Source organism: Aquarana catesbeiana, linkage group LG03 (genome assembly GCF_042186555.1).
Source record: "Aquarana catesbeiana isolate 2022-GZ linkage group LG03, ASM4218655v1, whole genome shotgun sequence".
NCBI lineage: Eukaryota > Metazoa > Chordata > Amphibia > Anura > Ranidae > Aquarana > Aquarana catesbeiana.
In genome coordinates this window covers 117,938,781-118,010,869 of record NC_133326.1, presented here as the reverse complement: position 1 = coordinate 118,010,869, position 72,089 = coordinate 117,938,781, and the positions used below count along the sequence as shown (strand labels likewise).

The following is a 72,089-nucleotide window of genomic DNA, read 5'->3' as shown; positions in this document are numbered from 1 at the left end:
TATGAACTGTTCTTTAAAAAAAAAAAGTATATTACTGAGAAGATCAATAAAAGATGTTGAAATATATAAAAAACTCCAAATTGTATTTACGTCTCGTATAGAGTGGTGAGGAGTTAAAACTCCTATTATATTTTTATTGCTGCATTTGTCTTACCTAAGGAGATGCCATCCCTATATTTGTCTTGGTGACCGTCACAAGTAAAAAGTAGGAAGATTCCAACATTTTGAGTTGTTACCCAAGCAGGAATAGAGAAAAATGTATAATAGGGATACATATTTCACTGACAACTGTATAAGCAGATGTACCTCTCCAACTGGACAAAGACGGCAAAAAAAAACCTCAAAAATGCTTTATCTATTTCCTACTTGAGCAAAAAAAAAAAAAAAGGTTCTGGCTTTAGATATACACTATACTGTCAAAAGTATTGAGATGCCGGCCTTTACACGTGCATGAACTTTAATGGCATCCCAGTCTTAGTCCGTAGGGTTCAATATTGAGTTGGCCCACCCTTTGCAGCTATAACAGCCCTGACTCTTCTAGGAAGGCTGTCCACAAGGTTTGGGAGTGTGTCTATGGCAATGTTTGACCATTTGTCCAGAAGCGCATTTGTGTGGTCAGGCACTGATGTTGGACGAGAAGACCTGGCTCATAGTCTCTGCTCTAATTCATCCCAAATGGGTTCTATTAGGTTGGAGGTCAGGACTCTGTGCAAGCCAGTTCCTCCACCCCAAACTCACTCATCAATGTCTTTATGGATCTTGCTTTGTGCACTGGTGCACAGTCATGTTGGAAAACGAAGGAGCCATCCCCAAACTGTTCCCTCAAAGTTGGGAGCATGAAATTGTCTTATGCCCCGTACACACGGTCGGACTTTGTTCGGACATTCCGACAACAAAATCCTAGGATTTTTTCCGACGGATGTTGGCTCAAACTTGCTTTGCCTACACACGGTCACACAAAGTTGTCGGAAAATCCGATCGTTCTGAATGCGGTGACGTAAAACACGTACGTCGGGACTATAAACGGGGCAGTAGCCAATAGCTTTCGTCTCTTTATTTATTCTGAGCATGCGTGGCACTTTGTGCTTCGGATTTGTGTACACACGATCGGAATTTCCGACAACGGATTTTGTTGTCGGAAAATTTTATCTCCTGCTCTCCAACTTTGTGTGTCGGAAAATCCGATGGAAAATGTCCGATAGAGCCCACACACGGTCGGAATTTCCGACAACACGCTCCGATCGGACATTTTCCATCGGAAAATCCGACCGTGTGTACGGGGCATTAGTGTGCTGACGCCCTAAGAGTTCCCTTATTGAACCCTATGGACTAAGACTGGAGTGCCATTAAAGTTCAAGTGCATGTAAAGGCAGGTGTCACAATACTTTTGACAATATGGTGTACTTTGACTACCACTGTACTGGGCATAACATGGAACGTTCAGTTTAAATCAGCTTAATGCATTCCAGGTGTGCAAAGTCCCCTGCCAGCAGAGGTCTGACATACACCCCCTGAGTCAGAGTTACAGCTCTCCAAACAGCAGGCAGCATGAGCTTTTCTGACTGCAGAGCTATAGGTCTGACTCACCAAAGAGACCGTTGATTCAACACAAAGAGCAGGGGTCCCTGTCTACAGCATGCTGACAGAGCACAGGTTTTTCTGTTTGGTCTGTGTAGAACATCTGCTTTTAGCTCTGAAGGACACTCTAACACATTGGTGTTCCACTCATGAATATTTTAACACTCAAGAGTCCATTAGACTATCACCAGTATTTTTTTTCCTGATTACCCTATAGCCCTGGATACATGTTGTCACCTTGTTCTTGGATGTTTTAAGATTAAAAAAATTAGCCTAGGGCTTTCTGTATACATTAGCAGCCAGTAAGATATGCAGACATGATCTGACCACCATGGAAGCAAGAAAAGTAACAAGTGCTGTGGAGTGCTCCACAAGTCTTCTAGCTTGGCTTTGCCAAAATGTCACTCACTGCAGGAAGGAACAAAACTGCTGGGGCAGGTTCTCTAATCCACCATGACAGTGACCAGCCAACAGCACCTGAGAGGGTCCATTGACAAACGGTCTTGCTGTAAATGCCTCTTCTAGGAAACTTCACTCTAGTGGCTACTACTTTTGTGTCTCCTTGGTAAATCTGCTGCAGATTTGCACAAATGTAGTGGTACCCCCATAAGGGCTGCTGAGTGTTGTGGTCCGTCTGTTACCCTGCCCAGTCAGGTACCCAGTTCTCATTCACCCTCAGGCAGAAAACCAGTCCTTGAACTTTGTTTTTGTATTTTTATTGAGGGGAATAAACTTGGATGGGGATTGGGGGATATGGGATGCCCACTGGAAGTAGACCATTTCTAATAGCTTTAAAATGTATAATTAAGGAAACAAATCAACACTAATAACATTTGTGTATGTTTGGCATGAGATTGTATAAGATATTTAATGGTCAATATTTCCCCTCTGTCAAAGGTTGTTTCACGGAGGTTAAAGTTGAATTCTAGACAGATAAAAAAAGACACAAATTAAAGTGGTTCTCAAGCCAAGACATTATTTTACCTTAATGCATTTCCTGCATTAAAGTGGGGTTCCACCCAAAAAAAAAAAAACTACATGAAAAATCCTAAAAAAAAATACAAAGAAACATTTGGATATATTTTTTTTTTTACTTACCTCTAAATGCCTGTTGCTAGGGGGTCCCTCGTAGTCTGCCTCTTCAAGTGCCTGGGCTGGTGACATCACTTCCCCCTCGGCACAGGAAGGGCTCAGCTCTGCTCCCTCCCTCCTGTCAATCATCTGGGACCCATTACAGGTCCCAGGTGTTTGAGCGGCCAATCACGGCGCGCGGCGCCGCTCGCGCATTCGCAGTGGGTGCCAGGCTGTGAAGCCACAGCCCAGCGCCCACAGTTGCAATGCCGGCGCCGCTGAACGGAGGGGGAGACGAGCGGGGCTTCGATCCCCCGCATCGCTGGACCCTGGGACAGGTAAGTGTCCAATTAAAAGTCAGCAGTTGCAGTATTTGTAGCTGCTGACTTTTAATTTTTTTTTTTTTTTTGACTGGACCTCGGGTGGAACTCCTCTTTAAAGTGGATTTTCAGCTTCCCACCCCATCTTTTTTTTTCTCACTCCTCCTTACCTTGCTGGTTTTTCCACAGTTTGGATACTCACCTATCCTGCGTTGTTCTGCCAAGATCCTCTTCTTAGCAGCCACTACTTGGGTCCCACGCCACCATGTTTGTGTGTGACATCATCGCTGCTAGGCTCACACCCCTCCCCCTCTGTGAATGAAACACTAAAGGCCTCCTGGGATATGTGATGTACATATCCCAGGAGGCACAGTGAGCACAGTACACGTCATTCGCCTAGGTCAGTAATGGCGAACCTTGGCACCCCAGATGTTTTGGAACTACATTTCTCATGATGCTCAACTACACTGCATGAGCATCATGGGAAACAAAACTTTTGGGGTGTCAAGGTTTGCCATCACTGGCTTAGGTGAATAACATGTATTGGAGGTGGGTGTGAAACCTTTTTCTGAAAAGAAAAGGGTAAAACACCCACGCCCGCTATACAGGTAGTGGAGTGAAAACGGGGGGGACAGGAGGCACTTTCTTTTTATGGGTGAAGATTGACATTAAGTTAAAAATGTCCCAGTAGAAGTATTCCCCCCTCACCCCCCCTAAATACTTACTCGAGTCATCACTTAATCCAGTGCTGTACCCATCTGGAGCGGCTCTCTCCCTGCATTCACAGGACAGAGAGGCAGCAGCGGAAGCCATTGGCTCCTGCTACTGTCAATTTAAGTGGGGGCTGAGGCCGAGCAGCACTGTGTGCGTCTATGTACGCAAACCCACACATCTGCCCCCATGGCAAGCAGCTTGCTATAGTGGCAGATGCTGAAGAGCAGGAACCAGGAGTTTTGGTGGGGGACCCGAAGAGAGGAGGTTTGTGCACTTAAGTGCAATTCCTGTGCATAGAGCAGGTAAGTAAAACATGCTTGTTATTTTAGGGGGGAAAAAAGCATTTATAACTGTGGAAATGCAGCTCTGTGAATACGAATACATCATTAAACTTATTTTTTAAATGCAAAAATTGTAAGTAACTGAATTTGACCAGGTATCTACCTTTTGCAGCCACTGTAATAGCAGGGCATGAGTATGAAAGGAAGAAGCAGTACAAAAAGCCAATCAGTGCATGTGCTGACAAGAAGCATGCTGATAGGTAGATAGAGCAGACTGCCTTAAAGATGAGTTCATCACTGTTCTGCTTCTCCTTTTACTATTCAGTCCCATGCTGAGAGATGTAGGATGACCTGGGCTCAGAGGAAGCGAGTTAAATAATGCTGGGCATCAGGGTGAGGACAACTAGCAGCTTAACCACTTGCCATATAGCAATATGACTTTGGTAAAGTGGTTGCGATATCCTGACTGGACGTCATATGACGTCGCCAGGATATCAAGCTGTTGTGCACCCCTGGGGGCGCGCATCGAGGCGATCGTTGTTGCGGTGTGTCAGTCTGACACACCGCAACTCAGATCTAGGTAAAGAGTCTCTAACAGAGACTCTTTACCACGTGATCAGCCGTGTCCAATTACGGCTGATCACGATGTAAACAGGAAGACGCAAATAGAGGAGAGCCGATCGCCTGCTCTCCTGACAAGGGGGTCTGTGCTGATTGATTATTAGCGCAGCCCCCCTGAGGATGCCCACACTGGACAACCAGGGACACCACAAGGACCACCAAGGATGCCACCACTAGTCACCACCAGGTATGCCACCCTAGACCACCGGGGATGCCAATCAGTGCCCACAATGGATGCCAATCAGTGCCCACAATGGGCATCGCTGATTGGCAGACATTATTGTTTGACACTGATTGGCATCCATCAGTACCATTTAATAATGTACATCAGTGCCACCTATCAGTGCCCATCCGTGCCACCTATCAGTGCCACCTATGTGTACCCATCAATGCTGCATATCAGTGCCACCTATCAGTGCCGCATATTAGTGCCCATCAGTGCCACCTCATCGGTGCCCATCAGTAAAGGAGAAAACTTACTTATTTATAAAGTTTTGTAACAGAAAAAAAAAACAAAAAACGTTTTTTTTCTAAGTTTTTGGTCTTTTTTTATTTGTTTAGCAGAAAATAAAAATCCCAGAGGTGATCAAATACCACCAAAAGAAAGCTCTATTTGTGGGAACAAAATGAAAAAAATTCGTTTGGGTACAGTTTAGCATGACTGCACAATTGTCATTCAAACTGTGACAGCGCTGAAAGCTGAAAATTGGTCTGGGCAGGAAGGTGTATAAGCGCCCTGTACTGAAGTGGTTGAATAATGTATGGCAGGGGAAATCTCTGGATAGAAAAGTGAATATTGCATATTGCAGCAAAAGCTTTGTAGTTTTATTTTGTTACTTTAGACTGGAGTATACGGTAAGGCTAGGGCTGCACCCAAGATTCAGTCTCTTTACTGCTCAAAGATTCTTAGAATCATCCTCATTTGTAACACATTTAAATCAATGTGCTGCTTAGGAGATAATGGGCGACAAGTAGTTAAATCTGTCAGCAGCAAAAAAAGATCGCCGGTGTAGGCCTACGGTACGTAACCCGGATTATCGTCAACTGTGTGCAGGAAACATCTCCGCACCCAATCACAGGTGTTTCCATTCTCTAATCCTGTATGTATGGTTGAAAATGTAAATGTTTGTTCCAAGCTATATGGATTTTAACTGCAGTGAACAGTTTATTACCACATGCTTGTAGTGATCGTACCATGATGATTTTTGCATAGAGCCATTCCCTTGGTCTGTTTTTTGAAAGTCTGACTGGTGCAGGATACAGTTTTCATACGTTCCTTTAAGAGCCTACAGCTTTTTATGTTCTGTGAATATCTAGAGCTGATTCCATCCTTTGTCCCCCTCCTCTCTCTCCTGACTCTTCTCCTTTATGTTTTTTATTAGAAAGTTTTTCATGAATACAAACAATAAGGCATGTTTATTACATTCTTTGGACATGAGAATAGGCCAGGTAGTCACCAATCTCGAAAAAATGAGTCACCGTAGCCGATGTGAGACTGAACCCCAACAGACTCCACCTATAGTGTCCTAGCTCCCTCACCACCTCCTCCCATATACACCTCCAGGACTTCTCCTGAGCCTCGCCTATCCTCTGGAATTCGCTACCTCAATCTGTCAGACTGTCTCCAAATGTATCCACTTTTAGGCGATCCCTGAAAACTTTCCTCTTCAGAGGAGCCTATCCTGCATCCATCTAACAACTGCACTGTTTTCTCCATTAGCTCATGCCTCACAGCTATTACCCTTTTGTATAACTTGACCCTCCCTCCTAGATTGTAAGCTCTAACGAGCAGGGCCCTCTGATTCCTCCTGTATTGAATTGTATTGCACTTGTATTGTCTGCCCTAATGTTGTAAAGTGCTGCGTAAACTGTCGGCGCTATATAAATCCTGTATAATAATGATAATAATAGTGGAAATACCACCTTTAGGCTAAATTCAATGCTACTGTATGTGATGCCGCAGCACACTTTGGTGCACTATGAATTGGGGTCCCTGTGTTGCAGTACCCCACAATGCACGAATGGAATGGCTAAATTATTTTTAGGATTTTTCTTTCATTTACACTAGACGTCTACAATGGACAGTGACTTTAAAGTGGAATTAAAAAATGGGTGGGATTTTTATGACAGAAGAGACCCTCTTGGTCTCTTCTGTCATAACTGCTCCTTAATATCTGTCAGCATTAATATACACTGAGCCCCACATGTGAAGCTCAGTGCATTTACAGCACCCCTCTGTGCCCTGATCATGTGACTATCATTGTGGCCTTGCCAATCAAGTGGCCGAAGAGTCTGAACCTGGAAGGAAGACTGGAGGAAGATGAAAGTGCCTGTGACAGCCAAGAGCACTAATGGCACGGCACTGCGAGGGGATCACTTGGCAGGTGAATCTGCCATAATGTGAGAATATCCTGGCCATACTAGTACATTATTGCATAAAGCTCCCAGGGAAAAAAAATATTTCTTGTTTTTTAACTTTAACACTGATTTCACATCTGTTCTTGTACATTGTGCTAACGCATGTGTGTTAAAGTGGCGCGGCGATCGTTGTTGTGGTGTGTCAATCTGACACACCGCAACCCAGATCTAGGTAAAGAGTCTCTAAGATAGACTCTGTACCACGTGATCAGCCGTGTCCAATCACAGCTGATCACAATGTAAACAGGAAGAGCCATTGATCGGCTATTCCTCACTCGCGCCTAACAGACGCAAGTAGAGGGGAGGCGATTGGCTGCTCTCCTGACAGGGGGGTCTGTGCTGATTAATTATCAGCGCAGCCCCCCCCCCCCCCCCCGAGGATGCCCACACTGGACAACCAGGGACGCCACCAGGACCACCAGGGATGCCACCACTAGTCACCACCAGGTATGCCACCCTACACCACCAGGGATTCCAATCAGTGCCCACAATGGATGCCAATCAGTGCCCACAATGGGCATCACTGATTGGCATCCATCAGTACCATTTATTAATGTACATCAGTGCCCATCCGTGCTGCCTATCAGTGCCCATCAGTGCCATCTATGTGTATCCATCAGTGCTGCATATCAGTGCCACCTATCAGTGCCCATCAGTGCCGCCGATCAGTGCCACCTCATCGGTGCCCATCAGTGCTGCCTTATCAGTGCCCGTCAGTGCAGTCTCATCAGTGCCCATCAGTGAAGGAGAAAACTTATTTACAAAGTTTTGTAACAGAAACAAAAAAAAGGTTTTTTTTCAAAATTTTCGGTCTTTTTTTTATTTGTTTAGAAGAAAATAAAAATCCCAGAGGTGATCAAATACCACCAAAAGAAAGCTCTATTTGTGGGAACAAAATGATAAAAATTTAGTTGGTTACAGTGTTGTATGACTGCACAATTGCCATTCAAAGTGCGACAGTGCTGAAAATTGGTCTGGGCAGGAAGGTGTATAAGTGCCCTGTACTGAAGTGATTGAATAATGTATGGCAGGGGAAATCTCTGGATAGAAAAGTGAATATTGCATATTGCAGCAAAAGCTTTGTAGTTTTATTTTGTTACTTTAGACTGGAGTATACGGTAAGGCTAGGGCTGCACCGATGATTCAGTCTCTTTACTGCTCAAAGATTCTTAGAAGTATCTTCATTTGTAACACATTTAAATCAATGTGCTGCTTAGGAGATAACGGTCGACAAGTAGTTAAATCTGTCAGCAGCAAAAAAAGATCAAAAGATCGCCGGTGTAGGCCTATGGTGCTTAACCCGGATTATCTCTCAACTGTGTGCAGGAAACATCTCCGCACCCAATCACAGGTGTTTCCATTCTCTAATCCTGTATGTATGGTTGAAAATGTAAATGTTTGTTCCAAGCTATATGGATTTTAGCTTAAGTGAACGATTTATTACCACATGCTTGTAGTGATCGTACCATGATGATTTTTGCATAGAGCCATTCCCTTGGTCTGTTTTTTGATAGTCTGACTGGTGCAGGATACAGTTTTCATACCTTTCTTTAAGAGCCTACAGCTTTTTATGTTCTGTGAATATCTAGAGCTGATTCCATCCTTAGTCCCCCTCCTCTCTCTCCTGACTCTTCTCCTTTATGTTTTTTATTAGAAAGTTTTTAATGGATACAAACAATAAGGCATGTTTATTACATTTTTCGGACATGAGAATAGGCCAGTAAATGGCCAGGTAGTCACTCGAAAAAAATGAGTCACCATAGCCAATGTGAGACTCAACCCTAACAGATTCCACCTATAGTGGAAATACCACCTTTAGCCTAAATTCAATGCTACTGTATGTGATGCCGCAGCACACTTTGGTACACTATGAATTGGGGTCCCTGTGTTGCAGTACCCCACAAAGCCCAAATGCAATGGCTAAATTATTTTTAGGATGTTTCTTTCATTTACACTCGACATCTACAATGGACAGTGACTTTAAAGTGGAATTAAAAAATGCTGATGGGTGGGATTTTTATGACAGAAGAGACCCTCTTGGTCTCTTCTGTCATAACTGCTTCTTAATGTCTGTCAGCATTAATATACACTGAGCCCCACATGTGCAGCTCAGTGCATTTACAGCACCCCTCTGTGCCCTGATCATGTGACTATCATTGTGGCCTTGTCAATCAAGTGGCCGAAGAGTCTGAACCTGGAAGGAAGACTGGGGGGAAGATGAAAGTGCCTGTGACAGCCAAGAGCACTAATGGCACGGCACTGCGAGGGGATCACTTGGCAGGTGAATCTGCCATAATGTGCTAATATCCTGGCCATACTAGTACATTATTGCATAAAGCTCCCAGGGAAAAAAAATATTTATTGTTTTTTAACTTTAACACTGATTTCACATCTGTTCCTGTACATTATGCTAACGCATGCAATGTGTGTTAAAGTGCTTTGTTATAAGGCAGTCCGTTCAATTAAAAGTACTGCCATTGCATCAGAATTTACATATTATGGGTAGGCACCATTTTTAGCCATGCAGCACACCATTGTGCACTGTAGCAAGTTAGGGTGCATCGTAGGGTACTGCAGCACAGGGACCCCAGTTCAAACTGTACCAAGTGTGTTGCGGCATCATATAGCACTAAATCCAGACTAAAGGTGGAGTCTGTTGGGGTTCAGTCCCACATTGGCTTTTAAAATCACTTAGGTATGGCAGCAATGGAATTTTTGTGCAATACTTCGCAGCTCTATTCATTTGACTTTGGTGTTGTAAAGCCTGATAACCTTGGGGTTTTCTTGCTCCCCTTGCTGCATGAAACAAAAATGAAGAATCCTATATAATGGCCACAGCAGGGGTGCAGATTAGATCCAGGAACTGTACATACATGCGTAGCCATTATTTTTAAACCTTATGTACTTAACATGTTTGCGAACATGTATGTTGTTTGGCCGATTGATGTATGTATATATACATTGGCCATCAAGGGTAGAATAATAAAATATAAGTTCAGTCTTGTCTGCATAGCTGATTATATGGATCTGTATTGACTATATGCACACCCCTGTCTCTCTGTCCAACAGCCATACCGTCTACAATCTAAAAACCTCACTACTGCACATCAGCCCTGTTGTGCGCGTTCCGGTAAATCTGGTCTCGCTGGGCTTAGTATGGTCGAGCTCCGGGTATGGAGAGTGGTCTTGGCACATGAGCAACCCCTGGATGGATTCTGCTGTTTTTACATTTTATGTGGCTATCATGTGATTTCTTATTGTCAACATGTAGGTTTGCCCTGGCATAATTACCATAATAGGCAATGGCTTTATTTTCTATGTTTATATGACATATACTGTATTTCTCAAACTTTACCTGTTTGCATTGTAGTATGAATGCTTTCACCTACTGATACACCCCTAAAGAAGGATGGGATTCTGAAACACGTTGGGTCTGGCCCTTGGACCTCTAACAGTATATAGTCATATGGTCGACTTTTTCTTGTCTGTTTGGTATTTACTGCCATCATTGTCTCTTCATATTGTCAGAATAAATTCTATTTTTTATACTACTTCTTTATATGATTTAAAGTCCCGTAAGGGGGAACCCTACTTCTTTCTATCCACACATTGGGACGTCAGCCCACCCCTAGTTTAATCCTCTCAACTTTCTTCCAATGATCAGATCCAGGAACTGTAACTTATGGATCAGATCCAGGATCTGTAACTTACAGATCAGATCCAGGAACTGTAACATCAGGGCTTTTTTTCTCAAACAATAGGTGCTGGAACTTAACCACGGCCCCACAAAACCCCTCCCCCCTACACACACCCTCCAAATCCCATCAAATAGTTGGTGTGTTCAGTCAAATTTCACGAAAACAGTAGGAGGGTCTTAAAGGGGCATTAAATACCAGGATTGCATTACATACAGAGTGCAGAGCTGTCACTTGTAAACACAGAAACAAGACTTCTGTGTTTACAAATGATTGTGGTGAGCAGGCACCAAAGGGTCTGAGCCAGAGGTGGTGGAACTGAGTTCCACCAAGTTCCCCCTGAAAAAAAGCCATGTGTAACATACAGGTCAGATCCAGGAACTGTATCATATGTAACATCCATATTTTAATCATGCTTACAGTGGGGAAAAAAAGTATTTAGTCAGCCACCAATTGTGGTAGTTCTCCCACTTAAAAAGATGAGAGAGGCCTGTAATTGTTATCATAGATATACCTCAAATATGAGAGTCAAAATGTGGAAACAAATCCAGACAATCACATTGTCTGATTTTTGAAAGAATTTATTTGCAAATTATGGTGGAAAATAAGTATTTGGTCACCTACAAACAAGCAAGATTTGCTCTCACAGACCTGTATCTTCTTCTTTAGGAGGCTCCTCTGTCCTCCACTCATTACCTGTATTAATGGCACCTGTTTGAACTTGTTATCAGTATAAAAGACACCTGTCCACAACCTCAAACAGTCACACTCCAAACTCCACTATGGTGAAGACCAAAGAGCTGTCGAAGGACACCATAAACAAAATTGTAGACCTGCACCAGGCTGGGAAGACTGAATCTGCAATAGGCAAGCAGCTTGGTGTGAAGAAATCAACTGTGGGAGCAATAATTAAAAAATGGAAGACATACAAGACCACTGATAATCTCCCTCGATCTGGGGCTCCATGCAAGATCTCACCCTGTGGGGTAAAAATGATGACAAGAACGTTGATCAAAAATCCCAGAACCATACGGGGGGACCTAGTGAATGACCTGCAGAGAGCTGGGACCAACGTAACAAAGGCTACCATCAGTAACACACTACGCCGCCAGGGACTCAGATCCTGCAGTGCCAGACGTGTCCCCCTGCCAGTACATGTCCGGGACCGTCTGAGGTTTGCTAGAGAGTATTTGGATGGTCCAGAAGACGATTAGGAGAATGTCATATAGTCAGATGAAACCAAAGTAGAACTGTTTGGTAGAAACACAACTTGTGTTTGGAGGAGAGAGAATGCTGAGTTGCAACCAAAGAACACCATACCTACTGTGAAGCATGGGGGTGGCAACATCATGCTTTGGGGCTGTTTCTCTGCAAAGGGAACATGACGACTGATCCGTGTACATGAAAGAATGAATGGGGCCATGTATCATGAGATTTTGAGTGCAAATCTCCTCCCATCAGCAAGGGCATTGAAGATGAAATGTGGCTGGGTCTTTCAGCATGACAATGATCCCAAACACGCCACCCGGGCAACGAAGGAGTGACTTCGTAAGAAGCATTTCAAGGTCCTGGAGTGGCCTAGCCAGTCTCCAGATCTCAACCCCATAGAAAACCTTTGGAGGGATTTGAAAGTCCGTGTTGCCCAGCGACAGCCCCAAAACATCACTGCTCTAGAGGAGATCTGCATGGAGGAATGGGCCAACATACCAGCAACAGTGTGTGACAACCTTGTGAAGACTTACAGAAAACATTTGACCTCTGTTATATATCCTTTGTTGGCAATGACAAAGTATTGAGATGAACTTTTGATATTGCCAAATACTTATTTTCCACCATAATTTGCAAACAAATTCTTTCAAAAATCAGACATGTGATTGTCTGGATTTGTTTCCACATTTTGTCTCTCATAGTTGAGGTATACCTATGATGACAATTACAGGCCTCTCTCATCTTTTTAAGTGGGAGAACTTGCACAATTGGTGGCTGACTAAATACTTTTTTGCCCCACTGTATATTTTGCTGAATCCCAACTCCAGACAAACTTTTTTTTTTTTTTTTTTTTACTTTTTATTAGTTTGTTGTTATCTGTGAATCAATTGGGGATACTTCTTTTTTTTTCTATCTCTGTGACCCAAGGACAAGTAGGAGAGCTCACTGGAATATTCCATCACTGCAGCAGGAAGTGAGGGGAAATCTCCCCAAGGCTACACAGATGGAAATAAAAGCCAGACAAAGAATTCAAGGCCTTCCCCACTCTATCCAAAACAATACAACAAACCATTTTTAAAGGAGAAAGCATTGAATGGAAAACAGCTGATTATTTATTAAATGTATTGCCTTAACATTGTTAGTGCTGTGCTGTTCTGAGCATGACAGAGATTTGCTTCATCATTTGTTTAGCAACCAGGAGATAAAAGTTCAGTGTGTTAAAGTGGATGTCTCCAATAAGAAAACTGCAAGCAGGTTCTTTATTGCAAAAGAGACATGCAATGTCACTTCTGCAATAAAATAAACCTACCTGCCTGCTAACAGTCTTCTTTAGAAAGTACACTGAGCTGTGCATGTGCAGCTCACATCCTGTGTGCCAGGATGACTGAATTGAAGGCCATTCTATGTGAGCCAAAGAAGATGGCCGCAGAACAGCATTCAGAAGAAACAAGTAGAAGATCCGGCAAGGGACCTCAAACTGTTGAAGGAGAGGTAGGAATTGAGGACTTTAGTCCCACTTTAAGATGAATATAATTTTGTGAATTTTGATGAACCTGATGAAATTCGCTTCATGGAGGGCTCAGTTTATACTCCGCCCCCCTAACATCCTTCAACCTAAAATTTGAGGGAGCCAGAGGGAAAGTTTTAAGCCAAACAGCACTTGCATCCAACCAGATGCAGCGGTTGTTCCACTATTCTGACAGCCGCAGTGGAACATTCATCGATTTTGTTCGTTAAATGAAAAAAATATAAGAGTGTATGGCCAAATTTAGAAATGGTACATCTGCTCTAGCCCCTTCCAACTGCTCTGAGGATGTAGGAAGGGATCTTCTATTTGTCATGTACAACAGCATGAGCTGCAGGGAGTGCAGCAGAGAGTGCAGATCTGTGATCCACGTGAGGTTCTGGAAGTGGGTGGCAGAAGTACTCACCACATCTTCAGAATGTGGAGTCCCAGCAACTAGAGGGCCTTGAGCCCAAAAAGGATAATATATGTCTCTGAGGCCTGAAAAAAGGCACTGCTAAATTGTTACAAAACCCACAACAGTAAAATCAGTCTATATATGCAGTAAAGCATGCGTGTTATACTCACTGTGGAACCTAAGGGATTATTCCTCCACATTGTGTAAAAAGGCTGCTTGATCCTGTCTTTTGTGATCATCTCCTTCTTCTACTGACTTTAATATATTTCATGATATTTACAGGGGACAGGCTGCACATGCTCAGTTTGGTGTATATTCCTAGAGTTTTTTTTTTCCCTCAGGAGCTTGCTCTTGATCAGCACAGGGCCAGTCAGCACTGTCAAGACAGAGGGTCAGGGGTTCTGCATGCTCATAGGACAATCGTGGGAGAATGAAAACTCCTCCTACAAGCTTTAACCAGACACTCATAGAAGTCACAAGCCTGATCTAGCTGCTGATGAAAAAAGGTATTTAGCAGTTAATATTTACTAAAATGATTGCATTTCCATGTTCTGCATACTGTGGGAGACCAGATATAGCGAATGCGGGATACTGGGTTTAGTAACACTTTAACTCTTCAGCGGTGAGAACAACTAAGCTTTTTATTTTTTTAACAGACATTTTAACATTTTGGAGGCCAGCAGTCAGATCTAACTGGAGAATCTGATGGATCAATGTTATTTAAAGCGGAACTAAACCTTCTTATTATTTACAGCTAAGGAAGCTGCCATCTTAGCCTCTGTTTCCACTGCAGTTGCCACAGTGAGGCACATTTGATCAGTTATGACACCAGCCATTTGATGGCTTGACAGTTCGGTTGAGAGCACAAGCAGCTGTGACAGTTATCATTCACAGCATACCTTTGAATGTTACTGTTTGGGTAAACAGTTAAATCGATGGACTTAGTTCCTCTTTAACCACTTCAGCCCTGGAAGGATTTACCCACTTCCTGGCCAGGCCATTTTTTTGCGATACGGCACTGCGTCGCTTTAACTGACAACTGCGCGGGCATGCAACGCTGTACATAAACAAATTTTATGTTCCTTTTTTTCCCACAAATAGAGCTTTCTGCTGGTGGTATTTGATCACCTCTGCGGTTTTTATTTTTCGCGCTATAACAAAAAAAAAGAGCAACAATTTTGAAACTACATAAAGATGGCCTAGACCAGTGGTTCTCAACTCCTGTCCTCGGGACCCACTAACAGGCCAGGTTTGGAAGATAACTGAAATACATCACAGGTGATATCATTTGCTGCTCAGTGATTGCAGTATTCTAGTCTGCATCTCCCCAAGGTAATACTTAAATTCTGGCTTGTTAGTGGGTTCTGAGGACCGGATTTGAGAACCACTGGCCTAGACTATAAGAAGATTGCCAAGACCCTGAAACTGAGCTGCAGCATGGTGGCCAAGACCATACAGCGGTTTAACAGGACAGGTTCCACTCAGAACAGGCCTCACCATGGTACACTAAAGAAATTGAGTGCACGTGCTCACCGTCATATTCAGAGGTTGTCTTTGGGAAACAGATGTATGAGTGCTGCCAGCATTGCTGCAGAGGTTGAAGGGATCGGGGGTCAGCCTGTCAGTGCTCACACCGTACACTGCATCCAATTGATGTGCATGGTCCCAGAAGGAAGCCTCTTCTAAAGGTGATGCACAAGAAAGCCTGCAAACAGTTTGCTGAAGACAAGCAGACTAAGGACATGGATTAATTACAAAGAAAATACCGCGCTATAAATAAATGAAATAAAATGAAAAATAATCTTAAGTGATAAGAATAATAAGAAAAAGTGAAAACTATAAACCAAAAGCAGCTGCTAGAAGTGGGATACACACAACAATAAATGGAATGGTTAGTAGCAGCGCTAAACCTAAATGAGCTAGCTAGTGATAGTGACACCAGTGCTTAAAAAACGAACAATATTGCTTACATAAGGTACATGGATTATAAAAAACATAAGTCCATCTATATATAAACAAGTAGTGCTCAAACTCGCTAGCCAAATGTGGATAAACTTCAATTGATTGAATAACTCCTCCACCACAACCACAGTTATGACAACACACAGAGTGCTCGCTTACCGAAAGGCAAGCTCTATAAGCCTGCGACCTGTTACCCGGCCAGGGCCTTTATCCAGGAGGAAATCAGGAGGGCGATATCCAAGCACTACAAAGGTAGTCAACACACAGCACAGAACTCGCCAATCTCACCAATCACGGATCAAACGGGTAGGCAGATTAGGTACCATTCAGATGTTCCCCAGAATAAAAAAGGTTCACCATAGCGCAATACTGATATTCTATATTTCAAATAAATGTTGACTAACACTTACAAATGTCGAAGGAATATAAAAGCAAAGCAGCCAGCCGGCTAATGCAGACAACCGTTCCACGAACGGCACACACGAGACGTTAGCACGTCAGCTCCTCCCGACGCGCGTTTTGTCATACGATGACGTCGCCTGGGGCACGGTGCCCCAGACGACGTCATCGTATGACGAAACGTGAGTCGGGAGGAGCCGACGTGCTGACGTCTCGTGTGTGTCGTTCGTGGGACGGGTGTCTGTATTAGCCGGCCGGCTGCTTTGCTTTTATATTCCTTCGACATTTGTAAGTGTTATTCTATATTTCAAATAAATGTTGACTATCAGTATTACGCTATGGTGAACCTTTTTTATTCTGGGGAACATCTGAATGGTACCTAATCTGCCTACCCGTTTGATCCGTGATTGGTGAGATTGGCGAGTTCTGTGCTGTGTGTTGACTACCTTTGTAGTGCTTGGATATCGCCCTCCTGATTTCCTCCTAGATAAAGGCCCTGGCCGGGTGACAGGTCGCAGGCTTATAGAGCTTGCCTTTCAGTAAGCGAGCACTCTGTGTGGTGTCATCACTAAGGACATGGATTACTGGAACCATGTCCTGTGGTCTGTTGAGACCAAGATAAACTTATTTTGTTCAGATGGTGTCAAGCGTGTGTGGCGGCAACCAGGTGAGGAGTACAAAGACAAGTGTGTCTTGTCTACAGTCAAGCATGGTGGTGGGAGTGTCATGGTCTGGGGCTGCACGAGCTGCCGGCACTGGGGCGCTACAGTTCATTGAGGGAACCATGAATGCCAACATGAACATGTACTGTGCCATACTGAAGCAGAGCATGATCCCCACCCTTCAGAGACTGGGCCGTAGGGCAGTATTCCAACATGATAATGAACCCAAACACACCTCCAAGATTACCACTGCCTTGCTAAAGAAGCTGAGGGTAAAAGTGATGCACTGGCCAAGCATGTCTCCAGACCTAAACCCTATTGAGCATCTGTGGGGCATCCTCAAACGGAAGATGGAGGAGCGCAAGGTCTCTAACATCCACTAGCCCCGTTATGGTCATCATGGAGGAGTGGAAGAGGACTCCAGTGGCAACCTGTGAAGCTCTGGTGAACTCCATGCCCTAGAGGGTTAAGACAGTGCTAGAAAATAATGGCGGCCACACAAAATATTGACACTTTGGACCCAATTTGGACATTTTCACTTAGGGGTGTACTCACTTTTGTTGCCAGCGGTTTAGACATTAATGGCTGTGTGTTGAGTTATTTTGAGGGGACAGCAAATTTACACTGTTATACAAGCTGTACACCCACTACTTTACATTGTGTTGCCATTCACAACTCTGCCCCGAGCTACATCACCAATCTTGTCTCCAAATATCACCCAAATTGTCCCCTCAGCTCTTCTCAAGACCTCCTACTCTCAAGCTCTCTTGTCTCCTCCTCCCATGCTCGTCTCCAGGATTTCTCCAGAGCCTCTCCCATCCTTTGGAACTTGCTACCTTCACCAGTCCGGCTATCCCCTACTCTTGCTACCTTCAGGCGATCCCTGAAAACTCATCTCTTCAGGGAAGCCCATCATGTCTCCAACTAATCTCCTACCACTTCCATCAGCTCATTCCCCACAGTTACAACCTTTTGTACCACCTGCCCCACCCTATTAGATTGTAAGCTCTTCTGAGCAGGGCCCTCTTAATCCTCTTGTATTTTATTGTATTGTAACTGTATTTTCTCCTTTAATATTGTAAAGCGCTGCATAAACTGTTTGCACTATATAAATCCTGTATAATAATAATAATAATTGTAGCAAAGTGTAATTTCTTCAGTGTTGTCACATGAAAAGCTATAGTAAGATATTTACAAAAATGTGAGGGGTGTACTCACTTTTGTGAGATACTGTATATATAGTTGTGTATTTTGAATAAAAAGTTAAGTTATTTGGCGAATGCTGGGTATAGTTGTGCTTTGACTATCTAAACTCCTCATGTTTTTAATCCAGGAGCATCCATACTGACAATCTGCTTCCCCCTCCTTATCTGTGATGCAGGCGACTATGTTCTTGTTAGACTGAACATTTCATTATAGATAATTTTTCTGTGGGGTCAGACTGTTCTAAGAAATCTTCTCTGTACAGTCATATGGCAGTATGTTTATTCTCAATCATTTCTAAGAATTGATCTATTATAATATTGTGTGACTCAGCTGGATGACAGTCTATGTCATATTTAAATTAACAGACATGTCTAAGTACTCAAAGCTCACAATAAAATACAGATTCTAGCTCCATTTTTTGGAAGCTGTACACAGTAATCTGTTTCTTAAATATAGTACACAGTATATGTTTGGCCTAAAAAAAACGGAATTAGATTTAAATTAAGTTTGTAGAAATGTGAGTCCTTAGGAAAGTATGTATTATCATCTTGTATTGGTTGATCTGCTATAACTAATTCAGAAAGTTATTCATTAATCCCCAGGGTTTCTCCCGCTGGTCTTTTATTGTGTTTTTTAGATTTATTTTTAGCCTCTGGTAATTTCCACATTTATTCATTTTTTGAAAGGTTTTGTTTTACAGACCGCGACGCTTCACTTTCCATATATTGTTGTGCTTTTCCTGCATTTCCAATACATTTGATTTCTCATATGGATAATCAGATTGACTGATGGACATTTATTGATTGGATTCCAGCATCCACACACAGTATTATATTAGTCTTGTAATCATGTATGCCTCTTGGATATTGTCTTTTCTTTGTGACCATAGCAGATTGTTCCAAACTACTCAGATAATCTTGTATATTCTTGTTCCATTCCAATCATGTTATCATAGCTCCAACAGAGATTTGGTAGGTTCTGTTTTCATGCTTGTATTGGTCAATCAGGTATAATATTCTATGGTTTAATAAAGTCTAACAATAAAAATAGCAAACTATATGAAGGGAAGTGATAAAACAGTGCCCTCGTGTTATCTCCCTGCTATCCTCTGTAAAACCTTCTCCAGCTGTAAAGCAGTCCTCAGGTCTCCTATGACTTGTAAGCGGCCTGCTGCATATGCAGTCATAGGACTCAAATCTCCTTTAATGAGACACATGAGATCAGTTTCTGTCATCATTAGAGTAACATCAGGGTTTCCAGGAAAAACTCCCCAGCCAGAGCTGCCCGACCCTGTAAAAAAAAAAAAAAAAAGTCTGATTTAAATTGAAATAAAAAAAGATCATATAGGGTCAGTTTAACCAAGATGTAGGAGTTGTAGGTGGTTTATGGTGCATTTATTCCCTCAAAGGCTTCTTTTATCACTTGATGACTGATCTACCTGCCATACTTTCCAAGATACTACCTACCTTGGAGTCTCTTTTCTCCAGCTACAAAGGGAGGGTCCAGTGTGTTCCTAATCCATCTGTTGCTGTTCTACATAATGGGGCAAATTCACTAACAGTTAAACATTGGATAGCGGTAAAACACTGCATGCGGTAACAATTGTGCAAGTGTTCAATTCATTAAGAATTTTGCGTTAAATACCAAAAGCAGTATTTGATTAAGCGGTAATTTACCGCATGGAGCTGGTTGCTAAGGAGGGGGCCGGAAAGCCGGCCACCGCGTCCTTAACAACCTATGACTCATCAGCTGTCAGCAGGTTCCCTGCTGATAGCTGAATGTAAAAAAAAAAAAAAAAAACTGGGAAAATCTGGCTAGGTCACCTGGTGGCACCGCCCCCTCTTGTGATGTCACGGACCCAGCATGCACCGATCCGTGACGTCACAAGGGGGCTGTGCCACCAGGTAGTGTAGCCAGGTGGCCCGCCCCTTACCTATATAAGAACTGTCAAATGGCGGTGCCTGCAATAGATGGCCAGCCTTCATGGATGGCGGAAGAATGTTTTTTTCTTTTTCGAATCGGCGGTGCAGCGGGAGGCGTGATTGACGATGGATTTACATCGCGGGACACTGTCTAACGATTGGTAAGCTTCAATGTAATACATTTTTGGTTTTCGGTTTAACCATTTCCCTACTGAGCACTTTTACCCCCTTCTTGCTCAGGCCAATTTTTAGCGCTGCCACACTTTGAACGACAATTGCGCACACACAATTAGAGCTTTCATTTGGTGGTATTTAATCACCACTAAAGCTACATTGCCTCAATAAATCTAAATGCCCATAATGGAAAATAAAGAGCGAGAATTAAAAAACACAAAAATCCCTTGACCTAACATGTTTTTTGCCTTAAAACAAGGCTTCATCAGGAATTTAGGCGTTTACATGTTTCAAACAGGTTTTTTTGCTAGAAAATTACTTAGAACCCCCAAACATTATATATTTTTTTTTCTAACACCCTAGAGAATAAAATGGCGGTCATCGCAATACTTTTTTTCACACCGTATTTGCACAGCGGTCTTACAAGTGCGCTTTTTTTGGAAAAAATTCACTTTTTTGAATAAAAAAATAAGACAACAGTAAAGTTAGCCCAATTGTTTTTTATATTGTGAAAGATAATGTTATGCCGAGTAAATTGATACCCAACATGTCACGCTTCAAAATTGCGCCCACTCGTGGAATGGCGTGAAACTTTTACCCTCAAAAATCTCCATAGGCGACGTTTAAAAAATTCTACAGGTTGCATGTTTTGCGTTACAGAGGAGGTCTAGGGCTAGAATTATTGCTCTCGCTCTAACAATTGTGGCGATACCTCACGTGTGGTTTGACCACCTTTTTCATATGCAGGCGCTACTCACGTATGCGTTCGCTTCTGCGCGCGAGCTCGTCGGGACGGAGGGTTTTAAAAAAAATTTTTTTTTTTATTATTTATTTTACATGATTTTATTTATTTTTGCACTGTTTTTTTTTTTTTTAAATGTGTCACTTTTATTCCTATTACAAGGAATGTAAACATCCCTTGTAATAGAAAAAAACATGACAGGACCTCTTAAATATGAGATCTGGGGTCAAAAAGACCTCAGATCTCATATTTACACTAAAATGCAATAAAAAAAAAAAAAAAAAGTCATTTAAAAAAATTACATTGAAAAAAATGTGCCTTTAAGACATATGGGCGGAAGTGACGTTTTGACGCCGCTTCCGCCCTGCAATGTCATGCAGACGAGTGGGCACCATCTTAGCCTCACTCGTCTCCAGGCACAGCAAGGAGACAGACGTGATCGCCTCCGCCGCTACCGACAGCTCCGGTAAGCGGCGGAGGGCCCCCGCCACCGATAAAAGTGATCTTGAGGTGAATCCGCCGCAGAGACCACTTTTATCTGAAAGCCGACCGCCGCACGAAAACGGGGATACCGGGGTTATGGCAGCTAGCTGCTGCCATAACAACGATATCCGCCGCCAAACTTTGGACGTACATCAGCAAGTGGTTAAAAGAGAAGAAGTTTTTTTTTTTTTTTTTTTAAATTATACTTACCCAGGTGGATGCAGCATCAGTCTGATGAGCTCTCTGTGAGAAGAGAGCTGGTGACTGTTAGTCACCGCTTCTCTGCTGCGCCCCCCACCCCCTTCTGCGCTCACAGGAGCGCTTGTCTGTGGAGGGAATGGGAGCGGCTGGTTCAGGCTCTCAGTGGCTTGCTGAAAGGCTAAGCCAGGTGCCGGTCCAGGGTTGTGGCCAGATCCTGACTTTATTCTCACGATCTTGCTCCAGCCTGGACCGGCTCTGTGATGTCAGCTGACAGCGGGCTTGAGGATTTCCGCTCGGATGTGGGAGTGGGTACCCGTAAAAACTAGACACCCCACCCAAATCAATGACATGCCAAGTATGGGAGGAGGGGGGCGGCTTAAACCGGAACTTCCCCTATTGGGTGAAGTTCCACTTTAAAAGCAGTGACCTCATCAATACTTCCCCCCTAAAAGACAAAACAAATAAACAAATATCCAAAAACTACAATATCAGCTGATTGTACTGGCCTTTGAAGAAAACAGGTGAATTGAAGAAAGAATAAATAGAACAGAGCAGCTGTTTAATTGAAATTCTCCTATACTGTTTATAGGAAGCATTACCTGATGTAAGGTCAATAAAATAGGAAACGCTCTCTCCACTATTCCTGGTTACAATCAGCTGATAGGAAGAACCCACTTCAGAGACCAGTGATTCTGAAAGTATCCCCTCCAGTTGGGAAGTCATTTGTTGTAATGAGAAATCAACAACTGAAACAAAAAGATATTCGTTTTAGTACAATATAACTGGAGTATGACCTTTCCTATGCATATTTAATTATAGCCATAAGACCATGAAGGATAAAATGACCAGATTTTCAAAATGAAATCCAGGGACAACCGACTGATAATGCCCTCAAACAACACAGACTCAGACAAGCATACAGGGATTGGACAATGTTATGGAACCACCAGGTAAAATAATGAAATTGTGACCCAATATGGTGTTGGATGGTCCTTGCCATCAAAGTCAGCCTGAATTCTCCTAGGAATTGACACATATAAGTCTTGGATGGTGGATAATGGATACCACTCTTCATGCAAAAATTGTTCCAGCTCTCACAGAGATGCCGACGGCATAAAATGAGCCGGAACCTTGACTTTGTCTGCATGCTCATCAAACCACGATTTGGTCTTGGTAAATGGTGCTGTCTTCGGGAAACAATGTTTGCACCATGGGGTGCACATGGTCGACCAAAATTTGTACATGGTCACTTTCCCTCATGGGATGGTGGCAGTAGGAGTTTCAAGCCCCCATTGATTGATTTCAATGGGAGATTATGTGATACATAAAAAGCTATTTGGGAATGGTCTAGAAATTCTGGGGGTCCTCTAAGAGTCCTCTAAGTTCATTTATGGTCACCTGATCCCCCAGATTGTTCCAGAAATTCCCAGGACCCTTATTTAAGCAGGAGGCTAAGGGGGGGGGGGTCTTTGTTAGTCGACAGAGGGATTTTTGAAGAGCGCCCTACTGATTTTGTTTACAGTTTCAAAGTATTCATTGATTAACCACTTGACCTCCAGAATATTTACCCCCCTTCATGACCAGGCCATTTTATGCTATACGGAACTGAGTTATTTTAACTGACAAATGCGCGGTCATGCAACGCTGTCCATAAATGAAATGAATGTCGTTTTTTCCCCACAAATAGAGCTTTCTTTTGGTGGTATTTGATCACCCCTGCGTTTATTTTTTTTGCACTATAAACAACAACAATTTTTCAATACAAAAAAAAAACAAAAAACATTTTTTTTTTACTTTTTGCTATAAACACATCCAATAAAAAATCTAAATTTATTCAAAAATTTATAGAGGAACTGCAGTCTGCTCACATAATCTGTAATAAAAACATCTTTGCCTTTCTGATGCTTCCCTCCAACCACTTTGCATATTATTTTATATATACTGTGATTCTGTACTTGCCAAATATGCTGCAGAAATCTCCCTCCACTGAGTCTAATTGCAACCATTTTAACTGTGGGCAGCTGAAGCTATTGCCTGTTCACTTCCTGGATTTACAGAGACACACAGAGGCACACCTCCAGCTCTGCAGCTCTCATTGGCCCTCTTATGACTCATCCCCCTCTCTTCCTGGCAAACTCTCAGGAGAGTAAGCGAGAGAGAGTTACCAGACAAGAAACAGGAAGTAGGCTGTATAAAGTATTTACTGGCAGAAAAAAAATGTTTTACTATCCAAAGTTAAAACAACAAGGGCAGAAGATTTAATTGATGTAAAGACGAAAAAGTGACCGAAGTTCCGCTTTACGCCAATATGTATTCTGCTACATATGTGTGGTTAAAAAAATCCCAATATATTGATTTGTTTACACAAAAGTTATAGTGTCTACAAACTATGGTATATATACTGGAGTTTTAATTTATTTTATTTTTTAAACTAGTAATGGTGGCGATCAGGAACTATGATATTGCTGTGGACAATCTGACCCTTTGTGAGAACCAGTGACACTAATACAGTGATCAGTGCTAAAAATATGCACTGTCACTGTACTAATGACACTGTTTGGGAAGGGGTTAAACATCTAGGGTGCTCAAAAGGTTAAATGTGTGCCTAACCAGTGTTTATGTGCTGTATTTACTAAGGTATATGCTGGATTTTATTCCTTGCTTTGCAGGGAAACAAAGTCTGCCACATCCCCGCTGACTGGATGGAGCTCTGCATTGTTTATATATGCACAGCACACGGTCCTGTGTCTCTCCTCGCCGATCAGCTGGTGCCGGCAGACATCCATTTGCAGGCACCTGCTGTGACTAATCACAGCAGAAGCGGCGCGCCCCCTATGCGGAAGTGCAGAGTCATGTATATATACAAGTGATTCTGCACAGAATGGCCGCCCTGTAGCAATAAATCTGCTATAGGGCAGTTGTGAAGTGGTTAAAAGAGTTATGGGAAATTGTTAATGGTTTATATTTGTGAAAAACAATAAACAAGGCCGTGGGCATTATTAATCCAGTTAGCGTCCTTTGTATGTTTGGAGTTTATGCTGCCTGCCGTCCCATGTTACATCACTTCTGCTTTAAAGTGATACTAAAGCTTTGTTTTTGTTTTGTTTTTTAAAGCGGAGTTCCGACAATTTTTATTTTTTTTAAAAAGTAAGCAGCTACAAATACTGCAGACTTTTAAAATATGGACACTTACCTGTCCAGGGCGCCCGCGATGTCGGCACCCGAAGCCGATCTGTCCCTCGGCTCTCTGGTTCTGCCGCCGCCATGTTCGATAAGGGAATCGGGAAGTGAAGCCTTGCAGCTTTACTTCCCGGTTCCCTAATGCGCATGCGCGACTCGCACTGCACGTTCCCACTGATCCCTGCTGTCTCCTGGGACCTGTGTGTCTCCCAGAAGACAGCGGGGGTGGGGGTGTTTAGTGGCGTAGACACCTGCGGGTGGCTCGGGTATCTATGCCTGGAAGTGGGAGAAAAATACCTGTATTAGACAGGTATCTGCTCCCCCCACCCCCCTGAAAGGTGCCAAATGTGACACCGGGGGGGGGTGTTCCATTTTTGGGTGGAACTCTGCTTTAAATAACAAACATATCATACTTACCTCTACTGTGCAGGTCATTTTGGCCCCAAACATCCTCTTCTGGGGTACCTCAGCGGCTCTCATGGCTCCTCCCCACATTAGATAACCCCCTAGGAGAAGCGCTCTCCCGAGGGGATTGCCTTGTGGGCACACTTCCGAGTCATTCATTCGGGATCCATAGAAGCCGAATGTATGACTCGGCCCCACCCCCCGGTTCATTGGATTTGATTGACAGCAGTGGGAGCCAATGGCTGCGCTATCAATCTATCCAATCAAAGTCAGGACTTCGTGGAGAGAAGGACGGCACGTCCCCGCTGAAGAAGATGAAGGGGCTCAGGTAAAACGGAGGGCTGGGGGGCCGGTCACTGCCAGGTGTTTTTTCACCTCAATGCATAGGATGCATTAAGGTGAAAAAACACAAACCTTTACAACCCCTTTAAACTCGAAACATGTCAAACCTTTCCACACCAGAAAATCATGTATTGTTTCCATATTTTTGTCCAGCCTCTGTACAGATTGGGATTTCCGGCGTCACTCTGACTTTACCAATCTGCATTCTTGTGTTCTGGGTTTAACCACAGAAAGCAACGGCTTCAAGTCAGGAAATTCGCTTTTTCAAAAGGAGTCCAGCAATGTCAGCCTATGTATTTCTTATCCAGCCGGTCTGCACTCCAGCAATTTACTTGTTTAGCTATCCTGAAAGGAGGCAATACATGAAGGCAATCTGATATCAGAGCTGGTTTGCTCAGCCTACTGTCCCCAGGACACAAAGAAAGATTAATGAAGGAATAGGTAGCTTATTCGTTAGTACTACATTTCCTGGAAAATATTACCTTTAAGCTGGCCATAGAAACTAAAACAATGGTTGGTTGTGTGGGCCAGCACATGCAGCTATTATTTGTGTTGAGGCCTACATAGCAGGATGGGGGAGGCACGGTGCAGACACCTTTGCCGTTGGTTTAACCTGTCCTATCACTATATCCATTTCTCTGGATCCATTTTTTTCTCCTGAAAGGAAACCTGTACTGAAAGAAACATGAAGTCTACCACCGCCGACCTCCTTTTGAAAATGCTAGTTGCCTGTCAACCATGCTAACCCTTCTACTTCAATATATTCTGAGTCACAGAGCTGCAAAATGCATACACTCCATAAAACCAGACTTCCTGATCTACACACCTGGAAAACACTGAAGCTGTCAGACCAGCAGCCAAGCAACTAGCATTTTCAGAAGTAGGTCAACATCGAAATCCTCCATCCCCATCCAACCTTCCTTTACTGATTTAATATCTGTAAACAACAAGTACATGCCTTTGTGTTTCCACCTATGACAAACAGGCTAAACCTTGGACATGAAGTGGTTAAAGAGCTGTTCCAGTAACTCATGTTTTCCATACACTATCTCACTGACTATTTATGAGACTATCAGAGTATTGCAGGACAATGAAGGTTCCTCATAAATCAGAAACTATAAGGAAACGTTTTTCTGGCAAGAGCACGTGAGCGATAACAGCGGGTCAGTCAATGTCATGGTGAACAGGATGAACATTCGTAATTGATGTGCTGACCTTGGCATGATTTAGTATGGAGATGTATTACTCATGGAGTGATAGGGAAATACTCCCTTCCATTAATGCTGTTCCTTTTTAAGTAAATAAGGTGACCAATCTGCATTTAAAGGTAATGTTTTCTGTGTTTTTACTAAGCTAAAAAATATGAGTTATTATTAAATTGTTTAAAGTAATTTTAGACGCAACACTTTTTTTTTTTTTACATGTATTTTCCTTCATATTTTTGTCATTTTGTTATGTACAGAGATTTGTAGATTAGCCACTATAGTGAGCAAACAGTTTGTTTTCAATCACTAAAGCCGCGTACACACGAGCGGAATGTCCGACAGAAAAAGTCCGACGGGAGCTTTTCATCGTCTATTCCGATCATGTGTGTGCCTCATCTGACTTTTTTTTTTTGAAAATTCTGACGGACCTAGAAATGGAACATGTTCTAAATATTTCCGACGGAACCAATTCCTATCAGGAAAACCGCTCGTTTGTATGCTGTTCCGACGGACCAAAAACGACGCATACTCTGAAGCAAGTACGAGACAGAAGTTATTGGCTACTGGCTATTGAACTTCCTTTTTCTAGTCCCATCGTACGTGTTGTACGTCACCGCGTTCTGGACGGTCGGACTTTGGTTTGACCATGTGTAGGCAAGACCACTTGAATGGAATTCCGTCAGAGTTCCGTCGGAGAAACCTTCAGAGTTTATTCCGACGGCAAAACCGGTCGTGTGTACGCGGCATTAGCCGTAACCTCATTTATAGTCAAATGTCATTGATGCCTAAATACCCAGACCAAATAAAGCAAGGTCAGCTAACTTGACAATAACTCTTTGACTAATAGGTCTTCCTAAATATTTTGGAACTGTTCTAATAAATACCCAAATCTTTTTTTTTTAATGTTTTTTTTTTAGGGCTCATTCACACCAGAACGCAGTGCTCTTATGTTTTCCTGGCGGGGGGTGATGGGTGTGGTGCAGGGAGTCACCCCTGCCTGGGTGAACATGATGATTTTTGCTAGCAGCTGTAGCTGCTGCCATTAATACCAGGCTACAAATCCGGCATGCTGGTTGTACCCAAGTCAATCGATGTATCCACTTTGGTACTTTCAGATTACCCATAGATGAATCGAATCTCGACTGGTCCTGCTGAATTGACCGAGAATATTTGGTCCTTATCTAAATGATAAGTTCAAAAGAATACCTGTTGATCTTGCCAGAAATCTTGTGAGATGATAACTTCCTGTGCAGACTGTTATCAGTTACATTGTTCTTAGTTAGCTTTGAGGACTACAGAACCACACCCCTCTATGTTATGAACAATTGGAAAAAAGGGTAAGGTTTTGTTGTCCTGATATACAAGGGTGAGGTTTTTTTGTTTCAAAATAACAAACATGTTATACTTACCTGCTCTGTGTAGTTGGTTTTGCACAGAGCAGCCAAGATCCTCCTCTTCTCGGGTCCCTCTTCAGCACTTCTGGCCCCTCCCTCCTGTTGAGTGCCCCCACAGCCAGCAGCTTGCTATTGGGGCACCCGAGCCGAGGCGCAGCTCTGTGTGTTCATTCAGACACAGAGCCGTGGCCCGGCTCCACCCCTTCTCTCTACTCATTGCTCATGGATTTTGACTGACAGCAGCGAGTGCCAATTAGGCTTCGCTCCTGTCTTAGACAATGAGGAGGGAGAGTCCCGGACATCCGAGTCTCTCGTGCAACATCGCTGGACTGGAGGGAGCTCAGGTAAGTATTAGGAGGGCTGACGGGGGCTGTTGCACACATGCTGAAAAACCAGCTCTTGCAGTGTGGTCTGGCGGGGGGGGGGGGTTCCACTGTCAGAACACAAAGGCATAGCACGAAAGATCGCCATACTAACATCACTTGCTTAGTACAGCGACCTCTCACTTTTTTTTTGTTCAGCCCGCTGAGTTGAACAAAAAAACAGCTTCTAATGCGTACCCCGCATTGCTGGGGGAATCACCAGGTGAAAATATACTTTAAAAAAGCTTAAAAAAAGGAATGCAGCCACCACATGAAAGCTGCAATACATTACATTTTTGTTTTTGGGTTTAGCAGCTTTATAGGAAGTAGGTGGGCCTACTGCCTATAGAAATTGTGCTAGATAGGGATCACCCAACCAAATTCACTACTAGCTTTCTCCATCTCAAGTCTCAGTACCAGATATAAATCATTTTAGTATATTAAAAGGACTCACAGGACATGGCTTTGCTGGGCTGTTTTCTTACATTAAAGTATAACAAAAGGCAAAACTTTTTTTTTTTAATTTTTGACAGAGTGGAGAAGGATTAGAACAACTATTAGGTTTCTATTGCTGTCTGTGCCCCTGCTAGGGCGATTCACCCTCTCTATTTGTCCTGTTTACTGTTATCACCATCAGTACAAGAAAATTCCTAATTTTGGGTTGTCCCCAGAAAATTAATAGAAGGGCAATTTTCTAATGGGGACACTGGTTCTGGTGACCTGGGGCGTCACCAAGAAATTCCCCTAATTTGCAGGGATTTCCTCTCACTTCCTGTTTTGGCTATGGGACAGGAAGTGAAGGGAAATCTCCCCAATGAGACACAGATGGCAAAAAAAAAAAAACTAACAGGGATTATGACCCTTCCTTATTCTATCCAAAATAGAAAAAAAAAGTTTTGCCTATAGTTCTACTTTAAGTGTGTAAAAGTTCCGTTCATCAAGACTCACATGTTGATTTTGTGTAAATGCAGATCAGTTTTTATTTTGGAGAAAAATAAAGTATACAAGCTTTAGGCCCCTTTCACACGGGCTTTCTGAACAGGTCCACCTGTCAGTTTTTCAAGCAGACCTGATTGGACGCTCCATTCACCCCTATGGGGCAGCGGATGTCAGCGGTGACATGCCTGCTGACACCTGCTGCTATCTGATCCGGTCTGCCAAATCCAGACGGATGGAAAATAGGACCACCATCCGTATGGATTTTTGCCAGACCGGATGGGATCGGATGAAAACAGACAGATGGTCCGTTTTCATCCGATCTTCCCATAGAGGAAAGTGGGACTCTGACAGGCCTGTCTCAGCACATTGAGCAGAGACGGACCCGTCATCTGCCTGCTCAGTGGAGATCAGCGGATCGATCCCACGATGAGCAAGCGGAGTCCATCAAATGGACAAGCCCGTGTGAAAGGAGTCTTAAGAACAACAAGATTGTTGGTGCCACAACATACAAAAATATAGTGACATACCTCAATACAAGGAAGTGACAGCAGGGCTAATCAGCAAAGGAACAAGAGGCTGATTAGGCAGAAATACAATAATAAAGATAACCTGTATACCTAATAAGTAATAGTGCGTGACAGCAGAGAAAAATGCAAGAAGAGGAATGGGAAAGAAAGGGAAAAGGGTTCCTGTGTAAAAACGTGTATTACTGATATGTACACACATGTAAAAGTTCTTCTAGCTTTTCTTGTATTGTGTTCTACATGCATAAAATACTGTTCAGCAACGCAGTTTTTTTTTAAAATTTACTTATCTATATACAGTACAAAAAGGTACGTTCCTGTGTATACAGGCGCATTAAAAAACATGGGTTGCATTTAGATCAGTAAAAAATAAAGCCTGAATGCCTAAAAACTTGGTGTTTTTTAGGCATCTGTGTACAAAAGGGCTAATAGATATGAATAATCTGGACTTTTTCATGTAAGGTGTTTCTTGCTTATGAATCATATACATTAAAGTACAGCATTCCTAAATCTCTGCATTACTGAAGCTCCTCACCTGGAGATGGTGAGGAGTCTGTTACTGCTACGGTTTGCTGGACCATTGATACAAGCTGTGCAACCATTTGCTCCAATCCACCAGTGGGGCCCAAAGCTGGTGGGGTGATGGGAACATTCACATTCTCTTCATGGGGTCGTAGTACAGCCCCCAGCTGCACCTCTGTGTGATCAATACATACCCCATATACCTTCACCTGTTCATTAATATCTTCCTGTAATACATGAGAAGGAAATATCAAAATGATCTGTAAAGCCATTAGAGAAACATATACTGCTGAAGAAAACAAATGTCCAAGCTGTTTATGCACAACCAGTCTAGGTTCCCCAAGAATGTCAACAGCCTCCCTATACAGAACACTTTGCCTGCAAAAAAAGTTTCTGGAAAGTTTATAATGTGTCTGATGAAGTTGTTGCCTTCCATACTTTAAAAGGAGGAACTTCCACCTCCCAAAGAATGTTAACCATGATTTCTCTTTACCTTTGGTGCCTTTTTTATGCTGCATGAAAATCCTGTACTTACAAGCCTACTGGATCCAGCGTTGTCCTCTTCTCTTACATTGTTCTCCCAAAGCCTCGTTCACACGGGTGAGCCACCAGGTGATGCGTGCAGGTAGCCCATGTAAATATATCAGGATGCAACATGAGTAAATAAATGCATTCTTTTTATGACTGACTGAATGTAAAATGTACAAAAAAAAGTGTTGTAACTCCTATGCCAACATCACTAAGAAACAGCAGCTAACTGACTCCTCAAAGTGATATGAAACCCTTTTTTTTCTAATTCTAGAAGATAAAGTCCAAACTCACCTATTATGTGTAATCCTTATCCATTTATCGTGTCCTGGGGGCTACTAAAACTGCTGCCCTCTTTGTTTGTGGGTATCTCCCTTACTCCCTTAGCTGACCGGGTGCCAAGGAGCCACCCATGCTTGCGTGTGCCTGTCCTGGATCTGTGCCAAGCTGTGTGCATCCACAGACACACACTGCCCAGTTCCCTCTGTCCCCCAGCAGTTTCCCTGATGGCAGCAGGAGCCTAGCATTCTAGTCTCTCAGAGTCTAATGTGGAGCAAAGAGGCTCGGGGGCTATTGTTGGATGATCCCGAAGCCAGCGGCAATGATGAGGATTGCAGACAAGTAATTGGTGATGGGTCGGGTATCGCAATTACTGGGGTGTTTTTTATCTTAATGCTGTGATAAGGTACAGAACATTAAGCCTTACAGGTTTTTATTATCGTCACTCTTGATGGTGTTTCATGATTCCAGCCTCTCAAAAGATTATACCATCATTGGCATCTTGACTACAAGATGGAATCTTTTTTTTGGTTTCTTTTTTTAACAAAGCAAACATATGGTATTAAGAAATTACGGGATACAGGAACATGCTGGAAAACAAGCCATAGGGTGACCTAGAGAGATAAAGAGGGCCATACTGTCCCAGGGCCATCTGGGGTGGAGTAACTCACTAGGAAAAACATTTCATAGGAAGTGACATCTCCTTTTTATGAACCGGCCTATATCAAGACCCATGACTTTTAGCATGTATTACATCCATTATAAATTGTGCGTATTTCCTGACCAGAAAAAAAACATGAATGGAAAGGGAAAAAAAAAACAAGCCATCAAGAACATAATTCTGAAGTTTATATAGCAAGTAGAAGCAAAATGCCCAGGCTGGAAAATTAATGTAATGGGACACCATGGGTCCTCAGAGGGTTCTGGAACTAGAACTTTAAAGCAGGGGACAGGAGACACAAACCTAAAGTGGTTCTTCAGTCATTTAAAAAAAAAAATTTAATGTCAGCAGATACACATACTGTAGCTGCTGACTTTTAATAAAAGATAAGACTTACCAGTCCAGGGATCCAGCGCCATCCTCAGCCAGGCCAGTTCTTCGCTGGTCTTCAGGTCCCCGGCATGGACATGCTAACTGTGGGAAGCTGGCTATTATTCCCTGCGGCTTCATAGTTGGCTCCCCACTGCACATGCACAAGCCACGCTGTATGAATGGTCTTGCAGCCTCCTGGGACCTGTGACGTGTCCCAGGAGGTTGCTGCAGGCAGAGAGGGGAGAACACTTCTAGTGGAATCGCCCAAGCAGGAGGTTGGCAACCCGTCGATCGTGCCGTAACTCGGGCAGGAGCAGGGGTGGCATTTAATGGAATTTATCCAGCTGTATTTTTCTCCCGCAGTAGCAGAAAGCCGGCTTTTCCTCCTCTCCCTCCTGCTGGAATTCAGCTGCCACAGTAGGGAAATACAGGGGATCGGTTCCAGTAAATGCCACCCCTGCCGCCCACTCCTGTCTAGGTTCCCCTTTCTACTGCTGCCCGGGCCCCATGTGTGCTCCCCTGGTCCATCCCCCTTTGCAGCACTGCCAGCTTCCCCTCCCACCGGCTGCTGCTTGGGATATTCAGGATGGAGTGCAGGGGAAAGCTCCAGTAAATATGTAATTTACCAGCCCCTTTCTTTTCTGAATGAACAAAGCAAGTAATCAGTACCAATCATTCACCATGTTCATTCATAAATGAAGCATAATAAACTGTTTACTATGCGTCCATTTGTGAATGAATAGTTTGTGAATTTTTTTTCTTCTTTTTTCCTTATATTGGTTGAACTAGATGGACTTGTGTCTTTTTTTCAACAAGACTAACTATGTAACAGGAGGACTGTGCAGAGCTCTTCCTGTTCATTCATTCTGTATAGCTGAGGCTACAGAGATGAAGATTGAGGACTGTGTCCTCAATCTCATTTCTCTGTCTAAAAACTGAGATATCATTGCTTTTTATAGATCTCTTATATTTTACCAAAGCCCCTTAACAGGGCTGCTAATTTTTTTTTTTTTTTAAATAATGAAAAAAATAAAATATTAATTAAAAAAAAAAAAAAAAAAAACTACTGACGCCATCCACTGCTCTACTGATTGACACTGTCCACTGCCCTGCTGACAGAGTCCACACACTGTCCTACCGACACCATCCACTGCCCTACTGATATGGTCTATTGTCCTACTGACATTATTCACACACTGTCCACTGCTTTACTGACACCATCCTTCGCCTTACTGACACCGTCCACAGCCCTACCGACACCATCCACTGCCCTAACGACACTGTCCACTGCTCTACTGACTGACACGGTCTACTTTTAATTTAGGCTAAGTTTATATTTTTACAGTGACATTTGTTTTATTACACTTTGCTAAGTTTTCCTTAATATTTAGTCGGGACTTGCTAGTTAATTTTTTTTAAATTATCTTTTTTTATCTCTTTTATGTTGTTCAGGTAGATCTCCACCTCTCAAAAGGTTGCCTACCCTTGGCTTAGGTGATTCCAGCAGAAGTGGGAGTGGGTTACCTAACAAAACTAGGTACCTGCTCCCCAAAAATAAAATAAAAATGTTCCAAAGTGGGGGGAGGGGGGTTGGTGGATTGATGGAACTTCCCTTTTAAGATGAAGTTCCACTCTAAGTGAATGTAATGACAACATTCAATTACCTGTGCCTTGCAGTTTTCTATGTAATCAGTCTCAGGCTTGGATGTATGTGTTACCAGTGAAATTGCATAGGCAGCCATGTTATCATCTTATCACATTTAAGGCTGCATTCACACCTGAGCGTTTTCAGCTCATAAAACGCCCGAAAAAACACCTGAAAAAGGCCCAACAAGCAAAATCCCATTCATTTCAATGGCACCTGTTCACATCTGAGCATTTGTCACCTGAAGCAAAATGCCTGAAAAATGCCCTAAGCTCAAACAAAAGAACATGAGCTTCTTTGGGGCAGATTACAGGAGTTCTTCTGTCTTTTGCATTGGTGACCTGAAAAAAACCACGGTGTGAATGCAGCCTAAAGTACAATTAAGTATAGGTAAAACTTTTTTGATCTTTTTGGATGGAGTAATGGAGGGTTATAACCCCTGTCAGTTCTTTTTTGCCATCAGTGTCCAATTGGGGAGGTTCCCCTTCACTTCCTGTCCCATAGCCAAAAAAGGAAGAGAGAAGAAATCCCTGCAAATAGAGGAAATTTTTTGGGTCCCCCCAGGTCACCAGACTTAGTGTCCCCATTAGAAGATTTTCCCTCTATTAAAGTTCTGGGGACAACCGAAAATTGGTGATTTTCCTTTACTTTCAATGATAATGGTAAACAGGACAAATAGAAAAGGTGAATCCCCTTTTAAGTATCTTATTGGTGATGGAATGGTCAGTCCTGAATGTCACTCACAAGCTTGAACTACAAAGTTTAAATGTTGTCATTGATAACTTATCAGGTTGGCTTTTTGGTGCCACATCCCTATTTGAAATTGCAAAGAAAAAAGGTGTTTATTTTTACCTCCTAGGTATGGTGGGATTTTAACGGCACAAGTCTATGTATAATTAAAATATAAATTTTATTACAATAATAGATTTTTCTAAAAGACAACAAACTATTTTTCATTAAAAATCATGTTTGTCAGTACATGAATCTTTTACACCAACACCACCAACTACAGTATACAAACTTATTTCCAGTTATATGTCTGAGCAGTATGCATTTTATATTAGTTTCTCAACGGGTTTCTTGGACTTCATCAGGCGCATACTAGCGGAACTTTTGTGTACTTCACTGGATGGGATTGGGTGTAGGGTGAGCCAGACCAATACCCCCTAAGGGGACAAACAATCGAACACCAGAACTGGCGGAATGCACGGGGAGCCACACAAAAAAAATATAGTATATATGGAAAATGTTCTGAATTATTTTTACAGTATGTGGTTTACATGAATCACAATATTGAATACATTATGGCATATGCTAAAAAATAATTGCATTAATCCACTTAGTGTGTCATTGGGAGGCCTTTAACCATCCACAATTGTTTAAACACATGATTTTGGTATACAAATGCAGTCTGTATAGATTTCCCTAGCAGCCTCCTAATGTGATTGTTTTTTTGACACATTTATAAATAAATGGACACAGTTATTGAAAAAGTATAGAACACTTGCAAAAATATGATGTAAAAGCGCTGGTTGGAATAATGCAATGACTTTGGCAATAGCTGGACACTGACGCATTTCGTCAGAAATGACATCCCCATAGGGGTTATCCTAGTGGCTGTCACTTGTCGCTTGGCCAACATCTCAAGCACATATGTGTGGACTTTGAAACTATATGGGTTTATGATTGGTGGTCCACTGTGGACTTTTATATTATGCATTGTCACTATTTACACTATGCTTATGAGACATTCACTCTTATCTTCATTTTAGTTTTTTCTTTCATTATGATCGATTTATATACATATGATCATGTTTACTATATGCTCATTTAACGCAGCACTTTATGATCCTTGTATTTTGCACAACAATTGTCATTTGTGGTTCTAGAAGCTTTTGCACAACCAGTAGCACAGTCATTTTTTCTTTATCTAATGATTTCTCTGACAGTGTGATGGCAGTTCACAGCAGCAGGAGAGTGTAGGGAAGGCAAGTGCTGACTACTTATAGGCACTACCTTAAAGTGAACCCTTTTTTTATTTCATGCCTACCCTTTCTGTTATTGCTTGCATGGATACTACACTCGTAGCAGAATGCATTCATAAAAATCAAACAGCATGGCAATGCAGAACATCAATACAGCATCATAACCCCCTAACAAAATATTTCCAAGGACAGGAAGGATTTGTGTCAGCCTGACAGAATTAAATAGATTTTATGCCCGCTCACCTTCAGATGTTCTGCAATCTGGACCCGGCCTCCATAGATCTCCCTTAGATACTTGCGCCCCAGGCTCTGTGTCAGGAGGTTCTCTGCTGTGTGCTGGATTACAAAGTTCAGATCCTGGACAGACATGAGTGATAGAATAGGGTCACATACCCTGAAATGGACATCTGCCTTCAGTGACACCAGTACATCATCTCGAGATTTCACCTAGAAATAAACATTGATGAGTAAAAGCAGTAACAACAAATGAACAAAAAAGCATTGCAATGAGTGAGTGTAAACCATCTGGATTTCTTCCTATAAACATAATAAACATGGAGTCTGAAGTGGCTTTAATGCAGACACACAGCAAGATGGAATTTTAGCGATTACCGCGTTCATTCTGTTTTTTGTGTGTATTATCAGGTAAGATAACGTTCAGAACCTATACACCGCCGTTTATAATCAAAATAAGCACTTTAACCGCTTCAGCCCCGGAAGATTTTACCCCCTTCCTAACCAGAGCGTTTTTTGCGATTCGGCACTGCGTCGCTTTAACTGACAATTGTGCGGTCGTGCGACGTGGCTCCCAAACAAAATTGACGTCCTTTTTTTCCCACAAATAGAGCTTTCTTTTGGTGGTATTTGTCCACCTCTGCGATTTTTATTTTTTGCGCTATAAACAATATAAGAGCGACAATTTTGAAAAAAACGCATTATTTTTTACATTTTGCTATAATAAATATCCCCCAAAAATATATAAAAAAACATTTTTTTCCCTCAGTTTAGGCCGATCGTATTCTTCTACATATTTTTGGAAAAAAAAAAAAATCGCAATAAGCGTTGATTGATTGGTTTGCGCAAAAGTTATAGCGTTTACTAAATAGGGGATAGTTTTATAGCATTTTTATTAATATTTTTTTTTTTTTTACTAGTAATGGCGGCAATCAGCGATTTTTATTGTGACTGCGACATTATGGCGGACATGTCGGACATTTTTGACACATTTTGGGACCATTGTCATTTATACAGCGATCAGTGCGATTAAAAATGCATTGATTACTGTGTAAATGACACTGGCAGTAAAGGGGTTAACCACTAGGGGGCGGGGAGGGGTTAAGTGTGTCCTAGGGGAGTGATTCTAACTGTCAGGGGGATGGGCTGGTGTGTGACGTCACTGATCTCTGCTCCCAATGACAGGGAGCAGAGATCGAGTGACACTTGTCACTAGACAGAACGGGGAGATGCTGTTTAGTTTTTTAGCTTTTTTTTTTTCTTTAACAAACTGTGTATAGCAGGTTGGGTGGGAAGCCGGCTACTGCATCCTTAACAACTGATGAGTCATGAGCTGTCAGTGGGCTTCCCCGCTGACAGCTGAATGTAAAAACAAGCATTGCTGGACTGCAGTGCATTTCTTCAAACTGCAAAATGCACTAAAAAACGCATAGGTGTGTGCTTAGAGTTAATGACCGAATTCTGTTGAACAGACAGGGCTACACACAGATCGAAACTTGTCTGGTTCCTGCTTACCTGGCTGAATTCCGATTCATGTACGGCCAGCTTTAGAAAGTGTGAACCCTTTTAAAGGCTAAGTTCACCTTTAAAAAAAAAATAAAAAATTTAAAATGCACATAGTTTGAGGTTAAAAAAAATGTGCATTTTTAATTTTATTTTCTCAGAAGCCGGAAGAGCATTGCACCAGTGATCAGAGGATTGCAAGTGCAATGTTAGGCTCCTGCAGACTCTTCCTACAGCTCTGTGCCAGTACCTCTGTATGTTCTGTAGGTTTCAGAGCTGCAGGAAGAGTGACTGGACTACAAGGGCACTCATCAGCGCCCTCCAAGTCCATTGAAAACCTCAGTCTGTCTGAAGCGGTGGAAGATGGGACTTGTAGTTTCTTCTCTCTCACAAGTCCCTGTGAATGAATAACCCATCTGTGTGGGTGGAGTGTTGATTTTTAAAAGTGACAGCGGCTTATGGGGAGAAGATCCCCTGCCCGCTGTCAAAAGTGGAGCTCCGGGGGAAAAGGGGGCTGCTGCATAGCACAGTAACACGTCACACCCTTATTCGTACACAGAATTACGTATGGTCAGTACACAAATCCGTCACACAAAAGTCGAAAGTACAAACACGCGTGCTCAGAATCAATGCTCACCAAACACAAAATTAGTAAAAGGGGCCCAAAGGGCGGCGTTCAAGAGCTGAAATTCCTCATAGTACAGCACTACGTTCGTGTTTGTTGCACGACAATTGTGTACCGTTAGTATGCAAGACAAGATCCTGGCACACGCCCTTTTGACAAAAATCAGACGCTCGGTTGGCCAACAATCGTAACGTGTGTACGAGGCTTAAGACTGGCCATATATTATACAATTTTCTTGTACAATTTTCCCAAAATCATATAATATGGAGTCATATTTAAACACTTTCAGTTTGCATGCAATCAGGAAGGCCCTTGCACTACATAGCTGAAGGTAAATCAAAAGGAAATTGAATAATGTATGGCCAGCTTAACTGAGACAGATTTGTACAGGTCTTGCGACTGATTTACCTCTGGAAATGAGACAGATTTCAACTCAAAACAGATGCATAATTAAAACATGGTCAGAGGCAAGTTTTTTTTTCTTGCTGCAGTGCTTCTTAAAAGAAGCTAAAGAAAGAATTTATGAATTATGACGCCTAATTACCGTATCTCTCAAGTTTGTCTCAAATTGTCTCACTGCTCCTGTTCAGCATCCCCTTGCTACGCAACAGAAGGAACTCAAGAGGGAGCCAACTCAATGTAGTATCATTAGATGTTTAATCTGATGAAAAGCCAAATACTCACTAATGCCCCATACACACGGTCGGATTTTCCGATGGAAAATGTCCGATCGGAGCGTGTTGTCGGAAATTCCGACCGTGTGTGGGCTCCATCGGACATTTTACATCGGATTTTCTGACACACAAAAGTTGGAGAGCAGGAGATAAAATTTTCTGACAACAAAATCCGTTGTCGGAAATTCCGATCGTGTGTACACAAATCCGACGGACAAAGTGCCACGCATGCTCAGAATAAATAAAGAGATGAAAGCTATTGGCCACTGCCCCGTTTATAGTCCCGACATACGTGTTTTACGTCACCGCGTTCAGAATGATTGGATTTTCCGACAACTTTGTGTGACCGTGTCTATGCAAGACAAGTTTGAGCCAACATCCATCGGAAAAAATCCTAGGATTTTGTTGTCGGAATGTCCGAACAAAGTCCGACCGTGCGTACGCCCTATTAGAGAAAAAGGTAAAAACTGCATGTAAATCTCCACTCTTAACTACTGTCATTTTTAGTCCTTTCTACTGAAAAGTTACATATTTATTTAATAAATTCATACACTACTGTATCCGCTTCCTTCCCTTTAATGGTTTGTAAGTTCTGATAGACACCCTGTTTACAGTTTGTTCCCCTAGGGGTAAATAGGGTTGTTTTGTCAAGCATTAATCTGAGTACTAAGACTTCTACCGACACAATTATATTACAGAATATATTTTGTTATATGTATTTTTTCCCCTCTCTTCTTATTGTGTTAATCTTGATATAAGCCAATAAAATCTAATGAAAAAAAAAAATAAGGAAAAAACTGCATGTAAATAACCATGTACAAGGGACAATCCACCCCGAGGAGCCACGAGAGACTGCCCCGGCAAAGCGCAGGGTTCTTCTGATATCCGGGCTTGGTAGTTTTGGCTTCCCATATAGTGACACCACGCTAGTTACATGCAGTTTTTACCCTTTTCTCCTGTAGCTGTGTATTTGGTTTTTTATCACATTAAACATCTAATGATACTGCAATGAATTGGCGCCCCCTTGTGTTTCTTCGTCTTCCTGTCTCAGGAGGTGCCTAGTGGAGTGCATTACCCATCCTACCTGCGTGACTTCATGAACTGTATATGCTGCATGTATGGACTTACCTCCATTGAGAGACTTTTTTTGTAAGCATACCTTCTTACATTTAGACCCCTTTCACACTGGGGCGGTTTGCAGGCGGTATTGCGCTAAAAATAGCGCCTGCAAACCGCCCCTAAACAGCCTCCGCTGTTTGTTCAGTGTGAAAGCCCGAGGGCTTTCACACTGAAGCGGTGCGCAGGCAGGGCGGTGAAAAAAGTCCTACAAACTGCTTTTTTGGAGCGGTGAAGGAGCGGTGTATTCACCGCTCCTTCACTGCTCCTGCCCATTGAAATCAATGGGACAGCGCGGCTATACCGCGGCTATAGCCGCGCTGTACGAGGGATTTTAACCCTTTTTCGGCCGCCAGCAGGGGTTAAAACCGCACCGCTAGTGGCCGAATACCGCTGCAAGAACGACGGTACAGCAGCGCTAAAAATAGCGCTGTTGTACCGCCGACGCCCCCACCGCCCCAGTGTGAAAGGGGCCTAATAGTCTGCTTTGTACTGGCCTTGGCCATTGCCCTTAGAAATGACCCCAGTATCTCTGGTATTCACCATAAAATAAGCCTATTTGGTGATGACGCCCTCTTGACTCTGATCACTCTCTCTAATATCTTTTCTCCCGTTTCTCAGCATTCTCAGGGCTTTGAGTCAACCCCCAGAAGACTACTGCCTTGAACATATCCTTACCACTCCCTACAGTGATGCAGCTGCAATCCTTTTTCCCATATCGCAGGAACTCCTCCTCCCTCGATTACTTTGGCATCAAGTCTCAAAACTACTCACCCCTTTTTGCCACCAATTACTATCCTCTACTGCGTTCACTTACGTCCTTAATGCAATCTTGGCAGTTCCCTTCTTTGTCATGGACAGGCCACATCCATGCAGTCAAGATGACTATCCTCTCCAAGGTTCTCTACTATTTTCATACCCTCCCAATCCATGCTCCTTCCTTCAGGTATTGCAGAATAAGATCCTATCCTTCATCTGGGCCCCTTAGCAACCCCAAGCAGTCTGGGCCTCTCCTGAGAGCTAACTGTTTGCCACCCCCTCTCTCCCCCCCTCGACCTGTATCGGGGGTATCCAAGGAACCAGTACACGCAACTCCCTTCGTTGATACTCTATGAACCTGCATCTAGGGTCCCAGTTAGCTGGCCCTTAGGCACAGAAATATACATGGACCCCTGGGTTTTCCCATGTGGTCGCCCGGTGGATAGCTAATACCAATAACAGTTGGTTCACTGTTTTACTTACTATACCCCTGCGCGGGTGAACGTTTGTTAAAATTTTATTATTTTTTTACAATAAAAATTATTGTACCAGAAAAGTTAACATCTTTTAACTGCTTTCATCTTTAATCGAATGTCATGAAATGAGTCTAAATGGATCAAAATAAGATTGATGTTTGCTTGATTTATGAAATATATTTTTTGTTATATATTTTATATAATATTTTGTAATATTTATAAAACAATTTTTGAAAGATTGAAACAACTGGCTCATTGAACATTCTTATTAATATATTTATGGCATCATTTACAAGAGGAGAAGGGGACCCAGCTTCTTATGCAGGATATTCACGTATCAATCAGAATAAATTGTTTCAATATTTTAAGCAAAACTAACAATATTGGATGTATTTTAACACCCAGTCTTTTAACTGACTTTGTGGCATTATATCGAAGAGGAGAATTGGTTGAGGGGCATTCCAGTTATTTTTGAGAGATTTTTTTTCCATACATTACCTTGATTGATTTTGACTCAAAGGAAGCATGTCTGTGTCAATACTGGTCAAACAAACCAATCCCTTTATGCACAAAATGACTGTTTTCATCAGTTGAAAATCTAGCAAAAATTATTTTCTGAACAATTTTTCTCAGATGCGGCCAAAAGTAGGTCTTCAGTGAGAACATAACCGATAACGGTCACAACACATGACACATATTCTAACCTCAATCTTAGGTTGGGTTGTGAGACCTAATTAATCTGAGATCATGCATCTAATCTCTAAAACCACACAAAAAAAAATAGAACATCATAAGACTAAACGCTATACAGTAAGCAAAAAAAAAAAATACTCAAACTGAAACATCTCAGTGTTGAACAGAATCTCTCAGGTACTCCTGCTGAACATAACCTATTCAAAAGAATAGGCAAGGCACATGGTTGCTGCGAGGCGGGTCGGCATTGAGGAGACAACATATCACTGCCTGTCAAACACCTCTGAAAAATGGTCTACCACAGATTTAGAGGGGCAGCAAGGGCAGCCATAAGTGAGAACAAGCCTTTAGAAACACAAAAGGAACTTCAGTATTAATTGTAGAGTTACAGTCTATGTACATAGGTGTGCAAACAGCGAATTTACAGTGCTAAACTGCAAACCTGTACTCACCTTAGAGGGCTGTATACTGAATGCTCTGGATCTCATGTCCACCCTCTGAAACTGGTCAATAAGTGGGACAACCAGAACCAGGCCTGGACCTTTGGGTGGTTGTACCCGTCCGAGACGAAATATCACCATCCGCTCATAATCATAAACAATCTGTTAAAGTTACAAAACATTGAAGCATGACTTAATTATAACACCTTATGAATGGTAAGAAGCTATATAACTATAGCATGAGATCTGCACTAGTAATGTTTTCATATAACTCCCAAAACAACATCAGCATTTACTGCCAAATAACATAACTGTATGCAATAAATCAAATAGCTGCACGATTCTGGCTAAAATGAGAATCACAATTTTTTTGCTTAGAAGATAGATCACGATTCTCTCACGATTCTTGCGGCGTAACATCATCTTTCACATTAAAACAAAAAAAATTGGGCTAACTTTACGGTTTCGTTTTTTTTTTTTATTCATTGAAGTGTATTTTTTCCTAAAAAAATTGCATTTGAAAGACCGCTGGGCAAATACAGTGCGGCATAAAATATTGCAGCAATTGCCATTTTATTCCCCAGGGTCTCTGCTAAAATATATATAATGTTTGGGGGTTCCAAGTAATTTTCTAGCAAAAAATATTGATTTTAACTTAAGAAAGAAATGTCAGAAAAAGATTTAGACTTTAAGTGGTTAAACTTCCTGCATTTACACATTGTTGAAAACTTGGCAGAAGTTCTATCCCTTTGATCTAAGAAGGAAGCTTAGTTACAATGTTTCAAGTTATAAACTTGGCAGACTGCCAGATGCTTTCTTTTGACAGCTGAGTGAGTAGATAATCTCTGCACTTGTTTATATGAAAGAATCTGCAAACTCAGCAGGAGAGATTGTCATTTGGGGTGAATCGAGATCACAATTTATTAACGATTTATTGTGCAGCTCTAATTGTATATATATATATATATATATATATATATATACACACACACACACACACACACACACATACAGTATCTCACAAAAGTGAGTACATCCCTCACATTTGTAAATATTTTATTATATCATTTTCATGTGACAACACTGAAGAAATGACACTTTGCTACAATGTAAAGTAGTGAGTGTACAGCTTGTATAACAGCGTAAATTTGCTGTCCCCTCAAAATAACTCAACACGCAGCCATTAATCTCTAAACCGCTGGCAACAAAAGTGAGTACACCCCTAAGTGAAAATGTCCAAATTAGGCCCTCACCTGGTTGCTGCCACACACACTTGACACCATCTGAGCCAAATAAGTTTATCTTGGTCTCATCAGACCACAAGACATGGTTCCAGTAATCCATGTCCTTAGTCTGCTTGTCTTCAGCAAACTGTTTGCAGGTTTTCTTTCTTCTGCCATGCAGACCAATTTAAAGCAGTGTGCAGCATATGGTCTGAGCATTGACAGGCTGACCCCTCGCCCCTTCAACCTCTGCAGAAATGCTGGCAGCACTCATACGTCTATTTCCCAAAGACAACCTCTGGATATGACGCTGAGCACGTGCACTCAACTTCTTTGCTCAACCATGGTGAGGGCTGTTCTGAGCTGAACCTGTCCTGTTAAAGCGCTGTATGGTCTTGGCCACTGTGCTGCAGCTCAGTTTCAGTTTTCAGTTGGCAATCTTCTTATAGCCTAGGCCATCTTTAGGTGGAGCAACAAACCTTTTTTTCAGATCCTCAGAGAGTTGTTTGCCATGAGGTGCATTGTTGAACTTCCAGGCGAAGGACACCGGGGAGGGAAAATGGCTAATTGGGCCCAATTTGGACATTTTCACTCCAGGGTGTACTCACTTTTGTTGCCACCGGTTCAGACATTAATGGCTGTGTGTTGAGTTATTTTGAGGGGACGGCAAATTTACACTGTTATACAAGCTGTACACTCACTACTTTACATTGTAGCAAAGGGTGCTGTATCTGTAGCCCCTGGATGGATTTAGATGTTTAGAAGATTCAGATCCCTTCTAACACTCATGACTAACCTGTGTAAAGGTAAATTGCTCGATTGACTGACTGTGTTGATGGGAGAATCCCCCCCCCCCCCCGCAGAGCCATTGTGTTCTACCAGCGGGGGGGGGGCATCCCTGCCCGGAAGAACGCCATGAATTTGCTAGCGGCCAATGGCAATAATTGCATTTAAATATTCAACATGCTGGTTGTACAATCAGCCTGCCCTGCCCATCTATGGATGGCTTAAGATGGCGATTTCCATTGGCTGTAAAAGATGGGAGGGTTTAGTCCTGCTTAAATTAAATTCAGCTGTTAATTCCTCCTTTATAAGTGTGTAGGCTGGCTCCTCCTCTTCTTGGTGTGCCACCATAGGAAGCCACTTCTTATTGTGGCACACCTGCAAGCAGCACGGCTCTGCTCTGCCCCCAACTGCCTTGTCACAGGATTTGATTGACAGCAGAGTGAGCATATGGCTTCCACCGCTATCAATCGGGCAGACTGATAGCGGTGGAAGCCATATGCTCCCTTTGCTGTCAATCAAATCCTGTGACAAGGCAGTGGGGGCAGGGCAGAGAGAGAGAGAGAGAGAGAGCGGAGAGAGAGAGAGAAAGGAGAGGAGAGAGTGGAGAGAGACTCTGCTTTTGTGCACATCGCTGGATCAAGATCAGGCTCAGGTAAGTAATGGGGGGGGGAGCTGCACACAGAAAGTTTTTTTTTACCTTTGAGGCAGAAAATTTATTGAGGTAAAAAAAAAAACTTCTCCTTTACAACCACTTTAATATACCGTAATTTGGACACTTATCTAAATATTTTATTATTTAGGTCTTTTAACCAGTTCAATACCAGGCACTCCCCCCCCCCCCCCCTCCTGCCCAAGTCAATTTTCAGCTTTCATCGCTGTCGCTGTTTAAATGACAATTGTGCGGCTACACTGTACCCACACAGAATTTTTATCATTTTGTCCTCACAAATAGAGCTTTCTTTTGGTGGTATTTGATCACCTCTGCGGTTTTTATTTTTTGCTAAATAAATAAAGAAAGACCAAAAATTTTGAAAAAAAAAAGTTTTGCTTTTGTTTCTGTTATAAAATTTTGTAAATAAGGAAGTTTTCTTCTTCACTGATGGGCACTGATAAGGCGGCACCGATGAGGTGGCACCAATGATCGGGCACCGACGATGGGCACTGATATGCAGCACTGATGGGCACTGGTAGGGGGCACTGATATGCAGCACTGATGGGCATTGATAGGAGGCACTGATGGGCACTCATGGGTGGCACTGGTGGGCACTGATGAGCGACACTGATGGGCACTGAAAGGCTGCAAAGATGGGTACTTATGGGTGGCACTGATAGGCGGCACTGCTGGGCACTGATAGGTGGCATTGCTGGGCACCGATGGGCATTGATACGTGGCACAGATGGGCACTGATATGCGGAACTGATAGGCATCCCTGGTGGCACTGGCAGTGGTAGGCATTGTGAGTGGGCATTGATTGGCAGCTGCCTTGGCACAGATTTGCATTTTCCTGGTGGTCTAGGGCGGCATACCTGGTGGTCCAGTGTGGATGGCCATCCTGGTGGTCCTGGGTGGCATCCGAGGGGGGGCTGCGCTGATAAACAATCAGCACAGACCCCCCCTGTCAGGAGAGCAGCCGATCGGCTCTCCTCTACTCGCGTCTGTCAGACGCGAGTGAGGAAAAGCCGATCAATGGCTCTTCCTGTTTACATCGTGATCAGCTGTGATTGGACACAGCTGATCACATGGTAAAGAGCCTCCGTCGGTGGGTCCTTTCTGAGATCAGTGCAGCGGTGTGTCAAACTGACACACGCACCACCGATCGTCGTGATTCGCGCCCCCACGGGCGGCTGTTATCCTGCTGGACGTCATATGACGTCCAGTCAGGATAACTGAACCACCGCCTGGCCATCATTCTGCTATAGGCCGTGCGAGAAGTGGTTAAAACAAACAACGGTCAGTATGATTTTAATGCATCTAAGAAAATGAATTCACTAAGAAGTGATCTGTGGGGTTGATGTACAGATAGGGTTGCCACCTCATCCCTTTAAAACCAAACACATATTAATTACACAGTTTCTGTGGCTGATTAAGATGATGATTAAAAAACTCACTTGGTGCTTTATCTGCATGAAATTAGTCTCAGAACCTGTGTAATTAATATGTATTCGGGTTTAGAGGGATAAAGTGGCAACTCTATGTACAGAACAGAGAAATAGCTGGCATTTGATGCTATGAATAATACTTCCACTTTTTATTTTTATATTTCCGCGTGATGTTCCTTTACTAAACATGCTGTTTTGATTGAGAATTCACGTCAGTACATGGAATTGGATAATCAGATGAAGAGTAATGCTTTTGTTCCAGCTTTTAATTTCCCCTAATATGGAATATCAATGTACAGTATGCTTCAGTTCTCCTTTCACCAACAATAAACATCTATTCACTTCCTTTTCTCTGTTAAAGCATAACTGCACTTTTGTTGAGAAAAATAAACATTCCCCTCTGGGTGATCAATGTACATTACACGGATTCTAACAAACTTTTTGTGCAGATTCCTACCTTTTGTTATTCTGAAGAAATCCCTGTGTGTGTGTCTGTGTTCAGGAGTGAATCTAATGAGAGCGGTTTCATAATTATATGTCAGCTTTCATAATTATCAGTCACTGCACCTGCAGGGCTTTAATGAGAAAAGTGGCAGGGTCTGCATCCCTTTAGACATGATTTTCTAGTGGGAGTATCTCACCAAAAATGACATTTTTGTTGCAGGGGATGTCTGATATCTGACTTGTATCTTAGTGCAGACTTCCCTGGTGCCCGCGATGTCGGCTGCCCGAGGCCGACCCGCCCCTCAGCTCTCGGGTCCCGGCACCGCCATTCGAACTAAGGGAAACAGGCAGTGGAGCTTTGTGGCTTCACTGCCCATTTCCTACTGCACATGCGCGAGTCGCTCAGCGCTTTGTGAATGGGACGCGCTGTGTTGTGGGACACACACAGTTCCCAGCACTGTGCAACAGCCATTTCTGGTAAGTTAAAACATTTTATTTTCATTTTTTTTTTTTTCCAGATTTTTAGGAACATTTTGATGTTTTTTTTTTGTTTTTAGGGTAGCCCTCCACTTTAAAATACTATTAAAACTATACACTAAGATTAATAGGTTATATGATAGGCAAAACATGTGTTATATTAATCAACTTTGAACAATGCAATCCCTTGTTTTGTTCGCTTGGCGACGACTTTTCTGTGATGCTCGACTACCCTCAATAAGAATTGTTTTTATTGTTCATCCCTGACCGATTCATTATACTTTTTTATCAGAGCAATTCCTCTTTCTGCGGTATCATTGACAACCTTAAGAGCGTTCACATGGCTTCTTAGAGAATCACTGCAGTATTCTGTCACATTGTGGATCCCAAACAATTCAAAGAACGTCTTTGTTTTATTAGTAACAAAATGGCTCAGGTCTTTTCCTTCAAAAACCATGTTTTTACCCTCTAATCGTTTCACTTCCTTTTTCTTTGCAGGTTTGGTTTCTAAATTTTTAGTCATATTTTCCTTAACAGCCTGAGTAATACGTTCGTACAAAAAAGCCAATCCTACGTTTGTTTCTGACAGATACCAGTGGTGTCTCTTAGCAACTGTGAGAGCACATTTTTTGACGTCTACATCTGGGTAAGTGCTCAAAAGCTGTAGCATATCCAAATCATTGTTTGAAGCCCATTGACTTACAATTGCCTTATGCTAAAAGCGAACATATATGAGGCTGACTCATACTCATATGACTCATGACTCTTTGTAGTCTTCTCTTGGATGACTTCCGTCTTTTAGGACATTTTGGATGTAGTTAACCATTTTCACTCGTTCTTCTAGAAAGCCTTGAACGGGACTTTCTTCATCCAGCATTGTTGTATATGACTTCTTATCAAGTGAAGCCCACAGACTTTGCTTTGATAAAAGTGATCAATATGTGCAACTCTTAAATATTATCCAATCTTCTTGAAATTTGGCATATATATCTTTTACATCACTGAGACTCGGGACGTAAGCAAAGTCATATGAAAATCACATCTTTGGAAAAATGAAATACCCTATTTTACAGCGAGTCTGATTAGTGCAGATCAGACTAGGGTTCTCGGTCACCCTGTGCCCCTAAGAGACACAGGGTCACCTACACATAGAAGGGTCCGGAGGAGCTGGACAAGGAGATTCCAGTGCTCTCTAAGGTAAGCTGGGTTCTACAAGCCCCCCGCCCAAAGTGACTCCCCGTCACAATGGGGAAGAGGCAAGGGGAAGGTATTCTGTAGCCTTATCCTAGAGTGACAACACTGCGCCTCCATAACTACAGAATGGGGTGTATGTGATGTCACCCTAGGGCAGGATGTGTGTTAATGGAGGTTGAAAATTAAGGGAAAAAGGCAGATTGAAGAAAACGAATCCAGCCACCACATCTAAAGACTGATAAGATGTAATATATAACAATTTTGTTCTTGGGTTTGGAAACAGTTTAAATAAAGGGTGATGAGGTAAGGATTTTAAGTAATATTTTACCTTTATGGAAAACCAGATGGAAACAGGCAAGGTGATGATCATGATCAGAAAACACAGGCAGGTGATCGCTATGTGACAAAACTTCATCAGCCATATTTCGGATTTAGCTGTGGGGAACAAGGTTTTAAATAAGCTTACTCGACATGGTTTACATAAGTCATAGTAAAGGAGGGACATAAGATACATAGGGGGGCATTTATCAGTTCTGTTGCACAGCAAGGCAGCGATGAATAGGAAAAGAGAGACAGTTTATGAGACAAATTTACTATAGGAGTTCATCTGGATTCATAAAATCCTCCCTACACTGCTCTAGAAGCAGCACTGAGACAGAATGAAACCTTCCCCTAAACAATTGGTAAAGAAAAAGCGTGTGATGTCAAAATTATAAACATACATATTCCCCTTTGTGGCTGCAGCATCGGTCTGATGTTAATGTGTATGGTCACCCTAGCAAATAAAAGGTACAAATACTGAGTAGCAAGCTGTCAGTCTGTAAAGTCTGGCTGTTATCAGCTGTCTCACAGCGACAGCCAGCAGATCCCAGCTACTTTTTATATGGTGTGTTATGAATAGTGAGATCATTCTGTTTACTATGCAGCAAACAAAAATAAATTGTTCTGAGATTGTTCAGTATTCAAAAGGCGTTTTTTTTAAATTTTGGATGACAATGTACTTTTAGAGTACACTAAATGCTCTGGGTTGGAATGTGTGTGTGTGACGTGAGAGCCGAGTGAGAGAGTAAACAGGAGATGACGGCTCGGTGAATTCCGGCGGTGCTCATCCCCATCCTTCCCCTCCGAGGTACACTACTTTTTCCCCCTCTATTTTCAGGGGAAAAAAGTGCGTGTTATACGCCAATAAATACAGTGTTTTCTTTAGGACATAAGATAAATAGCGTGATAACGTTTAGTATTTTGCAGTGAATGTGACATCACCGATATCTGTTCTACTGTATATCACAGTGATCTACTGACATTGTACCTTACAACACCAATATTTATTGTACTATAAATAAGATGGATCTACTGACAGTGGGCCTTACAACACTGATATCGGCTCTACTGTTTATCACACTGACCTATGTACTGGAGAATGCAAATGAGCGCATTTGTGCTAAACAAATTCTCTGGTTAATAGGCTCAGAATGTGGCTTTATTTGGACAGAGAACATCGGTAACCTATGGGTGAGTTTTTAAAGGGAAGTTTTGGCAACCCTGTTAGATAAGTAGCATTTTGTTAAAAGGAAGGTGGGGGCTTGCTGCACAGTTTATTTCTGCTATTAACTTAAAAAACACACCAAACACTTTATAATACCCTATGGGCTCTATTTACAAAAGCAGATCACATGTGGCATTTAGGTGTTTTCCCAAACACTGCATGCGATCCTGAAAATTTCAATTCACTATTGCTTTATGTGGTATTTACCATATAAAAGCAAAAACGTTCAGTAAATACTAGGGTTGCACCGATATTGTTTTTTAATCAGCGAGTACGAGTACTGATATTTTCGGTAAGTACTTGCCAATACCGAGTACCAATACTTTGCTGTGCAATTTGCATCAATACGAAAAAAAATTGCACTGCAAAGAAGTGTGTGTGTGTGTGTGTGTTTGTGTAAAGGGATTAAAGTACCATCTAGTCAGTTTAAACAATGCTAAAAACTCACAGTACATATCTGGTAGAAAATCAGGGCCGTTGGAGGTGCTCACAGGGCTTTAGAAGTTCCGTGACCCTGTGGGTATAGGGCGGAAGCGATGTCAGCTTGGGGGCGGACTGCATCTACATCTCCTCTAGCGGCCCTGATGTCCTAACAGATATGTACTGTGAGTTCTATGCTGCCCACTAGATAGCGCTTTAATCCCTTTCTACACACACACACCGCATTCCTGTTCAAATCGCATGCGCTTCTTTGCAGTGCGATTTGCGCCCATTCATTTTGTATTGACGCAAATCACACGGCAAAGTATCGGTAGCATTTGGACGAGTACCGATACTCGATCAAATGCCTGGTATCGGCATCCCTAGTAAATACCGCAAAAAACAGGAGTTAAAGTAATTTCACAAAATGAAATAAATGAATAAATGCATGCGGTAAATAAGTAGTGATGCCAGCATGCAATAGTTAAGGAACCGTCAGCCCCGGCATCCTTAACAACCAGTAAACAGCATTGTGGTTAAGGAATGGGCAGCTGACATGTCCTTAACAATCAATGAGTCATCAGTAAGGATGAGCTCCGGCATGTTGGCAAACCCCAGGTGCAGAGCCCGCCAGGAAGTCGGCACTGCGCTGATCACAGGCAGTGAGACATTTCCCAATGCGCGGCTGCAGAGATCAGAAATGTCTCACTGCCTGTGATTAGCGCAGTGCCGACTTCCTGGCGGGCTCAGCACCTGGGGTGTGCGAACACACCGGTGTGCGAACACACTCATCAGCTGTCAGCGGGATTCCCCCCATGACAACTAGATGTAAAGAAAAGAATTGCTGGTATTAAAAAAATCAAAACTGCGTGCCCCCCCCCCCCCCCCAATGCATACCAGGCCCTTCGGATGCGGCAAGATAACACTTTTTGAATGGAGCCCTATGTGGCTTAATCCATAAGGTAATGTAAAGATAAATGAGGGTAAGCAAGTGTAATTATACACATTGTAACAACATTCATGAATAGAGCTTCTGTACAGTAAAGTGTAAATTTGATGTTTATTTTATTTGCATTTCTTATATCAAATTAAAACCGCCAATCACATCTGCGAAACGCATTGAGAAATTGTAGCCTCTCCGTAGTTGATAATTGTATTTATGATATAATATCTTATGTAGGAAGTTGAACTGGTACACATGAAGTGGACTACTGATTAAGGATGGGCTTGGGCGTGTTCGCACACTCCACGTGTAGAGCCCGCCAGGAAGTCGGCACGGCGCTGAGCTAATCACAGGCAGTGAGACAATTCCCGATCTCTGCAGCCGCACTTCTGGAAATGTCTCACTGCCTGTGGTTAGCGCTGTGCCAATTTCCTGGCGGGCTCTACATGTGGAGTGTGTGAACACGCCCGAGCCCATCCTTACTACTGATGTAGCCTTCTCTGGAACAGTGAAATGCAATGTATATGTACATGCTGTGGATGGTGTTACCAATATAATGCATTATTTTATTTTTTTGAAAGGTGAAATTATCATGTAAGAACATTACCTGATTTTGCAGCATTGGATGGCAGGGGGTCCAGGCTCAGGGGCAGAGGGGTGTATTTGTACTGATTCCACATCATAGATAGATCCTATATACACTCTGCAGAACAATTACAGACATGTCAGAGCACATTACAGTCCAATGCTTTATTTTATATCAGTCCACACACTGGGATCTCTGAGAACATGGAATAAGAGGGCTCACCCATAGAGATCATACCTACCACAGAAGGGGCCAGAACTCTTCATTAGTCAGGATAGTAATCTTATCTGAACAGACAGAACTGGAAATAACGAACTTTCCACCATTTCTTCCTGGCTGTGGTGAAATGTTTCCATAACACCAGTGACAGCACCGTCACATGACAACTCCAGGAAATGTCTCCAGTTCCTCCAATAGAAAAGTATAGTGACGTCCATTTTGTTGAAGACAAACGTCTGTTCATGCTTACCAGACTAGCTCCAGGAAAGAACTCCGTCTGACTGGTTAGATGTTCAATTTCTAAATCCGTGGCAGGCCTGCTCATCTCATAGGTTTGCTAATCTGACAGAAGTTTGCTGCTTTTACAATTCAACATCTAAACATTCAGACGGAGTTCTAAGTACTATATGTCACTCACTTTACTGTTAAAAATAAGTGTAAGATGCAAAACTCCGGTGGGTGTAACAAGATGTCTGCTTTCCCCCTTCCCAATATATCTTTACTGTGGAGGAGTGCGGGGTGTAGCAAGATGGTGGCGACACCGAGTATACAATGGTATACTTTAGAGTGGCTATGATAGAACAGCGCACTCTAGTGTCAGGAGGCTATGAAAGCAATTATTAAAGATTTATGAATTGGGAATAATTGTAACCATTGTCTTTTAAAGAAAATGAGCAAGGACTTACAAAAAGCATAGAAAGCTGATTTAGCATGCATTTGTCATTAAAGCAGTGTTAAATCAAACATTTATTGTATTGCTGCTTTTCAGTTCTTAGATGTGATGGCTGCATTCGTTTCCATTTTTAGGCTTTCTTTCTTGTTTTCATGTGCTGATCAAGCCAACAATTCTGTTGTTTTTCACAAGCTCAAGCTCTCCAGCCGTATTACATGGATGAGACAAACTATTTAACACTGACAAAACATTTATCCCAAAAGGGGAAAAACGGTTTGCTGTAACTGATTATAAACGGCTTCAATTTGTTACTGTATCTAATCTGCTAATACGTTTAACACTCCCCTTCCCCCCAGACTGAGAATACTGCTGTCTGCTGTGCCTCCTGTGCTCATTCCTCCAGAGTTGTGCCTCACTAATACAGGAAGTGTGTTACTGGCCAGATCACCAGGTGAACACAGATGGAACAAAGCCAAAAAAAGAAAACTGATGCAGCCACCATGTTTAACGATTGGTAAGCAGCTATATAATAGATTTTTTGTTTTAGGTTTAATACTGCTTTAATACACAGCACACACTGCGCTCTTTGTGGGCTTCAATACTGAGACATTAAAGCGGACCTTCGGTCATTTTTTTAACTTTCCATCTATTAATTCTTCTGCTCTTGTTGTTTTAACTTTGGATAGTAAAACATTTTTTCTGCCAGTAAATACCTTATACAGCCCACTTCCTGTTTCTTGTCTGCTAAAAAGCCCAGGCTTATGACATCATACACAGCTCTCTCTCTCACACACTCTAGTGAGAGTTTGCCAGAAAGGGAGAAGGGATCAGTCATAAGAGGGCCAATGAGAGCTGCAGGGCTGCAGAGCTGGAGGTGTGCCTCTGTGTAAATCCAGGAAGTGAACAGGCAGCAGCTTCAGATGGCCTCAGTTAAAGTAAAGGGATATTTCGGCAGCGTAGATGGCAAGTACAGAATTACAGTATAAATAAAATAATATGCAAAGTGATTGGAGGGAAGCTTCAGAATGGCAAAGATGTTTTTATTACAAATTATGTGAGTAGACTGCAGTTCTTCTTTAAAGTGGAGTTCCACCCACTTTTACAACTCTTCAGCATCCCTCACTAAACTGTGCACTGTAAACAAATTGGATATTTTTTAATTTTTTTTCTCAGCACCTACTGTATATCTGCTGTATTCATTTTTCACTTCCTCCTCCCTGGCCGCGGCCCATCGCATCATTTCCTGTTTGCAATGCCTTCTGGGAAGGGGCGGCAACTTCCTCTGAAACTGCCGTTGCTATGGAAACCTGACCTGAAACCTATTACACTGCTTGTGCTGCACTGAGCATGTGCGAGATCTGCAAGGATGAGATCCAGGAAGAAATACAGTCTGGCTTCAGATGCCCACACTTAAGATGGCCACGGCCTGCTGTAAGTTTATAAAATAACAAACTACTGCTATAAACATACAAAACAGACCTTAGTTTACAGACTAACTTTACTAGAATACATTAATCTTGTGTATTATAGGGGTATTTTTATTTAAAAAGTATAATTTCGGCCGGAACACCACTTTAAAGACATCTCGTTATTTGGGATTTCCCTGGTGTATACATCATAAGGTTTCATGCAGATGGGCATACTAAACTACTCCTATTTATGTGTGTTTACTTTACAGGCTTGTTGGGGGTTGATTTACTAAAACAGGAGAGTGCAAAATCTGGTGCAGCTCTGCGTGGTAGCCAATCAGCTTCTAACTTCAGCTTGTTCAGTTAAGCAAAAAAAAAAAAAAAAAGCGTAAGCTGATTGGTTTCTATGCAGAGCTGCACCAGATTTTGCACTCTGCAGCTTTAGTAAACCAACCCCATAGTGTTTATCAGGATAAACTCCTTCTGTTGGCTAGAATATTATTTTTTTATGGCCAATGGAATTCATTTACATACATACACGCAGGTTTATGTTTTTTAGTGTATGTGTGAAAAACTGAAAATGATGCCAGCATGTGCCTCTCTGAAAGTTGGTTTAGGGGACACAGTGGCTGAAATAGACCTGTGTTCAGAGGCATAAAAAAAAAAAAAAGAAAAATTATGCCTCTGAAAGCGGTGTTTTTCTGCAAGTGTGCATGAGTCCTAAAGCAAACTCTGCTCTGCACTATTCACATTAAAAAAATACAACTCTTTTCATAGAAAAAATGTATAATTTATGGCATCTATATTTCTGTGTGTGGTAATTCTATTATTGACCATACACAGACCATTCCAAAATCTCAGTCACTTAAAGTGGTTGTACACCCTGTACAACCACTTTTACCTACAGGTAAGCCTATATTAAGGCTAACCTGTAGGTGCTTTAAATATCTCCTAAACCTCCACGGTTTAGGAGATATTTACAATAAATCTGTGCACCGATGACCACGCGGCATCTGCCAATGTCTATGGCGCATGCGTTGATGTCTACGGCGCATGCACACTTTAGAAAGGGCAGATCATGAAGAGGGGCGAAGATGGACGCTCCCTGCTAGTGGGAACAGCGGTGACATCGCAGGCTTCGGTTTCAGGTAAGTGACACATAATGAGCTACTATGCGGTGCATAGTAGCCCATTATGCTTTACCTTTGCAGACAAATAAAGAGGAAGTAAAACCCACCAGGGTTTACTTCCTCTTTAACAGGGAACTATAGAAATGTAATGTAAATACTTATTTTAAGTCACTGCACATGGCTGATTTTCACATTCAATTTAGCAAATATCAATACAATATGTGTAGTAAATGGAAGTTTTCCTTTCACTTCCCTTAATGCATCATTGCATGATTGCTTTTCATAGTGCTTTTATATCTTTCCAGCCGATGTGATGGAATGACATAAAACAGTAACTGTTTTTTTTTTTTTTTTTTTTTTTTTAGCTGTATGAATTATTGTGACAGCCTAAAATTCCAAGACCTTAAAGGAGCCCCTCACTTTTTTTCCTTTTTCAAAGAATACAGAAGAGTGGATTTTCTCACAAATGCAATACTTTTGAAATATTTATTTCCATTTTTGTGCCTAGTCTGCAAGACTTTGCCCTGTGTAAAGCTCCCTTCTTAAACTATATTCCTCCCTCAATGCTGCCAAACAGACCTTTTTCATCACTCCCATTAACACCCTCTCATTCAGTCCTCCTTAACTTCTTTACTACTTCATTCCCCACTGCCACCAACTAAAGACTGATACATTAAATGTTTTTTCCGTTTTCTACCAATAAAAAAAATCTGATTTAAAAAAAAAAAGACTGGTACACAGGGGCTAAATATTGGCCAGTTCAACAGAAATCAGCAGCTGATCGGCATCTGATCAGCACTTGCAGCCATTAACTGGAGTGTATCTGGTCAGGGAGATTGCTTTACTAACAAGCTCCTGACAAGCTCCTCAGTCTTTTTTTGTTCAGCCCGCTGGGTTGAAGGAAAAAAAAAAACTCACTGTGTGTACCAGGCTTAACTCAATCAGTGTGCAGGACATTGCCAGTCATTTAAAAAACATTATAAATATATGAGCTCTCCTTTGTCCTGTTATCTCCCCCAAGTAACATACATCTCTAGTCTACCACCACATTCAATACTTTCCTCTTTTGACCCTGTCACTAAAGAGGAGGTTGCTAAGCTCTTCTCTGACACCCACCTCACCACTCGCCACCTGGACCCCGTTTTCCAAAATTACTCCAGTCACCCACTTGCTCAATTCCATGCTCTCTTACAACTTCAATCTCTCCCTCTCTACTGGCACCTCTCCATCCCCTCTAAAGCATGTATTGGTCACCTTCAAAAGCCCTCACTGGACCGGACTAGTCTGAGCAACCTAAGACCCATCTCCTTGCTTTCATATACCTGCATCATTTTATTCTACAACTGTCTGGGGCGCATCCTCACTAATAAAACCTTCTCGGCCTCTTAAAGTCTAGATTTAACCCAAAAAACTCCACAGAGACTGCCTTTCTAAAACTCACTAATGACGTACTGTGTCCGAAAACCAATGGCCACTATTCGGTAGTCTTACTATTAGACATCTCAGCTGCTTTTGACACAGTTGACTGCCCACTCCTCCTCAAAAACTTCACTCCCTTGGCCTCCAAGACTCTGCTCTTTCCTGGCTCTACAGAAATTGCTCCTTCAGTGGGACCTACAGCATACTTGCCAACAGTCCCCATTTTCCCAGGACAATGCCGATAATTGGACCCTCGTCCCAAACAAAGCTTGTCCCGATCATAATCCCAGGATTTTGCTTTTGTCCTGGGAATCGCGACTGTTTTTGGCACCGCAGTGGGCTACAAAAACATGGTCGCGACTCAGACTGAGTATGTCTCTTTCCCCGTGTGTTCAGTGGGGAGGGGAGGGGCCTCCATTCCGTGCAGCCAATTGACTTCTCTCTTCAGTGTACAAGTAGACAATTTACTTGTACACTGAAGCCAGTTTGCTGCACGAATCAGAGGCCCCTCCTCTCTCCACAGAACACTTGGGAACGAGACTTGCAAATGGAGCTACCGCCAACCCTCCACCCCATGTGCCTGACAACAGGGTACACCTGATGTAAGGAGCGGAGGGACTCCGCTGGGCACACCTGATGTAAGGAGCAGAGGGACTCCGCTGGGCACACCTGATGTAAGGAGCAGAGGGACTCCGCTGGGCACACCTGATGTAAGGAGCAGAGGGACTCCGCTGGGCACACCTGATGTAAGGAGCAGAGGGACTCCGCTAGGCACACCTGATGTAAGGAGAGGAGGGACTTCGCTGGACACACTTGATGTAAGGAGCGGAGGGACTCCACTGGGGCACCTGATGTAAGGAGGGACTCCGCTGGGCACACCTGATGTAAGGAGAGGAGGGACACCGCTGGGGGCACCTAATGTAAGGACGGGCTCTGTTGGGGGCACCTGATGTAAGGAGGGACTCTACTGGGAATGCCTGATGCAAGGAGGGACTCTGCTGGGAATGCCTTATGTAAGGAGGGACTCTGCTGGGAATGTCTGGTGTAAGGAGGGACTCTACTGGGAATGCCTGGTGTAGGGAGGGACTCTGCTGGGGACACCTGATGGCATCTGATAGCAGGCGACATAGCAAGTGACACACTCAGGGCTCCCAGTGATTCTGCAGTATGGTGAGTTGAATGATTTAATTTTATATTACAATGTAATAATAGAAATAATGTGCTTCAATCATCCTGACACCATAACAACCATGGTGCCGGGATGATTGAAGCGCTAACACCAGGTGTTTGGAGTATCTCTATGTGCTGATTGTTAACCTTTCTGGAATACACATATTGCTATTGTGGTGTAGGATCTGGGCCTGCTGTCCCTCCATCCCTTTTTCTTTCCTTCCTTCCTTCTCTCTCCTTCCCTCCCTATCTCTTTCTTGTTCTCTCTCTCCCCCTCCCTCTTTCTCCCTTTCTTTTTCCCTCCATCCCTCGTTCATCTCAGACTCTAACCACACCCCTTTGAACCACGCCCCTTTTAAGCCATGGCCAATTTTTAGTTTAAACCACAACCATTTTTGGCCGCTGTGAGCTTTGCACGCCGCATTTTTCTTTTTCCACTATGCATGCCTACAAATGAATGCCCCACCCCCTAATTATAACAGGACTCCGCCTACAGGCAAAAAAAGTGTTTCTATACATTTTTTTACAATGTTGGCAACTATGCTACAACTATCTCCTCCTGCCCTCTTACTCTTTCCATGGAGTCCCCCAAGGCTCTGTCCTCATAACCCCTTCTATCCTATTGATTTCCCCTCCCCTGCCCTTTAGCACTGGGTCGCCTTTCCATCAGCACTGGGTTGCATTAGCTGAGTGCAGGAGAGAAACTGAGGGAAAAAAAAAACATTGGCATACTAGTCAGTACCAGCGTGCAAAAGTGTATTTGCTTTGGAAGAATAAATTGCCTGTAACGTTGGGTGTCCTACATCTGGGGATGTTGCTGCGTTATGTAAAACTATTTGTTTCGTTAGATCTTCAAATGGGGTGCTTTGAGATTGTGTATAATTTTAAAGGGTGCCTTGACTGAAAAAAGGTTGGGAAACACTGGATTACAGACTTTAGCACTTCCGAATTGATACTGTACTGTATGTAGACACAAAATAAAGTAATTTGATGAATCTGATGACATCACAGTTCTTGAGAGTTTCCTTGAGACATCCCATAATTTGAAAGTTATCTATCATAATGAATACTAATATAGAATGAAGGTGCCAATACTGCATTTAAAATGGTGGGTGGTTTGGATATGTTTAAAGGAAGCCATAAGAGAGTGAGGTGCCAGTTAAAGAAGGATAGAGGTTACAGGTTCAATTAATGTGCATAGTTCAGTAACCCATTATTTGAGGGGATTGTTGGAGTGCCCAATGTCTTAGTATACTTTTTCTACTTATTTTTCAAGTGCTAATTTTGAAGATGAACATATATACCATATATACTGTACATATACCACAATAAACATGCTGTTAAGAGCACTCACACATGTAGACAGGTGCAGTTTATTTTATCCACTGCGGTGGTGCTCAACTCTGCAGCTGGGGAGAAAGTCAGGGGAACTTACCGTTATATACCTGATTTCCGATCGCCGCTTAGCACTCACGTAAACCGGCCGACTCTCTCCTCCTTGCCTCCTTTCCTCCTCCCCTCCCGATTGACGTCAGCGGGGCTTAACAACCACTTTAATTACACAGGTTCTGTGGCTGATTAAGGTGGTAATTACATTCTCTTGGTGCCTTATCTGCATTGAATTAGCCTCAGAACTTGTGTACAGCCATGGCCAAAAGTTTTACGAATTACACATTTTCAGTGTTTTTAGATCTTTTTGTCAGGTGTTACTATGGTATACTGAATAATTACAAGCATTTCAGTGTCAAAGTATCAAAGGCTTTTTTTGACAATTACATTAAGTTAATGCAAAAGAGTCAATATTTGCAGTTCTTTTTCAAGACCTCTGCAATTTGCCCCGGCATGCTGTCAATCAACTTCTGGACCAGCCAGATCCTGCCCCCCCCCCCCCCAACTTCTTGATTATGCAAGAATAGGCCTGACTGATGGAAGCCCATTCTTGCATAATCAATGTTAGGAGTTTGTTAGTGGTTTTTTTTTTGTTCACCCACCACTTGAGGATTAACCAGAAATTCTCAATTGGATTAAGGTCTGGGGAGTTTCCTGGCCATGGACCCAGATGGTGCTCCATCATACTGGAAACTGCATTGCTCCTAACCTAACTGTTCTTTGATGGTTGGGAGAAGTTGCTCTCAGAGGAAGTTTTTGTACCATTCATTATTCATGGCTGTGTTCTTATGCCCTGTACACACGACCGGTTTTCCGACGGAATTCCGCTCAAGCTGTCTTGCATACACATGGTCACACCAAATTCCGACCGCCCAGAACGCAGTGACGTACAGCACGTACGACGGGACTAGAAAACGGAAGTTCAATAGCCAGTAGCCAATAGCTTCCATCACGTACTTGCTTCAGAGCATGTGTTGTTTTTGGTACGTCGGAACAGCATACAGACGAGCGGTTTTCCCGATAGGAAGTGGTTCCATTGGAAAAATTTAGAACATGTTTTCTTTCTAGGTCCGTCAGAATTTTCAATGTAAAAAGTCCGATGGGGCATACACACGATTGGACTATACGATGAAAAGCTCCCGTCTGACTTTTTCTGTCGGACATTCCGCTCATGTGTACACGGCATTAGGCAAAATTGTGAGTGAGCCCACTCCCTTGGCTGAGAAGCAACCCCATACATGAATGGTATCAGGATGCTTTACTGTCAGGACACAGGGCTGATGGTAGCTGGTAACCTTTTCTTTTCTGGACAAGGTTTTTTCCGGATTCCCCAAAGGGCTACAATGTACCCCTTACCAATTCACATAGAGGGGGGCCGGGATCTGGGTGTCCCCTTTGTTAAAGGGAGCTTCCAGATTCCGATAAGCCCCCCGCCCTTCAGTTCTGGTATGGATTTTTGGGGGGAACCCCACGCAATTTTTTAAAAAATTTTGGCGCAGAGTTCCCCTTAATATCCATACCAGACCTGAAGGGCCTGGTTATGGAATTTTGGAGGACCCCAAATTTTGGAGGACTTTCAATGACTTATGTGTATTGTCGGGACCGACAATTCATTAATAGCCGGCACTAGCGCTAGCACTTTTAAATGACTTTTTTTTCCTTTAGAAATGTCATTTTGCTCTCGGACTGTTATAAACATGGGAAACATACGCTACAGGCATACTATAGACACCCCCCAGGTACAAAATTTAAAGGAATATTTCCCTTTTATTGTTTCACTTTAAGCATTATTAAAACCACTGCTCCCACTGCGGCCCTTTTGAAACTTTTTTTGCATTGATACATGTCCCCTGGGGCAGGACCCAGGTCCCCAAACACTTTTTATGACAATAACTTGCATATTAACCTTTAAAATTAGCACTTTTGATTTTTCATGTTCGTGTCCCATAGACTTTAACGGTGTTCGCGTGTTCAAACAAATTTTTTGCCTGTTCGCATGTTTTGGATGCGAACCGAACAGGAGGGTGTTCGGCCCATCCCTACATAAGATTACAGCAACCGGTTTGGGTGGAGTGGGAGCCATGAGCAGAGGGAAATGTCTACTAACAGAAAATACTTTAGCACAAGTTATGTCCCTTGTCCTAAATTTTCTGTTTTTTATTTTAGCTACACCTAGGCTCTAATACTTTAACAGTTGCCAACCTGAAACAATTATACAAACAAGAAATTTTCACTGGCTGCCAATATATACAGCCCAACTTATTTTTACCAAAAGTGTTACTACTAGTAAGTAATTTTTATAATAAAGTAAGATCTAATCTAAAATGTGATCTGCCTACAGGTCAGGGTTGCACAGAGACTCAGGAAATTGCAGTGTTATTGAAACCATTTGCAGCTAGTATGTGTAACATTTGGATTTCCTTATGTACTTTTAAAATCGGGATATTGCAGGAGACTTTGGCAATATTGCACAAATGAATTTACATAGCATTGTGATACTCTTTCTATAAAGGTAATGTTTCAGTGGTTTTATTGAATTTATTAAAGAAATTCGAGAAAGGCCGCATATTTATGTGATTTGCAGCCAATACAGCTGCGCCAAAAGAGTGTCCGATGCGCGCTCCCAGCACAGTTACCGCTGCATAACCGAAAACCCCCGATTGCTGCCTGTGATTGGGAGTTTTCAGATCACGTGCCCACAGTGATAGCCAATATAGCGGTCACAGGATCTTAAGCCCTGCCTCACCTCACTGCATCCTAAACCTCCTAAACCTCTTAAAGGGCCGGGAGGCCCCAGCGTGAAGAGGTTAAAGTATAATACAAATATATTTGTCAAGATAAGATGGCTAGTCACCCATAGGCTTCAATAGCCCACCCGATGTTAGTGCTCCTTTCACTCCCCTACAGCCATGCTGCCTGATAGAGGGTAGCCAGATCATGTGACCAGATTGGAGCGGCCTGAAAATAGTCATCTACACCTTTCTTACAGAGGTTAGTTAGCATAGTTGTTGGGAGGGGGGGGGGGACAGTTTTAAGGCTAGTTAGGTGTATAGCTGAAATCACACTTTAAGGGGGTCTGGATCTACTCCAAGCCAAAGACCCACCTGTGGGCAGGGTCTGGCTGCTCCCATGAATGTGGGGTAACACCTTGTCCAAGGGCATGCTCACCAATGCCCAGGCCTGAGGCTGTGGTCATATGAAGAATCAAACATTAAGGCAGACCCATGACTCAGAGATGAGCCACTTGTGTATAATGAGTGTGCAAGGTTTTCTTCCTAAAGATCTTCTGTCCCATGTCACTACACACTTGCGTAGATGTATATGTTGCATTCGGAGGGACATACAGAGCCATACCCACTCCACCAGTCCAGCATACCTCTATTACCTCACTTCCAGTAACAGAATGGAGTCCCACCAAGCACATGGGGGCCACATGCATGCTTGTTAACCTTACTTTCCCATACCTAGTGATCAGGTCTTAGATCTTTGTAACGCTAGTCTGCTCCCAGTGACCGGAGGAGATGTACAGCTAGGGAGGAAGTCAGGGCACTGACTCCCTCACTACCGGAGGACCAGTCACCTAACTAGGTAACACTACAACGACTGGTTGCTTTAGTTGTTCTTCCTTGCGATAACCCATAGCAACTACCTCCTCTTCTTTGCCTTTTGTAGTGGTGTTACACATACCCCATGATGCTATTACAGACCCAGGTACTTAGGAGTACGCCAGGACTCCAACATGCACCCCTTTAAAAAACTTCAGACCAGATTTATGCAGTACAATATTCTTTACTGAGAATTCAGCATAAGAAGTACAACAAGAATAAACGTCCTTTCCCTAACTATCTCTAGTTGTGGCTGCCCTAGCACAGATAGAGTCCTTAAGGGTAAAGTCCATAGAATGAAAGTCCAGAGAGGCAGTGTCCATAATAATGGTGTCTTCTTCTTCGGCAGCATCTCTTCCATACCTCCCAACATTTTGAGATGGGAATGAGGGACACCTACTAGCAAACGTATGCAGGCCTAGAACACGCCTCCCTGCCACCCCCCTTAAAGGGAAAATAACCACACAAAAAGGTTAATTAAATCCACAAGTGCTTTTAACCACTACTATTCCTTTATATTGGCTCTTAAAATTGAAAAATGCAGCAATTTAGAATTTGGGTGAAAGATTTAGCACTGGAAAACACTTTTTGAAAGTAAAAAGCACATTTTATATACAACTCTATAGATCAGACCAAAATGAGGGCCAAATGAGAAGGAATGAGGGACAGAGGTACATTAATCCAAATCAGGGACAGTCCCTCAAAATCAGGGACAGTTGGTAGCTATGTCTCTTCCCATGCAGACTGCTCGCTGTGCAGTGCCCTTCCACCTTTTTATTTACAGCACAGGGAGAGAGACAGAGCCCAGAAAAAGCAGGAAGCTGCAGAAACAGGTTTAACCGCTTCCCAGCCTGGGCCAGCCAACTCCAACCTGCCTACAGCCCAACCCCTATCCCCAGTATTGAACATAAATGAAGGACTGTATTTAATGTAACTCGCAAACCTCTCCTGTTTGTCCTGCAAAATGATTGTCAGTCTTTTATGGAGTATAATCAAGTAAATCTTATTTTCTGTCATGGTACTGTTGACTGTGGGTAATTTCCATGCTTTAGGGATGGATGTTTATGCTGCCAAATAATGAAGAAAATGAGTGGTGCCTAAGAGTGTCCGGAAATACCAGTAACCACTTCATTTAAGAGGGACATGCAGGCAGTCTTGGGAACATTAATGTTGGTAACAGAATATATCATTGTATATATTCTGATTTAAATAAAGCAAACTTCATCATAGAAATTGAATTCATTAATAATAAGTGATACCTCCTCTCTTCTTTAGGGCTTGCATATGCTAACTGTTTTACATTAGTTGGTTTCATACGAGTCTGAGATGGTGCTGTTTGAATAACTTAGGATCACAACTCCCTGTACATACACAAAGACATTGGGGACTTTTAACCTTATTCTCCCAACATAATCCATACACGTCCACTACTTAACCACTTTAAGACTGGGCCTATTTTTCAGCCTTGTTGTTTACAAGTTAAAATCCATTTTTTTTGCTAGAAAATTACTTAGAAACCCCAAACATTATATATATATTTTTTTTCTAACACCCTAGAGAATAAAATGGCGGTCGTTGCAATACTTTCTGTCACATCGTATTTGCGCAGCGGTCTTACAAGCTCAATTTTTTTGGAAAAAATACACTTTTTTTAAATTAAAAAATAAGACAACAGTAAAGTTAGCCCAATTTTTTTAATCTTGTGAAAGATGATGTTACACCGAGTAAATTGATACCCAACATGTCACGCTTCAAAATTGCCCGCTCATGGAATGGCGACAAACCTTTATCCCTTAAAAATCTCCATATGCGACAGTTGCATGTTTTGAGTTACAGAGGAGGTCTAGGGCTAGAATTATTGCTCTTGCTCTAATGATCACGGCGATATCTCACATGTGTGGTTTGAACACAATTTTCATATGCGGGAGCTACTGATGTACGTGTTTGCTTCTGCACGTGAGCTCGGTGGGACGGGGCGCGTTAAAAAATTATAGTTTATTCTTATATATTTTACTTTTTATTTTTTATTTTTACACTGTTCTTTACTTTTATTCCTATGTAAACGTCCCTTGTAATAGAACAAAAAAGCATGTCAGGAGCTCTTAATTATGAGGTCTGGGGTCAAAAAGACCTCAGACCTCATATTTACACTAAAATGCAATAATAGAAAAAAAAAGTAGTTTGGAAAAAAATAAAATAAATAAAATGTCCCTTTAACCACTTCAGCCCCGGAAGATTTTACCCCCTTCCTGACCAGAGCACTTTTTACAATTTGGCACTGCGCCGCTTTAACTGACAATTGCGCAGTCGTTCGGCGCTGCACCCAAACTAAATTTGCATCCTTTTTTTCCCACAAATAGAGCTTTCTTTTGGTGGTATTTTATCACCTTTGCGGTTTTTGTTTTTTGCACTATAAACAAAAAATAGCACCAATTTTGAAAAAAAAAACAATATTTTTGCTATAATAAATATCCCCCAAATTTTTAAAAAAATCAAATTTCTTCATCAGTTTATGTCAATATATATTCTTCTACATATTTTTGGTAAACAAAAAATCGCAATAGGGGTATATTGATTGGTTTGCGCAAAAGTTATAGTGTCTACAAACTATGGGAAAGATTTATGGCATTTTTATGATTTTTTTTTTTTTTTACTAGTAATGGCGGTGATCTGCGATTTGTAGCAATACTCCGACATTGCAACGGATATATCGGAGACTTTTGACACTTTTTTTGGGACCATTGGCATTTATACAGCAATCAGTGCTATAAAAATGCACTGATTACTGTGTAAATGCCACTGGCAGGGAAGGGGTTAACACTAGGGGGCGATCAAGGGGTTAATTGTGTATTCCCTCAGTGTGTTCTAACTGTGGGGGGATGGGGCTGACTAGGAAAGGAGACATATCGTTTTTCCCACTTAGAAGGAACAAACGATATGGCTCCTTTTCCTTGACAGCACAGGGATTTGTGTATTTACACACACAAATCCCCATGCTGGTGCTCATGCACATGATCACGTGTGGCCGTCGATGATCGTGCCCTCCGGCCATGCTCATCGGGTCCGCCGCTGTGCAGCCCTCTGGTGGCCGCTAAAGGAATGGACGTACCCATACAGGATTTTGCCCAGGGGAGCCATTCTGCCGCAGTATAACTGCGTGAGCCAGTCAGGAACCGATTAAGAGCTATGGGCGGAAGTGACGTCGCTTCCACCCTGCAATTGTATGGAGCCGAGCGGGGGCCATCTTCCCCTCACTCAACTCCATACCTAACACGAGAGAGGACACGATGGCCGCCGCCACTGCCGTGAGTTCCCGAGCGTCTCCTTTTCCCCTTCACTTCTATTTGTTTGGAGCAAGCAGTGTACATTAGTTGAGGTCATGTGTACTGCTCTATGAACACAACAAATCCTATAGTCCATAGTCCCTAGTCCATCTCAGGAGCTCTGGAAGATATTTCAGTTAAAATATGTATTTGAATATAATTTGTTTTAAAACCAGAATTTAGTGCCACTTTAATTTTAAGTTATGGTAATTTCGCAGCCAACATAAAAGGATGATGAGATACTGAGGCTTAATTCACAAAGCTAACACACTAGGTGAAGGATATTATTCTTTTCAGAAAAGTTACAGTCCAATGAGATATGAAAATTACAGTCACATGAGTTAAAATAAAGCTTTGTGAACTGAGACTATGATATGATTATAACACCTATGAATGGCATGAAATGCTCCAGAACATTTCTCCTTTTATTGGTTCACTGTGAAGTTCTCTCGGGAGCAAAGATAATAAATTGCTGCACGTTATTATCTAGGGAGATGTGCTATTTTTAGCTACATAAAATGCTAGAAATCCGCTTTATTTTTATTGCTTCACTAGGTAATTTAATATAATAAAAAAAAAAAAACTAGCTTACTGAATATCTACATGTAATGGCTAGTGATGGAGGAAAGCTGCAGATATAGCTAAAATGAAACAGGTAGCTGATGCTGAGCAGATGAAACACAATTCTATTATGGACATGACCTCTATTATGGAATAGTTCATAGCAGTAAAAGGATTACTGTTTGCATAGAATGCTGAAACTATAAGGACTCAAACTCAATACTGGCAGATACCTTTGTCTTCATAGGGGGCACTTCACTCTTATCCTAAAAATTGCAACAAAGGCACTGAGATGAGTTTTTGCTAGAAAAAAAACATTTTTTAAGCATATTTTACCAATTGCCAGCATTGATTCATGAAAGACAGAATTTGTGAAACAAACCCAATTTATTTTTATGAGGAGGGAAGCAAAACCTTAGCCGAAAGAGTGGCTGTGGACTTAGTATACTTGAATTTTTTCACAGCTAATGTGAAAGGTAAAAGGTACAGGCCTGGAAAAATCAGTTTGAAAAAGGATAGAAAACTGGCGAAAAGACCGTATTCAGTGAGTAGTGGTTAAAGTGATTTTAACCAATTGCCACCTGCCCACGGTCAAATGACAGCTGGGCGGTGCGGCTCTCATTCTGGATGGACGTCATATGATGGCTTCCCAGAACGGTCGCTCTCACACACCCACAGCGGTCGCGGCCGCGCCAAGTTGCTAGGACGCGGCTCGACCTCGATTTCTGTAAAGAGCCACGGCCGCAGCCGGTAATTGGTGCTCCTCTCCTCACACTGACAGAGTGTGAGGAGAGGAGAGCCGATCAGCGGCATCTACTCGCAAAGGACATCTAGTTATGTAATCAGGGCACTGATGATCAATGCCCTGATTACAATAAACCTCCCACCAGTACCAGCAATCAGTGCCCACAAGTGCCAGCAATCAGTGCTGGCAATCAGTGCTGCCCATCACTGCTGCCCATCAGTGCCACCCATCAGTTCCCACCAGTGCCGCCTATCTGTGCCCACCAGTGCTGCCTATCTGTGCCCACCAGTGCCACATATCAGTGCCACCTATCAGTGCCCATAAGTGCGGCATATTTGTGCCTGCTCATCAGTGCCCATCAGTGCAGCCTATCAGTGCCCATCAGTGCCGCCTCATCAGCGCCCACTAGTGAAGGAGAAAAATTACTTATTTATAAAATTTACTGACAGAAACTACTAACGGTCTTCATATATATATATATATATATATATATATATATATATCTATAGATTTATCTATATAGATATATATTTTTTTTTTTTTTTTTAAAGGAAACTCCCCTCCCCCAGAAGAGACTAAATACCACCAAAAGAAAGCTCTATTTGTGTGAAGAAAAGTATAGAAAATTTCACATGGTTACAGTGTAGCATGACCGTGCAATTGTCATTCAAAGTGTGACAGCGCTGAAAGCTGAAAAATGGCCTGGGCAGGAAGGGGGTGTAAGTGCCCTGTATTGAGGTGGTTAAGAAAACATGTTACACTTACCTGTTCTATGCAGTGGTTTTGCACAGAGCAGCCTGGATCCTCCTCTTCACGGGTTCCTCTTCAGTGCTCCTGGCCCCTCCCTTCTGTTGAGTGCCCCCACAGCAAGCAGCTTGCTATGGGGTCACCCGAGCCGAGTCACAGCTCCCTGTGTCCGACCCAGCCCTGCCCCTCTCTCTCCTGATTGGCTGACTGATTTTGATTGACAGCAGGGGGAGCTAATTGCACCATGTTGCTGTCACAGCCAATGAGGAGGGGAGACCCGGGCAGCTTAGACACTCCTGCAACATCGCTGGATAAAGACAGGCTCAGGTAAGTATTCAGTATTAGGGGGGCTGACGGGGGCTGCTGCACACAGAAGTTTTTATTTATCTTAATGCATAGAATGCGTTAAGATAAAAAAACTTGTGTCTTTACAACCACTTTAATGATTCTTACTCTGAATGGGCTAAAGTTATCAGTGGTGTACCCCAAGGTTCAGTGTTGGGACCCTTACTTTTTAATATGTTTATAAATTATTTAGGGAGTGTGTTTTTTTTCTAATCAAGATGTTTCTGATCTGTGAAATCTGGTTACACCTAGCCTGGATACTGTTGGGAGTAGCCTGTTGGGAGTAGCCTGGGATGCCAGTACAGCAGGTTTACCCAGCAGGGCATATGTAACTGAAGAATGCATATCAGAACTTTCATCTGGAAGAAATAAGGAGTCATACATATCCCCTGGCGGTGGAGTATGGGATAGGAGAGCTTTGCTTCATACCTCCTGGTGTAATGAATTCAAAAGTACCATCTCAGTCTTTGCAGATGACACCAAGCTATGCAGTGGAAGAACGCATATAGGAGCTCAGCTATGAGGAAAGTTTAGAGGAACTGAATTTATTCTCTCTTGAGAAGAGGAGATTAAGGGGGGATATTATCACCGTGTATAAATACATAAGTTGTATATATAGTGAACTTGGTGTGAAGTTATTTACTATAAGGTCATCACAGTGGACCATGGGGCACTCTTTACGTCTGGAGGAAAATATATTTATTCTCCAAATATAGAAAGGCTTCTTCACAGTAAGAGCTCTGAAAATGCGGAATGGACCCCCTCAAGAGCTGATTCGGGTCATCTCAGTAGATTGTTTTAAAAAAGGCCTGGATTCTTTCCTAAGTGCACAAAATATACATGTATACTAATATTTATTGGTAAAGTTGATCCAGGGAATATCAGATTTGCCTCTAGGGGGGATCAGGAAGGATTTTTCTCCCCCACTGGAGCAAATTGGATCATGCTTTATTGTTTTTTTTTTTTTTTGCCTTCCTCTGGATCAACTGTGGGTATAGGATAGTTTATATGGCGGTTTGTGTTTTTTTTTCTCTGAATTGACTTTTTTCAACCAGATTAGCTATGTAACTATGTAGCTTATAGAAATGTTTAGCAGTGGCATCTAAAAACAGATACTTATACATAATGGCAGGATTTGTATTCTTTGCATACCCTATTTTTTTCTCTTTGCCATTTTTCTCACAGTGACCATTTTCACTAAGGGCAGATGAATCCATCTCCTTTAGGCCCCTTTCACACTGGGGCGGTAGGGGGCGTCGGCAGTAAAACAGCGCTATTTTTAGCGCTGTTTTACCGCGGTATTCGCCCGCTAGCGGTGCGGTTTTAACCCCCCGCTGGCGGCCGAAAAAGGGTTAAAATCACTCGTATAGCCGCGATATTGCCGCGGTATAGCCGCGCTGTCCCATTGATTTCAATGGGCAGGAGCGGTGAAGGAGCGGTGAATACACCGCTCCTTCACCGCTCCAAAGATGCGGCTGACAGGAGATTTTTTCTTCTCCTGCCAGCGCACCGCTTCAGTGTGAAAGCCCTCGGGCTTTCACACTGAACAAACAGCGGAGGCTGTTTTGGGGCGGTTTGCAGGCGGTATTTTTAGCGCAATAACGCCTGCAAACCGCCCCAGTGTGAAAGGGGCCTTACTTTCTGAAACTCTACCTAGAACTCTGGGTCTGCCTCCTCAAACATATGACAGGAACTTCCCTGGATGCATCTAGGAGGCTAGGGATACATCAGCAGTGCCTCACTTAAAGTGTTTGTTACCCCCAACACTCCATATTTCTGATTTGTGCCTGCTGTACCATGTACTTGTGTGAGAAAGTATCCTGTTCTCTTTGTATTGCTTCCTTTATGTGAAATCCCTGGTGTTCCTGCCAGTCCCTCTGCTTTCCTATGGAAAACTGACCACATTAAGCAGGAGAGTACACTGTGGTCAGTTCTCTAGCTATGCTGGCAACTCAGCCTGCTCTCCTCAAATGATCAGACTTGACCTAACATGCCCCCCCACTGCACAGCCATTCACTGGGAAAATCAGTATGAACAGAGGCAATGTGATCTCTTATAAAAAAAGGGAAAGAAGGTATTTATAATTTTTAATTTATATCTATAAAATGCCTTTCATTTCTATTTTAAACTGAATGGGTTGTTTTACAAGGTGAGCTTTTACAATCACTTTAACCAGGAAGTAGAAAAATTGTAATTGTAAGCAAAAGTTTAAAGTGGATATAAACTGTATCTGAGTGCCACAAACAACCCCCTGGCATTTCTGGCCATAGACATCTTGAATTAAGGCAGAAGATTTATACAGTATAGTATTAACGCGTCCTGCAATCCATCTGCCCTTAGCCCAGGCAGGTGGGTGTGCTTATCTGAGAAAACCCCTCCTTCATTCCTCCAAAAAAAAGAACAAAATGCCCTGGGATACTCCTGGGATGTATGACGTCATGTTGGCCTAGGCCAGAAACCAGGAAGCAACTGAAGACATGAAAAAAATAAAGTTTAAAACAAGTAAATAAAAAAACACATTCCTATCTTTTTCCTAATGTTAGCAGCATAAGGATTATAATAGTTAACGTTGATTGAGAGAGTTTAGTTCTGCTTTAACTAATTTATGTAAAGCAATTTCATATGAGTATGCAGATCTGTATGCTGATGTGTTTTTTACTAAAAGGGGGAAAGGTCCACTTTAATGCTGAGATGTGATATCACTTGTTCGTGTTAACCTATAAATTGTTTTTGTGAAACACAGATTTGTGAGTAAGCATTACATTTTATCTCAGCGGGCACAGGGGTGCAATCTCTTTCTACAGATGCAGTGCTAGCCGGCGTAGAATGCACATCATGACTTTATTTCAACATAAGAGTGAATGGAAGCGTGCATCAATACATCTTAGTGCCTTAAAACTTGTACATACGATCTGATTGTTGGCCAACAGATCGTCAGACTTTTGTCTGAAGGGTGTGTGCCAGGAACTTGTCTTGCATACTAACGGTACACAACTGTTAGCCAACAAACACGAACGTAATGACATACTACGAGGAATTTCAGCTCTTGAGCGCCACACTTTGGGCACCTTCTGCTAATGTCGTGTTTGGTGAGCATTGATTCCGAGCATGCGTGTTTGTACTTTGGACTTTTGTGTGACAGACTTGTGTACACACAATACGAAAATCTGACAACAGACCATTGTCCGCCGA

The 72,089-nt window shown here is 42.5% G+C and overlaps 1 protein-coding gene across 2 annotated transcripts; it reads right to left on the bottom strand.

The window, feature by feature from the left end:
* Positions 1 to 18,315: 18,315 nt before the first annotated feature.
* Positions 18,316 to 52,560, bottom strand: STOML1 (stomatin like 1). 2 transcript variants are annotated; one of them, XM_073619073.1, is made up of 8 exons: positions 52,400 to 52,560; positions 52,184 to 52,279; positions 48,996 to 49,102; positions 42,456 to 42,605; positions 36,167 to 36,370; positions 30,467 to 30,680; positions 22,180 to 22,326; positions 18,316 to 19,348 (listed from the first exon to the last, which is right to left on the bottom strand). In XM_073619073.1, exons 2-8 carry the CDS (start codon positions 52,257 to 52,259, stop codon positions 19,149 to 19,151), a joined length of 1,098 nt encoding a protein of 365 aa, XP_073475174.1. In that variant the 5' UTR covers positions 52,260 to 52,279; positions 52,400 to 52,560; the 3' UTR covers positions 18,316 to 19,148. The 2 variants fall into 2 exon arrangements, with proteins under 2 accessions (XP_073475174.1, XP_073475173.1); XM_073619072.1 differs by having other exon boundaries at positions 52,404 to 52,560.
* Positions 52,561 to 72,089: the final 19,529 nt, after the last annotated feature.

Coding starts and splice junctions, on each gene's coding strand:
- STOML1 (XM_073619073.1), bottom strand. CDS start 52,259: ATGATGTGGAATCAGTACAAATACACCCCTCTGCCCCTGAGCCTGGAC. Junction 49,103..52,183: donor ATCCAATGCTGCAAAATCAG/GTAATGTTCTTA, acceptor TGTTCCCCACAG/CTAAATCCGAAATATGGCTG. Junction 22,327..30,466: donor AGACTCCTCACCATCTCCAG/GTGAGGAGCTTC, acceptor TTTTTGTTTCAG/TTGTTGATTTCTCATTACAA.